Source organism: Tinamus guttatus, unplaced genomic scaffold (genome assembly GCF_059628265.1).
Source record: "Tinamus guttatus ecotype Peru unplaced genomic scaffold, ASM5962826v1 Tinamus_guttatus_pri_ptg000127l, whole genome shotgun sequence".
Lineage (NCBI taxonomy): Eukaryota > Metazoa > Chordata > Aves > Tinamiformes > Tinamidae > Tinamus > Tinamus guttatus.
Window position 1 is genome coordinate 705 of NW_028288661.1, and position 70,000 is coordinate 70,704.

At 65.9% G+C, this 70,000-nt stretch overlaps 4 protein-coding genes across 4 annotated transcripts in view; all 4 read left to right on the plus strand.

Moving 5' to 3' along the window:
• Positions 1-6,949: 6,949 nt before the first annotated feature.
• Positions 6,950-11,152, plus strand: CLN3 (CLN3 lysosomal/endosomal transmembrane protein, battenin; the record flags this gene model as incomplete). Its single annotated transcript, XM_088521691.1, has 5 exons — positions 6,950-7,024; positions 8,094-8,149; positions 8,223-8,316; positions 10,273-10,416; positions 11,013-11,152. Coding segments are annotated over 5 exons (489 nt in total), but the record flags the coding sequence as incomplete, so codon positions are not given.
• A 2,653-nt stretch (positions 11,153-13,805) lies between these two features.
• Positions 13,806-47,715, plus strand: LOC148595262 (eukaryotic translation initiation factor 3 subunit C-like). Its single transcript, XM_088521693.1, is given in 22 exon segments — positions 13,806-13,913; positions 14,605-14,670; positions 16,606-16,720; positions 16,722-16,796; positions 19,232-19,357; positions 20,544-20,598; positions 23,229-23,321; positions 23,535-23,628; positions 26,990-27,083; positions 27,085-27,141; positions 28,110-28,207; positions 29,353-29,494; positions 30,075-30,200; positions 31,638-31,731; positions 34,146-34,313; positions 35,587-35,906; positions 39,252-39,615; positions 41,289-41,448; positions 42,387-42,452; positions 43,532-43,619; positions 45,749-45,911; positions 47,621-47,715. Coding segments are annotated over 22 exon segments (2,751 nt in total). The 5' UTR covers positions 13,806-13,815; the 3' UTR covers positions 47,710-47,715.
• Positions 47,716-48,610: 895 nt separating this feature from the next.
• LOC148595263 (hydroxyproline dehydrogenase-like) lies at positions 48,611-54,192 on the plus strand. The gene is made up of 6 exons (XM_088521694.1): positions 48,611-48,859; positions 50,167-50,348; positions 50,534-50,667; positions 50,752-50,829; positions 51,790-51,871; positions 54,070-54,192. The coding sequence occupies exons 1-4, from the start codon at positions 48,611-48,613 to the stop codon at positions 50,811-50,813; spliced, it is 627 nt and encodes a 208-aa protein (XP_088377820.1). The 3' UTR covers positions 50,814-50,829; positions 51,790-51,871; positions 54,070-54,192.
• Positions 54,193-61,937: 7,745 nt separating this feature from the next.
• LOC148595264 (myc-associated zinc finger protein-like) overlaps positions 61,938-70,000 on the plus strand; it is a gene marked incomplete at its 3' end in the record, with an annotated part of 11,708 nt that continues 3,645 nt past the window's right edge. Inside the window, exons 1-4 of the mRNA XM_088521695.1 lie at positions 61,938-61,981; positions 62,051-62,299; positions 62,346-62,553; positions 65,942-66,363. Of these exons, the coding sequence (XP_088377821.1) occupies positions 61,938-61,981; positions 62,051-62,299; positions 62,346-62,553; positions 65,942-66,363 (923 nt within the window). The remainder of the gene's footprint in view (positions 61,982-62,050; positions 62,300-62,345; positions 62,554-65,941; positions 66,364-70,000) is intronic.

Consider the following 70,000-nt stretch of genomic DNA (forward strand, 5'->3'; position numbering starts at 1 on the left):
GCGGAGCCTCATTTAGAATTAGGGCCTGGCCTAAGGGGGAGGGGCTGGCTTAGGGGGCGGGGCCTGGCCTAAGGGGGCGGGGCTTAGTTGCTTAACTCCCTATGGGGATTAGCGGGGGGTTGGGAGCGGGGGCGGGGCCTGCTCGCGGTCGGGGGCGTGTCCCGACGCGGCCCCGCCCCCGGGCCCCGCCCCCAGGCCGTCCTATTGGCCGACGTGGGGCCCTCGGCCCTGCTGAAGCTGCTGGCGCCGCTGGGGCTGCACAGGGTGCCCTATGGGTAAGCCCCGCCCCCTGGGCAAGGGACCGCCCCCTTGGGGGATGGGGACCGCCCCCCGGATAGAGGGACCGCCCCCTGGAAATGGGGACCACCCCCTTGGATATGGGACCACCCCCTGGGAGCTGGGACCACCCCCTGGAAATTGGGACCGCCCCCTTGGGGATGGGGACCGCCCCTTTGGATATGGGAACGCCCCCTGGGAGCTGGGACCGCCCCCTGGGCAAGGGACCGCCCCCTGGAAATGGGGACCGCCCCCTTGGATATGGGACCGCCCCCTGGGAACAGGGACCGCCCCCTTGGGTGATGGGGACCGCCCCCTGGAAATTGGGACCGCCCCCTTGGAGCTGGGACCGCCCCCTTGGGTGATGGGGACCGCCCCCTGGACACAGGGACCGCCCCCCAGATACAGGGGACCGCCCCCCTGGAAATTGGGACCGCCCCCTGGGAGCTGGGACCGCCCCCTTGGGGAATGGGGACCGCCCCCCGGTAGAGGGACCGCCCCCTGGATAGAGGGACCGCCCCCTGGGAACAGGGACCGCCCCCTGGGAGCTGGGACCGCCCCCTGGAAATGGGGACCGCCCCCTTGGGGAATGGGGACTGCCCCCCTGGACACAGGGACCGCCCCCCCGGATACAGGGACCGCCCCCTGGAAATGGGGACCACCCCTTTGGATATGGGACCGCCCCCTGGGAACAGGGACCGCCCCCTGGGAGCTGGGACCACCCCCTGGAAATGGGGGACCGCCCCCTTGGAGGATGGGGACCGCCCCCCCGGATAGAGGGACCGCCCCCTTGGAGCTGGGACCGCCCCCTTGGATATGGGACTGCCCCCGGATACAGGGACCGCCCCCTGGAAATTGGGACCGCCCCCTTGAGGAATGGGGACCGCCCCCCCGGATAGAGGGACCGCCCCCTGGGAACAGGGACCGCCCCCTGGAAATGGGGACCACCCCCTTGGATATGGGACTGCCCCCTTGGATATGGGACCGCCCCCTGGGAGCTGGGACCGCCCCCTTGGGGAATGGGGACCGCCCCCCGGATACAGGGACCGCCCCCTGGAAATGGGGACCACCCCTTTGGATATGGGAACGCCCCCTTGGGGAGTGGGGACCGCCCTCTTGGGTGATGGGGACCGCCCCCTGGGAGCTGGGACCGCCCCCTGAAAACCGGGACCGCCCCCTTGGATATGGGACCGCCCCCTGGATACCGGGACACCCCTGTGACCCCTCCATGACCCCCCGTGACCCCCCCGACCCCCGTGACCCCCCTGTGACCCCGTGCCCCCCCCATGCCCCAGCCCCCACGTGACCCCCCGTGACCTCCCCGTGACCCCTCTGTAACCCCCCGACCCCCCCCGTGACCCCCACCCGTGACCCCCTGTGACCTTCCCCGTGACCCCCCATGACCCTGTGACCCTCCCTGTGACCCCCCATGACCCCCCCCGTGACCTCCCCATGACCCCCCCCGTGACCCCCCCAACCTCCCCATGACCCCCACATGACCCCCTCGTGACCCCCCGTGACCCTCCCGTGATCTCTGCGCCCCCCATGACCCCCTTGTGACCCCGTGACCCCCCCGTGACCCCATGACTCCCCCATGACCCCCCCGTGACCCCCATGACCCCCTCATGACCGCGTGACCTCCCCGTGACCTCCCCGTGACCCCGTGACCCCCCCAGGACCCCCAGGACCCCCTCGTGACCCCGTGACCTCCCTGTGACCCCCGTGACCCCCCCCGTGACTCCCATGACCCCCCTTGTGACCCTGTGACCCCCCCGTGACCCCCATGACCCCCCCGTGACCCCCATGACCCCCTCGTGACCCCGTGACCCCCCCGACCCCGTGACCCCCCCCCGTGACCCCCATGACCCCCCCCGTGACCCCATGACCCCCTCGTGACCCCGTGACCCCCCCGTGCCCCCCCAGCCCCCGCGCCGCCCTGGTCTCTTTGGGCCTTTGGGGCAGTTTCGCCCTCGTGTCGCTGGCGCCCGGCCCCGCCCTCAGCCTGGTGGGTGAGTGACGTCACGGGGGGAGGGGGGCGTGGTGACGTCACGGGGGGTCATGACGTCACAAAGGGGCGATGAGGTCACGGGGGGCGGTAAAGTCATGGGGGGCGGTGACGTCACGGGAGGTCATGACGTCACAAAGGGGCGATGATATCACGGGGCGGTAAAGTCATGGGGGGCGGTGACACCATGGGAGGTGGTGACGTCATGGGGGGTGGTGACGTCATGGGAGGTGGTGACGTCAAAGGGGGGGCGATGATGTCACGGGGGTGTGATGATGTCACAGGGGGACGGTGATGTCGAAGGGGGAGGCAATGATGTCACGGGGGCAGTGACGTCACGGGGGGTGATGGCGTCATGTGGGTGATGATGTCACGGGGGTGATGACATCAGGGGGAATGATGACATCACGGCGGACAGTGATGTCATGGGAGTGATGACGTCACGGGGGGCGGAGACGTCACGGGGGGGACGGTGACGTCACGGGGTGTTGATGACGTCATGGGGGTGGTGGTGACGTCATGGGGGGCCGAGATGTTACGGGGGGTGATGATGTCATGGGGGGGCAGTGACATCACGGGGGTGATGACATCACAGGGGGGTGGTGACGTCACGGGGGTGGTGATGACGTCACGGCGGATGATGATGTCACGGGGGGTGATGACGTGGTGATGTCATGGGGGGATGATGACGTCACGGGGGGTGATGACGTCACGGGGCGTTGATGATGTCACGGGGCGTTGATGACGTCACGGGGTGGTGGTGACGTCACGGGGGGGGCGATGACGTCACGGGGGGATGATGACGTCACGGGGGGGGGTGATGACGTCACGGGGCGTTGATGACGTCACAGGGGTGGCCCTGGCCAGCGCGGCCGCCGGGCTGGGGGAGGTGACGTTCCTGGCGCTGGCGTCGCTTTATCCCAGGTGACACCGGGGGACAATGGGGACAATGGGGACATTGGGGACAATGGGGGACATTGGGGATAATGGGGACAAAGGGGACATGGGGACATTGGGGACAGGGAAGGACATGGGGGACATGGGGGGACATGGGGACATTGGGGACATTGGGGACATTGGGGACATGGGGGACATGGGGGGACATTGGGGACAATGGGGACATTGGGGACAATGGGGACAATGGGGGGGACATTGGGGACATGGGGGGACATTGGGGACAATGGGGACATTGGGGACGTGGGGGGTCAGGGGCACTTGGGGTGACAGGGAGGGACCTGGGGGGACATTGGGGACAGCAGGGACGTGGGGACGGGGGCAGCAGGGACGTGGGGACGGGGGTGACACGGGGGGACATGGGGGGAGGACTAACTTTGGCATTGTCCCCATTGTCCCCATTGTCCCCATGTCCCCCCATGTCCCCATTGTCCCCTCTCCTTGTCCCCCCTTCTCCCCTCATTGTCCCCAATGTCCCCCGTTCCCCCCCTTGTCCCCATATCCCCCCATTCCCCCCATGTCCCCCCATTGTCCCCACCTTGTCCCATTGTCCCCATGTCCCCCTGTTGTCCCCACGTTGTCTCCATTGCCCCTATGTCCCCCATTCCCTCCGTTGTCCCCATTGTCCCCATGTCCCCTCATTGTCCCCCATGTCCCCATTGTCCCCCATGTCCCCAATGTCCCCATTGTCCCCATGCCCCCCATTGTCCCCCATGTCCCCCATTATCTCCCTGTCCCCATTGTCCCCACTGTCCCCCATATCCTCCCATGTCCCCCCATATCCCCCCCATGTCCCCCCGATGTCCCCCTTGATCCCCCCATTGTCCCCATGTCCCCCCATTGTCCCCATTGTCCCCTCATTGTCGCCCCGTGGCCCCGCCCCTCCGTGCCCCCACCCCCCGTTGTCCCCGCCCCCCCGTGGCCCCGCCCCCGTGGCCCCGCCCCCATTGTTCCCGCCCCGTTGTCCCCACCCCCCATTGTCCCCGCCCCTCTGTGGCCCCGCCCCAATGGCCCCGCCCTCCGTTGTCCCACCTCCCGTGGCCCCACCCCTGTTCTCCCCGCCCACCCCATTGTCCCCGCCCCCGTTGTCCCCGCCCCCGTGGCCCCGCCCCCCGTGTCCCCGCCCCCAGGTGGGCGGTGGCCGCGTGGGCGTCGGGCTCGGGGGGGGGCGGGGCTCGGCGGCGCCCTGGCCTATGGGGCGCTGGCGCAGGGGGGGCGGGGCCAACGGGGGCGGGGCCAACGGGGGCGGGCGCTGCTGCCGCTGCTGGGGCTGCCCCACGGAGCCGCCGCCAGGTAGGGGGGGGGAATGGGGGGACATGGGGACATGGGGGGACAATGGGGACATTGGGGACAATGGGGACAGTGGGGGACAATGGGGGGACATGGGGACAATGGGGACAATGGGGGACAATGGGGGGGATGGGGGGAATGGGGGGAATGGGGACATGGGGGACAATGGGGACAATGGGGACAATGGGGGGGATGGGGGGACATGGGGGGATATGGGGGGACAATGGGGACAATGGGGAAAATGAGGACAATGGGGACATGGGGGAACATGGGGGACAATGGGGACAATGGGGGGGACAATGGGGGGACAATGGGGGGACATGGGGGGACAGTGGGGACAATGGGGGACAATGGGGGACAATGGGGGGACAATGGGGACAATGGGGGGGATGGGGGGACATGGGGACATTGGGGGGACATGGGGGACAATGGGGACATGGGGGGACATGGGGGGACATGGGGACAATGGGGACAATGGGGGGACATGGGGACAATGGGGACATGGGGGGACATGGGGGGAATGGGGACAATGGGGGGACATGGGGGGACACTGGGGACAATGGGGGACGCAATGGGGACAATGGGGGGACATGGGGGGAATGGGGACATGGGGGGACATGGGGACAATGGGGACAATGGGGGGACACTGGGGACAATGGGGACAATGGGGACATGGGGGGACATGGGGGACAATGGGGGGACAATGGGGGGGATGGGGGGACAATAAAGGGACAACGGGGACATGGGGGGGATAATGGGGGCATTGGGGACAATGGGGGGACACTGGGGACAATGGGGGGACATGGGGGGACATGGGGGACAATGGGGAGAATGGAGGGAATGGGGACGATAGGGGGACATGGGGACATTGGGGGGACGTTGGGGACATTGGGGGGACGTGGGCGACATGGGGACATTGGGGACAATAAAGGGACAATGGGGACATGGGGGGTGATGGGGACAATGAGGGGAATGGGGGGACATTGGGGACATTGGGACAAGAGAGGACAATGGGGGGACAGTGGGGGGCAATAGGGTGACAACAGGGGCTCATTGGGGTCAATGAGGGGACAATGGGAGGACAAGGGGACGATGGGGACATGGGGGGGTCATTGGGGACAATGAAGGGACAAGGGATCAATGGGGGGACAATGGGGGACAATGGGGACGATGGGGGGACAATGGGGGGTCACGGGGGGTCATGGGGTCACTGGGGGTCATTGGGGACATGGTGACAATGGGGGTCACAGGGGGGCATGGGGGTCACTGGGGGGTCATTGGGGGACAATGGGGGGTCAATGGGGACAATGGGGTGACAATGGGGGTCACCGGGGGGTCATTGGGGTCACTGGGGTCACGGCCCCCCCCCCCCCTTCCGGCAGCTTCTTCTTCCTGCTCCGCCCCCCCCCGGGCCGCCCCCGCCCCCGCCCCGCCCCCTCCGAGGAGCCGCTGCTGGGGGCGGGGCCGGGGGAGGAGCCTGAGGCCCCTCCCCCAACGGGAGCCTGGAGCAAGTGGAGGGTCGTCAAGGTGGGCGGGGCCGGGGGCGGGGCCGGGGCGGGGCCCCTCCCCCCGGGCTCCTGGGACCGCCCCCCAGATCCCGGCCCCTCCCCCTGGGCTCCTGGCCCCGCCCCCAGGCTCCTGGGCCCCTCCCCCTGGACTCAGCCCCTCCCCCAAATCCTGACCCCGCCCCCAAATCCTGGCCCCTCCCCTCGCACTCCCGGCCCCTCCCTCAGAGTCCAGGCCCCTCCCCCGGATCCTGACCCTCCCCCCGGGCTCCTGGCCCCGCCCCTGTTCTGGCCCCACCCCCCAATCCTGGCCCCTCCTCCCGGGTTCCCAGCCCCTCCCCCCAGGTCCTGGCCCCTCCCTCTGGGTCTTGGCCCCTCCCCCAGGGTTCCCGGACCCCCCCCAACTCCAGGCCCCTCCCCCCGAATTCTGCCCCTCCCCCGGGTTGGCCCCGCCCCCAGGCTCCTGGCCCCTCCCCCTGCACTCCCGGCCCCTCCCCCAGAGTCCAGGACCCTCCCCCGGGCTCCTGGCCCCGCCCCTGATCTGGCCCCGCCCCTGTTCTGGCCCCACCCCCCCCAAATCCTGGCCCCGCCCCCCGGACTCCCGGCCCCTCCCCCCAGATCCTGGCCCCTCCCTCTGGGTCTTGGCCCCTCCCTCAGGGTTCCCGGACCCGCCCCCAGGCTCCAGGCCCCTCCCCCGGGTTGGCCCCACCCCCAGGTTCCTGGCCCCACCCCCAAATCCTGGCCCCGCCCCCAGGTTCCTGGCCCCGCCCCCTGCAGTCCCGGCCCCTCCCTCAGAGTCCAGGCCCCTCCCCCGGATCCTGCCCCCTCCCCCGGGTTGGCTCCGCCCCCAGACTCCTGGCCCCGCCCCCGGGTTGGCCCCGCCCCCTGGCCCCACCCCCGGCGCTGACTCTGGCCCCTCCCCCAGGCGCTGCTGCCGCTGCTGCTGCCGCTGGCGCTGGTTTATTGGGAGGAGTATTTCATCAACCAGGGCCTGGTGCGTGGGGCGCCCCATAGCGCTATGGGGCAGACCAATAACTGCTGTGGGGCAGACCCATAACTGCTATGGGGCAGACCCATAACCCCCTATGGGGCACCCCATAGCCCCTATGATCCAGTACTTCATCAACCAGGGCCTGGTGCGTGGGGCGGAACCGTAACCGCTATGGGGCAGCCCTATAGCGCTATGGGGCAGACCCATAACCACCTATACCCCCCAGGTGTCTATGGGGCACCCCATAGCCACTATGATCCAGTATTTCATCAACCAGGGCCTGGTGCGTGGGGCGCCCCATAGCGCTATGGGGCAGACCCATAACTAACTATGGGGCAGACCCATAACCGCTATGGGGCAGACCCATAACCCCCTATAACCCCCCGAGTTTCTATGGGGCAGCCCATAACTGCTATGGGGCAGCCCCATAACCCTGTATGCCCCCTATGGGGGCGCTATGGGGCAGCCCCACAGCGCTATGGGGCAGCCCCATAGCCCTCATCTCCCCCCATGGGGGTGCTGTGGGGCAGCCCCATAACCCCATATACCTCCCCACGGGGGGCGCTATGGGGCAGCCCCCCGCACTATGGGGCAGCCCCATAACCCCCATCTCCCCCCACGGGGGCACTATGGGGCAGCCCCCCCGCGCTATGGGGCAGCCCCACAACCCTGTATACCCCCCCATGGGGACGCTATGGGGCAGCCCCCCCCGCGCTATGGGGCAGCCCCATAACCCTGTATACCCCCACATGGGGGACGCTATGGGGCAGCCCCCCGCGCTATGGGGCAGCCCCCCACGCTATGGGGCAGCCCCATAACCCCCATCTCCCCCCACGGGGGCGCTATGGGGCAGCCCCACCGTGCTATGGGGCAGCCCCCCACGCTATGGGGCAGCCCCATAACCCTGTATACCCCCCCATGGGGACGCTATGGGGCAGCCCCATAACCCTGTATACCCCCCCATGGGGGTGCTATAGGGCAGCCCCACAGCGCTATGGGGCAGCCCCATAACCCCGTATATCCCACCATGGGGACGCTATGGGGCAGCCCCACAACCGCCGTCTCCCCCCAGCTGGAGCTCCTCTACTTCCCGGAGGCGCCGCTGAGCCCGGCCGAGCAGTATCGCTGGTGAGGGGGCCCCGGCGTCCGGGGGGCGGCGCCCGCTATGGGGCTGCCCCCTAAGTGCCCCCCTGCCCCATAGGTACCAGCTCGCCTACCAGGGGGGCGTCTTCGTGGCCCGCTCGTCCCTGCGCTGCTGCCGCCTGCGGCGCCTCTGGGTCCTGGCCCTGCTGCAGGTTGGGGGGCAGCCCCACAAGTGGGGATGGGGGGGGGGCGGGCGCCGGGGGGCTGCCCCATAAGTGGGGGTGGGGATGGGGATCGGGGGCGGGTGGGGGGCGCCCTGGGGCTGCCCCATAAGTGGGGGTGGGGGTGGGGGGCGGCGCTGGGGGGGGGGGCGGGTGCCGTGGGGCTGCCCCATAAGTGGTGACGTCACCAGGCGCCGTGGGGCTGCCCTATAAGTGGGGACGTCGCCGGGTGGTATCTGTGTTGGGGGAGGGTGCTGTGGGGCTGCCCCATAAGTGGTGACATCACCAGGCGCCATGGGGCTGCCCCACAAGTGCCATCATTGGCGGTGCCGTGGGGCTGCCCCATAAGTAGGGACGGTACTGTGGGGCTGCCCCATAAGTGGTGACGTGATCAGGTGCCATGGGGCTGCCCCATAAGTAGTGACATCACCGCGCACCGTGGGGCTGCCCCACAAGTGCCATCATTGGCGGCGCTATGGGGCTGCCCCACAAGCGATGACGTCGCTGCGCTCCATGGGGCTGCCCCACACATGGCGCCGTGGGGCTGCCCCACAAGTGGTGATGTCACCGCACGTTGTGGGGCTGCCCCACAAGTGCCATCATTGGCGGCGCTATGGGGCTGCCCCACACCCTATGACGTCCCCGCACGCTATGGGGCAGCCCCACAAGTGCTGATGTCACCAGACGCTATGGGGCAGCCCCACAAGTGCCATCATTGGGGGCGCTATGGGGCAGCCCCACACTCTATGACGTCACCAGACGCTATGGGGTAGTCCCACACTCTATGACGTCCCCGCGCGCTATGGGGCAGCCCCACAAGTGCTGACGTCACCAGGCGCTATGGGGCAGCCCCACACTCTATGACGTCCCCGCGCGCTATGGGGCAGCCCCACAAGTGCTGACGTCACCAGACGCTATGGGGCAGCCCCACACTCTATGACGTCACCAGGCGCTATGGGGCAGCCCCACAAGTGCTGACGTCCCCACACGCTATGGGGCAGCCCCACACTCTATGACGTCACCAGGCGCTATGGGGCAGCCCCACAAGTGCTGATGTCACCACACGCTATGGGGCAGCCCCACACTCTATGACGTCCCCGCGCGCTATGGGGCAGCCCCACAAGTGCTGACGTCACCAGGCGCTATGGGGCAGCCCCACAAGTGCTGACGTCCCCGCGCGCTATGGGGCAGCCCCACACCCTATGACGTCACCAGGCGCTATGGGGCAGCCCCACAAGTGCCATCATTGGCGATGCTATGGGGCTGCCCCACAAGTGCTGACGTCGCCAGGCGCTATGGGGCAGCCCCACACCCTATGACGTCACCGCGCGCTATGGGGCAGCCCCACACTCTATGACGTCACCGCGCGCTATGGGGCTGCCCCACAAGTGCTGACGTCACCAGGCGCTATGGGGCAGCCCCACACCCTATGACGTCACCAGGCGCTATGGGGCAGCCCCACAAGTGCTGACGTCCCCGCGCGCTATGGGGCTGCCCCACAAGTGCTGACGTCACCAGGCGCTATGGGGCAGCCCCACAAGTGCTGACGTCACCAGACGCTATGGGGCAGCCCCACAAGTGCCATCATTGGCAGCACTATGGGGCTGCCCCACACTCTATGACGTCCCCGCGCGCTATGGGGCAGCCCCACAAGTGCTGACGTCGCCAGGCGCTATGGGGCAGCCCCACAAGTGCCATCATTGGCAGCACTATGGGGCTGCCCCACACTCTATGACGTCACCAGACGCTATGGGGCAGCCCCACAAGTGCTGACGTCACCAGACGCTATGGGGCAGCCCCACACCCTATGACGTCACCGCGCGCTATGGGGCAGCCCCACAAGTGCTGACGTCACCAGACGCTATGGGGCAGCCCCACAAGTGCTGACGTCACCAGGCGCTATGGGGCAGCCCCACAAGCGCTGATGTCGCCTCCCGTCCCCCCCAGGGCCTCAACGTGGGGCTGGTGGCGGCCGCCGTGGGGCGGCTGCTGCCGCTGCCGGGGCTGGGGGCCGCCCTGGCCCTCATTGGCTACGAGGGGCTGCTGGGGGGCGCGGCCTACGCCAACGCCATGGCGGGCGTGGCCGACAAGGTGGGCGGGGCCTCGGGGGCGGGGCCTCGGGGGGGGGCCTCGGGGATCTATGGGGCGGGATCTATGGGGCGGGGGGCGGGTCTATGGGTCTGGGGGTCTCTATGGGTCTGGGTCTCCCTATGGGTCCCAACTCCCTCTATGGGTCCCTGGGGTCTCTCTATGGGTCCCAGGGGTCTCTATGGGTCTGGGCTCCCTCTATGGGTCCCAGGGGTCCTTCTATGGGTCTGGGTCTCGCTATGGGTCTGGAGGGCTCCTTATGGGTCTGGGGGGCTTCCTATGGGTCTGGGTCTCCCTATGGGTCCCAACTCCCTCTATGGGTCCCAGGGGTCTCTATGGGTCTGGGGGTCTCTCTATGGGTCCCTCCATGGGTCCCAGGTCTCCCTATGGATCTCTCTATGGGTCTCTATGAGTCTCTCTATGGGTCCGGGTCCCTCCATGGGTCCCAGGGGTCTCTATGGGTCTGGGGGTCCCTCTATGGGTCTCTCTATGGGTCCGGGTCTCTCTATGGGTCCCTCTATGGGTCCCAGGGGTCTCTATGGGTCCCTCTATGGGTCCGGGTCCCTCCGTGGGTCCCAGCCCCGCCCCGTTCCCCGCAGGCTCCGCCCCCCGCGCGGGAGTTCGCCATGACGGTCGTGGCCCTGGGGGGGGCCCTGGGCATCGGGGGGGCCGCGGGGGCCGCCATGGCCGCCCATGGGGCGCTCTGCGCCCCGCCCTGACCCACGGCAAGATGGCGGCCTCCACCGTGACCCACGGCAAGATGGCCGCCCCTATGGACCCCCATCCTGACCCACGGCAAGATGGCGGCCTCCACCGTGACCCACGGCAAGATGGCGGCCCCCATGGACCCATGGCAAGATGGCGGCTCCCGTCCTGACCCACGGCAAGATGGCGGCCCCCACCGTGACCCACGGCAAGATGGCGGCCCCCATGGACCCATGGCAAGATGGCGGCCCCCATGGACCCACGGCAAGATGGCCGCCCATGGGGCGCTCTGCGCCCCGCCCTGACCCACGGCAAGATGGCGGCTCCCATGGACCCACGGCAAGATGGCGGCGCCCACCGTGACCCATGGCAAGATGGCGGCGCCCGTGGACCCCCATCCTGACCCACGGCAAGATGGCTGCCGGACCCATGGCAAGATGGCTGCCCCCATGGACCCACGGCAAGATGGCGGCTCCCATGGACGCCTATCCTGACCCACGGCAAGATGGCGGCCTCCACCGTGACCCACGGCAAGATGGCTGCCCTGACCCACGCCAAGATGGCCGCCCCCACCGTGACCCACGGCAACATGGCCGCCCCCATGGACCCATGGCAAGATGGCGGCCCCCGTGGACCCCCATCCTGACCCACGGCAAGATGGCCGCCAGACCCACGGCAAGATGGCGGCTCCCACCCTGACCCACGGCAAGATGGCGGCTCGCATGGACGCCCATCCTGACCCACGGCAACATGGCGGCCTCCACCGTGACCCATGGCAACATGGCGGCCCCCATGGACCCATGGCAAGATGGCGGCGCCCGTGGACCCCCATCCTGACCCACGGCAAGATGGCGGCCGGACCCACGGCAACATGGCAGCCCCCATGGACCCACGGCAAGATGGCGGCGCCCATGGATCCCCATCCTGACCCACGGCAACATGGCCGCCGGACCCACGACAAGATGGCGGCTCCCGACCCCTGCCCGGAGCCACGGCAAGATGGCGGCCGGCGCCACAAAATGGCGGCCGCCCCCGCGCAAGATGGCGCCCGCCGGCTCCGTACGACAAGATGGCGGCCGCCTCTCCCCCGCGCGCCAACATGGCGGCCCCTTTTTATTTAATAAACGGCCCTGGCTCTTCCCACTGGTCGTGACGTCTCTTCCGTCGGGCCCCGCCCTCCGGCGCGCGCGGTGACGTCAGTTCCGGCGTCGCGTCGCTCTCTCTGCCTCTGGCGCAGGTCGGGCCGCGGCGGCCGCGTGAGCGGGGGGGGGGGGGAGGAATCTGTGGGGCGGGGGGGGGGAAAATCTATGGGGCGGGGGGGGATCTATGGGGCGGGGGGGGATCTATGGGGCGGGGGGGGTCTATGGGGCTGGGGGGGTCTATGGGGCGGGGGGGATCTATGGGGCTGGGGGGGATCTATGGGGCTGGGGGGGATCTATGGGGCGGGGGGGGATCTATGGGGCTGGGGGGGGATCTATGGGGCCGGGGGGGGATCTATGGGGCTGGGGGATCTATGGGGCTGGGAGGGGAATCTGTGGGGCCGGGAGGGGCCTATGGGGCCGGCTGGATTATGTGGGGCTGGGCGGGGAATCTATGGGGCTGGGGGGGAGTCTGTGGGGCCGGGGAGGAATCTGTGGGGCCGGGGGGGAAAATCTGTGGGGCCGGGGGGGAATCTATGGGGCCGGGAAGGTCTGTGGGGCTGCGGGGGGAATCTATGGGGCTGGGAGGGGCCTATGGGGCTGGGGGGAATCTGTGGGGCTGGAGGTGTCTATGGGGTCGGGAATCGATGGGGCAGAGAGATCAATGGGGCTGGGGCGGCCTATGGGGCCGGAGAGGGGAGGTTTATGGGATGGGGGCAGGAGGCGCTATGGGGCAGGGAGGTCTATGGGGCGGGGGGAGATCTATGGGGCAGGGGAATCTGTGGGGTAGGAGACCCTATGGGGCGGGGTGCCCTATGGGGCAGGGGGAGTTATGGGGCAAGAGGAGCTATAGGGCAGGAGGATCTATGGGGCAGGGCGCTCTATAGGGCAGGAGGGTCTATGGGGTGAGAAGGCTGATGGGGGGGATCTATGGGGCGAGAGGAGTTATGGAGTCGGGGGTCTATGGGGCAGGAGGGCCTATGGGGCAGCAAGATCTATGGGGCAGGATTTCTATGGGGCAGGGGGCTCTATGGGCTGGGTGCTCTATGGGGCAGGAGGATCTATGGGGCAGGAGGATCTATGGGGCAGGGACTCCTGTGGGGTGGGTGCTTTGTGGGGCAGGTGCTCTATAGGGCAGGGATTTCTATGGGGCAGGGATTTCTATGGGGCCGGTGCTCTATGGGGCAGGGAGCTCTATGGGGTCCCTCTCCCCAACCTCTCAGTTATGGGGCTGGCGGGGGGGGCGGCTCCATGGGGCAGCTCCGGGGCCGCCCCCCAAGTGCCGCTCTGCCCCACAGCGCCCCATAGCAGCGCAGCGCCCCATAGCGCCCCACGGATCCGGACAGCGCCCCATAGCGCCCCATAGCGCCCCACAGCGCCGCCGACCCACAGCGCCCCATAGCGCCCCACGGCTCCGGACGGCGCCCCACGGATCCACACAGCGCCCCATAGCGCCGCCGACCCACGGATCCGGACAGCGCCCCACAGTGCCCCATAGCTCCGCCCCACAGCGCTGCCCCATAGCTCCGCCCCCCAGCGCGGCCCCGCCCCCGCCGCCATGTCGCGCTTCTTCACCACCGGCTCCGACAGCGAATCGGAGTCGTCGTCGTCGGGGGACGACCTGGCGGCCAAGGCGCCGGGCGGGGCCTACAGCAAGTGAGGGCGGGGCCTGCGGGAGGGACCGCCCCCTGGCCACGCCCCCTGGGAGGGACCCGCCCCCTGGCCGCACCCCCCTCCCCGAGAGGGACCCGCCCCCTGGCCACGCCCCCCTGCCCCATGGAGCGACCCACATCCCACCCCATGGCCCCGCCCCTGCTCTGCCCCACATTGGGTCCTGCTTCGTGTCTGCCCCATAACCTGCCCCACATCCCCCCCACAACCTGCCCCCCATCCTGCCCCACATCCTGCCCCACATCCTGCCCCACATCCCCTCTAAGACCACCCCATCCTGCCCCACATTCTGCCCCACATCCCTTTTAAATCCCTGATATCCAGCCCCACATCCCGCCCCACATCTCCTCTAAGTCCCCCCATTGTGTGTCACATTTCTCCATATCCTGCCCCACATCCCCTCTAAGTCTCCTGCATCCTGCCCCACATCCTGACCCACATCCAGCCCCACAACCAGCCCCACATTTTGCCCCACATCTCCTCTACGTCCCCCCATCGTGTCTCACATTTCTCCATATCCAGCCCCACATCCCGCCCCACAGCCCCCCACATCCCACTCCATATCCAGCTTTGTATCCTGCCCCACATCCCCCCATATCCTGCCCCATATCCTGTGCAACATCCAGCCCCACATCCTGCCCCACATCCCGCCCCACACGGTGGCTCCGCCCCCCAGGCCGCTGCTGCTGAGTGATGACGAGGAGGACACGAAGAGGGTCGTGCGGAGCGCCAAGGACAAGCGGTGAGCGCGGGGGGCTGGGGGGCGGTGTGGGGCGGTGTCTGTGGGGCGCTATGGGTCTGCCCCACGGCAGGTTGCTATGGGGCAGTGTCTGTGGAGCGCTATGGGGCGCTGTGGGTCTGCCCCACACATTTCAGGTTCGAGGAGCTCTCCAACGTGATCTGCACCCTCTGCAACGCCGTGAAGATCCGCGGGGCGCTATGGGTCGCTATGGGGCAGTGTCTATGGGGCGCTATGGGGCAGGTCGCTATGGGTCGCTTTCTATGGGGCGCTATGGGTCTGCCCCACGGCAGGTTGCTATGGGGCAGTGTCTGTGGGGCGCTATGGGGCGCTATGGGGCAGCGTCTATGGGGCAGTGTCTGTGGGGCGCTGTGGGTCTGCCCCACACGTTGCAGGTTCGAGGAGCTCTCCAACGTGATCCGCACCCTCCGGAACGCCATGAAGATCCGCGGGGCGCTATGGGGTGCTATGGGGCAGTGTCTATGGGTCTGCCCCACACCAGGGTGCTATGGGGCAGTGTCTATGGGGCGCTGTGAGGCACTGTGGGGCAGTGTCTATGGGGCAGTGTCTATGGGACGCTATGGGGCAGGTCGCTATGGGTCGCTCTCTATGGGGCGCTATGGGTCTGCCCCACGGCAGGTTGCTATGGGGCAGTGTCTATGGGGCGCTATGGGGTGCTGTGGGTCTGCCCCACACATTGCAGGTTCGAGGAGCTCTCCAACGTGATCCGCACGCTCCGCAACGCCATGAAGATCCGCGGGGCGCTATGGGGCGCTATGGGGCAGGTCGCTATGGGGCGGTCTCTATGGGTCGCTATGGGTCTGCCCCACACCGGGTCGCTATGGGACGGTATCTATGGGTCTCTATGGGTCTGCCCCACACATTCCAGGTTCGAGGAGCTCTCCAACGTGATCCGCACCCTACGGAACGCCATGAAGATCCGCGGGGCGCTATGGGGCAGTGTCTATGGGTCTCTATGGGTCGCTATGGGTCGCTATGGGTCTGCCCCACACCGGGTCGCTCTCTATGGGTCTGCCCCACATTCCAGGTTCGAGGAGCTCTCCAACGTGATCCGCACCCTCCGCAACGCCATGAAGATCCGCGGGGCGCTATGGGGCAGTGTCTATGGGGCGCTATGGGGCAGGTCGCTATGGGGCGGTATCTATGGGTCTGCCCCACACATTTGCAGGTTCGAGGAGCTCTCCAACGTGATCCGCACGCTCCGGAACGCCATGAAGATCCGCGGGGCGCTATGGGGCAGTGTCTGTGGGTCGCTATGGGGCAGTGTCTATGGGTCTGCCCCATAGCCGGTCGCTATGGGTCTGCCCCACACCGGGTCGTTCTCTATGGGTCTGCCCCACATTTGCAGGTTCGAGGAGCTCTCCAACGTGATCCGCACGCTCCGCAACGCCATGAAGATCCGCGGGTCGCTATGGGGCGCTATGGGGCAGTGTCTATGGGTCGCTATGGGGCGGTCGCTATGGGGCAGTGTCTATGGGTCTGCCCCACACCGGGTCTCTCTCTATGGGTCTGCCCCACACCGGGTCGCTATGGGTCGCTCTCTATGGGTCTGCCCCACATTTCCAGGTTCGAGGAGCTCTCCAACGTGATCCGCACCCTCCGCAACGCCATGAAGATCCGCGGGGCGCTATGGGGCAGTGTCTATGGGTCTGCCCCACACCGGGTCGCTATGGGGCAGTCTCTATGGGTCAGTGTGGGTCTCTATGGGTCTGCCCCACATTTGCAGGTTCGAGGAGCTCTCCAACGTGATCCGCACCCTCCGCAACGCCATGAAGATCCGCGGGGCGCTATGGGGCGCTATGGGGCAGTGTCTATGGGTCTGCCCCACACCGGGTCGCTATGGGGCGGTCTCTATGGGTTGCTATGGGTCTGCCCCACACCGGGTCTCTCTCTATGGGTCTGCCCCACACATTGCAGGTTCGAGGAGCTCTCCAACGTGATCCGCACCCTCCGGAACGCCATGAAGATCCGCGACGTCCCGCGCTGCCTCGAGGAGTTCGAGCTCCTGGGCCGGGCGTTCGCCAAGGCCAAGGGGGGTGGTGGACAAGGAGGGCGTGCCCCGCTTCTACGTGCGCCTATTGGCCGACCTGGAGGACTATTTAAATGAGGTGGGCGGAGCTATGGGGCTATGGGGCTGGGTTTGATCTATGGGGCAGGGGGTGGTGGACAAGGAGGGCGTCCCCCGCTTCTACGTGCGCCTATTGGCCGACCTGGAGGACTATTTAAATGAGGTGGGAGGAGCTACGGGGCTATGGGGCTGGGCTATGGGGCTGGGTTTGTGCTATGGGGCTGGGTTATGGGGCAGGGTGTGATCTATGGGGCTGGGTTATGGGGCTGGGTCTGATCTATGGGGTAGGGGGTGGTGGACAAGGAGGGCGTCCCCCGCTTCTACGTGCGCCTATTGGCCGATCTGGAGGACTATTTAAATGAGGTGGGCGGAGCTACAGGGCTATGGGGCAGCGCTATGGGGCTGGGTCTGATCTATGGGGCTGGGTTATGGGGCTGGGTGTGATCTATGGGGCAGGGCTATGGGGCTGGGTGTGATCTATGGGGCAGGGGGTGGTGGACAAGGAGGGCGTCCCCCGCTTCTACGTGCGCCTATTGGCCGACCTGGAGGACTATTTAAATGAGGTGGGCGGAGCTATGGGGCTGTGGGGCAGCGCTATGGGGCAGCGCTATGGGGCAGGGTGTGATCTATGGGGCTGGGTTATGGGGCTGGGTTATGGGGCTGGGTTTGTGCTATGGGGCAGGGCTATGGGGCAGGGGGTGGTGGACAAGGAGGGCGTCCCCCGCTTCTACGTGCGCCTATTGGCTGATCTGGAGGATTATTTAAATGAGGTGGGCGGAGCTGTGGGGTTATGGGGCAGCGCTATGGGGCTGGGTTATGGGGCTGGGTCACATCTATGGGGCAGGGGGTGGTGGACAAGGAGGGCGTGCCCCGCTTCTACGTGCGCCTATTGGCTGACCTGGAGGACTATTTAAATGAGGTGGGCGGAGCTATGGGGCTATGGGGCTGGGTTTGATCTATGGGGCAGGGGGTGGTGGACAAGGAGGGCGTCCCCCGCTTCTACGTGCGCCTATTGGCCGACCTGGAGGACTATTTAAATGAGGTGGGAGGAGCTACGGGGCTATGGGGCTGGGCTATGGGGCTGGGTTTGTGCTATGGGGCTGGGTTATGGGGCAGGGTGTGATCTATGGGGCTGGGTTATGGGGCTGGGTCTGATCTATGGGGTAGGGGGTGGTGGACAAGGAGGGCGTCCCCCGCTTCTACGTGCGCCTATTGGCCGATCTGGAGGACTATTTAAATGAGGTGGGCGGAGCTACGGGGCTATGGGGCAGCGCTATGGGGCTGGGTCTGATCTATGGGGCTGGGTTATGGGGCTGGGTGTGATCTATGGGGCAGGGCTATGGGGCTGGGTGTGATCTATGGGGCAGGGGGTGGTGGACAAGGAGGGCGTCCCCCGCTTCTACGTGCGCCTATTGGCCGATCTGGATGACTATTTAAATGAGGTGGGAGGAGCTATGGGGCTGTGGGGCAGCGCTATGGGGCAGGGTCTGATCTATGGGGCTGGGTTATGGGGCAGGGGGTGGTGGACAAGGAGGGCGTCCCCCGCTTCTACATGCGCCTATTGGCTGATCTCAAGGATTATTTAAATGAGGTGGGCGGAGCTATGGGGCTATGGGGCAGGGTCTGATCTATGGGGCTGGGTTATGGGGCAGGGCCAGGGCTATGGGGTTGGGTTATGGGGCTGGGTTATGGGGTTCCTGTTATGAGGCCAGTCTTCTCTATGGGGCCCCGCTATGGGGCTCACCCTATGGTGCCCTGCTGTGGGTTCTGCCATGGGGCCTCACTGTGGGTCTCGGTGTGGGGTCCCGCTATGGGGCTCATCCTATGGGTCCCGCTGTGGGTCCCGCTATGGGGCTCATCCTATGGGTCCCGCTGTGGGTCCCGCCGTGGGGATGACCCTGTGGGTCCCGCTATGGGTCTCGCTATGGGGCCCAGCCCTCCCTGTGGGTCCCGCTATGGGTCCCGCTATGGGGCTCACCCTGTGGGTCCCGCTATGGGGTTCAGCCCTCCCTGTGGGTCCTGCTATGGGGCTGACCCTGTGGGTCCTGCTATGGGGCTCAGCCCTCGCTATGGGTCCCGCTATGGGTCCCGCTATGGGGCTCAGCCTGTGGGTCCCGCTATGGGTCCCGCTATGGGGCTGACCCTGTGGGTCCTGCTATGGGTCTCACTATGGGGCTGACCTTGTGGGTCCCGCTATGGGGCCCAGCCCTCCCTATGGGTCCCGCTATGGGGTTGACCCTGTGGGTCCCGCTATGGGGCTCAGCCCTCGCTGTGGGTCCCGCTATGGGGCTGACCCTGTGGATCCCGCTGTGGGTCCCGCTATGGGGCTCACCCTGTGGGTCCCGCTGTGGGTCCCGCTATGGGGCCCAGCCCTCCCTGTGGGTCCCGCTATGGGGCTGACCCTGTGGGTCCCGCTATGGGGCTGACCCTGTGGGTCCCGCCGTGGGGCTGACCCCTGTGCCCCCCCCCCCCCAGCTCTGGGAGGACAAGGAGGGCAAGAAGAGGATGAACAAGAACCACGCGAAGGCCCTGAGCAGCCTCCGGCAGAAGCTGCGCAAGCACAACCGGCCCCACGAGGCGCTGATAGCGGCGTACAGACAGGTGCTATGGGGCAGGGTGTGGGGCAGGGTGTGGGGCGATGTGGGGCGATGTGGGGTGCTATGGGGCAGGGTGTGGGGCTGAGGAAGCACAACCGGCCCCACGAGGCGCTGATCGCGGCCTATAGACAGGTGCTATGGGGCGATGTGGGGCGGGATGTGGGGCGCTATGGGGCAGGGTGTGGGGCTGCGGAAGCACAACCGGCCCCACGAGGCGCTCATCGCCGCGTACAGACAGGTGCTGTGGGGCACGCTATGGGGCAGGGTGTGGGGCAGGGTGTGGGGCGCGCAATGGGGCAGGGTGTGGGGCGCTATGGGGCGGGATGTGGGGCAGGGTGTGGGGTGCTATGGGGCTGAGGAAGCACAACCGGCCCCACGAGGCGCTCATCGCGGCGTACAGACAGGTGTGGGGCGATGTGGGGTGGGATGTGGGGCGATGTGGGGCGATGTGGGGCGGGATGTGGGGTGGGATGTGGGGCACGCTATGGGGCTGAGGAAGCACAACCGGCCCCACGAGGCGCTGATCGCCGCGTACAGACAGGTGCTATGGGGCGATGTGGGGCGCGCTATGGGGCAGGGTGTGGGGCGATGTGGGGCGGAATGTGGGGCGCTATGGGGCAGGGTGTGGGGCTGCGGAAGCACAACCGGCCCCACGAGGCACTGATAGCGGCGTACAGACAGGTGCTATGGGGCAGGATGTGGGGCAGGGTGTGGGGCAGGGTGTGGGGCGCTATGGGGCAGGGTGTGGGGCGCTATGGGGCTGCGCAAGCACAACCGGCCCCACGAGGCGCTGATCGCGGCGTACAGACAGGTGTGGGGCGGGATGTGAGGCAGGGTGTGGGGCAGGGTGTGGGGCAGTATGGGGCAATGTGGGGCGCTATGGGGCTGAGGAAGCACAACCGGCCCCACGAGGCGCTCATCGCCACCTATAGACAGGTGCTGTGGGGCAGGGCGTGGGGCAGGGTGTGGGGCGCTATGGGGCAGGGTGTGGGGCAGGGTGTGGGGCGCTATGGGGCGCTATGGGGCAGGGTGTGGGGCGCTATGGGGCTGCGCAAGCACAACTGGCCCCACGAGGCGCTGATCGCTGCGTACAGACAGGTGTGGGGCACTATGGGGCACACTATGGGGCACACTATAGGTCACGCCGTGGGTCACGCTGTGGGGCTGACCCTCTCTCCCCCCATTTGCAGAACCCGGAGCTGTCGGCCGACGAGGACGAGGAGAAGAAGAGCCGGGACTCGGAGGGTGAGCGGCGCCGGGGGGCGCTATGGGGCGGGATGTGGGGCGCTATGGGGCGCTATGGGGCAGAGCCGCTGGGGGGCGCTGGGGGGCTGAACACGCTGCTGTGGGGCTGGGTGATTTTCTATGGGGCTGAGCGTGTATCTGTGGGGTGAATGTTTTTCTGTGGGGTGTGTTGTTATGGGGTGAATGTCCGTCTATGGGGCTGGGCGTGTTGCTGTGGGGCTGAGTGTGTTTGTGGGGTCACTGTGTCTCTATGGGGCTGGGTGCAGGGCTATGGGGTGGATGTCTTGCTGTGGGGTGGGCCGGGTGTTTGTCTATGGGGTCAGTGTGTTTCTATGGGGCTGGGTGCGTTGCTATGGGGCCGGTTGTTTCCGTATGGGTCTGGGTGTGTTTATCTATGGGGCGGGTTCTCTCTATGGGGAGGGTGTCTCTCTATGGGTCTGGGTGTTTCTATGGGTCTGGATGTGTTTCTATGGGGCTGAGTGTGTTTCTATGGGACGGGTTCTCTGTATGGGGTGGGTGTCTCTCTCTATGGGGCAGGTTCTCTCTATGGGGCAGGTTGTGTCTATGGGTCCGGGTTCCCTCTATGGGTCCGGGTGTGTTTCTATGGGCCGGGTGTTTCTATGGGGCTGGGTGTCTCTCTCTATGGGGCAGGTTCTCTTTATGGGGCAGGTTCTCTCTATGGGTCCGGGTTCTTTCTATGGGGCAGGTTGTGTCTATGGGGCTGGGTGTCTCTCTATGGGGCGGGTGTTTCTTTCTATGGGTCCGGGTTCCCTCTATGGGTTCGGGTGTGTTTCTATGGGTCTGGATGTCTCTCTATGGGGCGGGTTCTTTCTATGGGGCGGGTGTCTCTCTATGGGGCCGGGTGTGTTTCTATGAGGCTGGGTGTCTCTCTATGGGTCTGGGTGTCTCTCTCTATGGGGCCGGGTTCCCTCTACGGGCCCCGCCCTGACCCCGGCCCCGCCCCCGCAGGCTCCTCCTCCTCCCCCTCCCCCTCCCCCTCCTCCTCCGATGACGACGACGCCGACGGGGGCGGGGCCGGCGGGGGAGGGGCCGGCGCCTTCCTGAAGAAGAAGGAGGGGGGGGAGGGGCGGGGCCGCTTCCTGCGCAAGATGGAGGTGGGGGAGGGGCGCGGGGAGGGGGAGGGGGGACAATGGGGAGAATGGGGACAATGGGGACGTGGGGACAAGGGGGGACAATGGGGACATTGGGGTCAATGGGGACATTGGGGTTAATGGGGACATTGGGGTCACTTGGGGACATGGACAAGGGGGGGCAATGGGGACATTAGGGGACATGGCGGGCAATGGGGTCAATGGGGACACTTGGGGACAATGGGGACAATGGGGGGCAATGGGGACATTGGGGATGTTGGGGACAATGGGGTCAATGGGGGAACACGGGGGGCAATGGGGACATGGGGCCATTGGGGTCAATGGGACATTGGGGACACTTGGGGACATGGGGGACAATGGGGAACAATGGGGACATTGGGGACATGGGGACAATGGGGACAATGGGGGACAATGGGGACAATGGGGATGTTGGGGACAATGGGGATAATGGGGGGACATTGGGGACATTGGGGGGTAATGGGGACATGGGGCATTGGGGACAATGGGGACACTGGAGTCAATGGGGGCATTGGGGACATTGGGGTCAGTGGGGACAATGGGGGTCAATGGGGGGACATTGGGGTCAATGGGGACACTTGGGGACATGGATGTTGGGACATTGGGGTCAATGGGGACAATGGGGTCAATGGGGGGACATTGGGGACACTTGGGGACACTTGGGGACATTGGGGACACACTGGGGCCATGAGGGACGTTCAGGGACGCTTGGGGACATGGGGGACACAGGGGGACATTGGGGACACATTGGGGCCATGGGGGACATTTGGGGACACTTGGGGACATGGGGGGACATTGGGGACATTGAGGATATGGAGGGACATGGGGGACGTTTGGGGGCCACTTTGGGCCATTTGGGGAGGTGTTGGGGCCACATGGGGGATATGGAGGGACATTGGGGACATTGGGGGGACATTGGGGCCGTTTGGTGACATTTGGTGACGTTGGTGACGTCATCCGCAGGGCGGGGGCTCCTCGGGGTCGGAGGTCGCCGAGTTCTGGGGCTCGGAGGAGTCGGGGGTCGGGGTCGGGAGTCGGACGACGACGACGGGAGGTTCAGGTCATTGGCGTCCAAATTCCTCAAAAAGTGAGTGACGTCATCGGTGACGTCATCAATGTGACCCCAATGTCCCCAATGTGTCCCTGTCCCCCGTGGTTCACGTCGCTGGCGTCCAATTCCTCAAAAAGTGAGTGATGACGTCATCGGTGACGTCATCAGTGTGACCCCCATGTCCCCAATGTCCCCATGTCCCCCATGGTTCACGTCGTTGGCGTCCAAATTCCTCAAAAAGTGAGTGACGTCATCGGTGACGTCATCAATGTGACCGCAACGTGTCCCCGTGTCCCCCCGTGTCCCCCGTGGTTCACGTCGTTGGCCTCGAAATTCCTCAAAAAGTGAGTGGTGACGTCATCGGTGACGTCATCAGGGTGACCCCCATGTCCCCAATGTGTCCATGTCCCCCGTGGTTCACGTCATTGGCGTCCAAATTCCTCAAAAAGTGAGTGATGACGTCAGCGATGACGTCATCAATGTCCCCAATGTGTCCCTGTCCCCCGTGGTTCACGTCGTTGGCCTCGAAATTCCTCAAAAAGGTGAGTGATGACGTCAGCAATGACATCATCAATGTGACCGCAACGTGTCCCCAATGTCCCCATGTCCCCCGTGGTTCACGTCGCTGGCCTCCAAATTCCTCAAAAAGTGAGTGATGACGTCATCGGTGACGTCATCAAGGTGACCCCCATGTCCCCCCATGGCCCCCTGTTCCCTCTTGGTTCACGTCATTGGCCTCGAAATTCCTCAAAAAGTGAGTGATGACGTCATCAGTGACGTCATCAATGTGACCCCCATGTCCCCATGTCCCCCGTGGTTCACGTCGCTGGCCTCCAAATTCCTCAAAAAGTGAGTGATGACGTCATCGGTGACGTCATCAAGGTGACCCCCATGTCCCCCCATGGCCCCCTGTTCCCTCTTGGTTCACGTCATTGGCCTCGAAATTCCTCAAAAAGTGAGTGATGACGTCATCAGTGACGTCATCAATGTGACCCCCCATGTCCCCATGTCCCCCCGTGGTTCACGTCGCTGGCCTCGAAATTCCTCAAAAAGTGAGTGACGTCATCAATGACGTCATCAAGGTGACCCCCATGTCCCCCCATGGCCCCCTGTTCCCCCGTGGTTCACGTCATTGGCGTCCAAATTCCTCAAAAAGTGAGTGACGTCATCAGTGACATCATCAGGGTGACCCCAATGTGTCCCCGTGTCCCCAATGTGTCCATGTCCCCCGTGGTTCACGTCGTTGGCCTCGAAATTCCTCAAAAAGTGAGTGATGACGTCATCAGTGACGTCATCAGGGTGACCCCAATGTCCCCAATGTGTCCATGTCCCCCGTGGTTCACGTCGCTGGCGTCCAAATTCCTCAAAAAGTGAGTGACGTCATCAGTGACGTCATCAGTGCGTCCCCAGTGTGTCCCCAGTGTCCCCATGCCCCCCATGGTTCACGTCATTGGCGTCCAAATTCCTCAAAAAGTGAGTGATGACGTCATCGGTGACGTCATCAATGTCCCCATCGTGTCCCCAATGTGTCCCTGTTCCCTCTTGGTTCACGTCGCTGGCGTCCAAATTCCTCAAAAAGTGAGTGATGACGTCAGCAATGACATCATCAGGGTGATTCCAGTGTGTCCCCAATGTCCCCATGTCCCCCGTGGTTCACGTCGCTGGCCTCGAAATTCCTCAAAAAGTGAGTGATGACGTCATCGGTGATGTCATCAATGTGACCCCATCGTGTCCCCATGTCCCCCTATGTCCCCATGTCCCCCGTGGTTCACGTCATTAGCGCCGAAATTCCTCAAAAAGTGAGTGATGACGTCATCAGTGTCACCAATGTCCCCATTGTCCCCATGTCCCCCATTGTCCCCATGTCCCCATAGGGACGATGACAAGAAGGGCTCCGAGCGCCGCCGGGACGAGCGGATCCCCCATTGTCCCCATTGTCCCCATTGTCCCCTCATTGTCCCCATGTCCCCCATTGTCCCCATGTCCCCATAGGGACGATGACAAGAAGGGCTCCGAGCGCCGCCGGGACGAGCGGATCCCCCATTGTCCCCAATGTCCCCAATGTCCCCATTGTCCCCATTGTCCCCATTGTCCCCATTCCCCCCATTGTCCCCATTGTCCCCATTGTCCCCAATGTCCCCTCATTGTCCCCATTGTCCCCATTGTCCCCATTGTCCCCAATGTCCCCATGTCCCCTCATTGTCCCCATTGTCCCCATTGTCCCCATTGTCCCCATTGTCCCCATTGTCCCCTCGTGTCCCCCCATAGGGACGATGACAAGAAGGGCTCCGAGCGCCGCCGGGACGAGCGGATCCCCCATTGTCCCCATTGTCCCCATTGTCCCCTCATTGTCCCCATTGTCCCCATTGTCCCCATTGTCCCCCCATAGGGACGATGACAAGAAGGGCTCCGAGCGCCGCCGGGACGAGCGGATCCCCCATTGTCCCCATTGTCCCCATTGTCCCCTCATTGTCCCCATGTCCCCCATTGTCCCCATGTCCCCATAGGGACGATGACAAGAAGGGCTCCGAGCGCCGCCGGGACGAGCGGATCCCCCATTGTCCCCAATGTCCCCAATGTCCCCATTGTCCCCATTGTCCCCATTGTCCCCATTCCCCCCATTGTCCCCATTGTCCCCATTGTCCCCAATGTCCCCTCATTGTCCCCATTGTCCCCATTGTCCCCATTGTCCCCAATGTCCCCATGTCCCCTCATTGTCCCCATTGTCCCCATTGTCCCCATTGTCCCCATTGTCCCCATTGTCCCCTCGTGTCCCCCCATAGGGACGATGACAAGAAGGGCTCCGAGCGCCGCCGGGACGAGCGGATCCCCCATTGTCCCCATTGTCCCCATTGTCCCCTCATTGTCCCCATTGTCCCCATTGTCCCCATTGTCCCCCCATAGGGACGATGACAAGAAGGGCTCCGAGCGCCGCCGGGACGAGCGGATCCCCCATTGTCCCCAATGTCCCCATGTCCCCATTGTCCCCAATGTCCCCATTGTCCCCATTGTCCCCAATGTCCCCATTGACCCCATTGTCCCCATTGTCCCCGTTCCCCCCATAGGGACGATGACAAGAAGGGCTCCGAGCGCCGCTGCGACGAGCGGATCCCCCATTGTCCCCATTGTCCCCATTGTCCCCATTGTCCCCATTGTCCCCCGTTGTCCCCTCATTGTCCCCATTGTCCCCATTGTCCCCAATGTCCCCATTGTCCCCATAGGGACGAGGACAAGAAGGGCTCCGAGCGCCGCCGGGACGAGCGGATCCCCCATTGTCCCCATTGTCCCCATTGTCCCCATGTCTCCATTGTCCCCGTTGTCCCCCATTGTCCCCATTCCCCCCATTGTCCCCATGTCCCCTCATTGTCCCCATTCTCCCATTGTCCCCATAGGGACGATGACAAGAAGGGCTCCGAGCGCCGCCGCGACGAGCGGATCCCCCATTGTCCCCATTGTCCCCCATCGTCCCCAATGTCCCCAATGTCCCCCTCATTGTCCCCATTGTCCCCATTGTCCCCATTGTCCCCAATGTCCCCAATGTCCCCTCATTGTCCCCCATTCCCCCCCCTTCCCCTCATTGTCCCCGTTCCCCCCATAGGGACGATGACAAGAAGGGCTCTGAGCGCCGCCGGGACGAGCGGATCCCCCATTGTCCCCAATGTCCCCCATTGTCCCCATTGTCCCCATTGTCCCCAATGTCCCCTCGTGTCCCCATGTCCCCTCATTGTCCCCCATTCCCCCCCATAGGGACGATGACAAGAAGGGCTCCGAGCGCCGCCGGGACGAGCGGATCCCCCAATGTCCCCAATGTCCCCATTGTCCCCAATGTCCCCATTCCCCCCATCGTCCCCATTGTCCCCAATGTCCCCAATGTCCCCATTGTCCCCATGTCCCCTCATTGTCCCCATGTCCCCTCATTGTCCCATAGGGACGATGACAAGAAGGGCTCCGAGCGCCGCCGGGACGAGCGGATCCCCATTGTCCCCATTGTCCCCGTTCCCCCATTCCCCCCATTGTCCCCATTGTCCCCATCGTCCCCATTGTCCCCATTGTCCCCATTGTCCCCATTGTCCCCAATGACCCCCCATTCCCCCCATTCCCCCCATTCCCCCCATTGTCCCCAATGTCCCCATGTCCCCATTGTCCCCATCGCCCCCCATTGTCCCCCATTGACCCCATTGTCCCCAATGTCCCCATTGTCCCCCCATAGGGACGATGACAAGAAGGGCTCCGAGCGCCGCCGGGACGAGCGGATCCGGCGCCGGCAGCACCGGCGGCTCCGGCGCTTCGAGGACGACGACGACGACGACGGACGACGGCGGCGACTGGGAGAAGGTCAAGGGGGGAGCCCCCCTGGTCAAGGTGGGGGGACGTGGGAGATGTGGGGAGATGTGGGGCACTATGGGGCACAGGGAGCGCTATGGGGCGCTATGGGGAGCTATGGGGTGAGTAGGGAGTTGTGGGGCGCTATGGGGAGCTATGGGGTGTGTGGGGCACTATGGGGCACTATGGGGCGTATGGGGCGACTGGGAGAAGGTCAAGGGGGGAGCCCCCTGGTCAAGGTGGGGACATGTGGGGAGATGTGGGGCGATGTGGGGAGATGTGGGGCACAGGGAGCGCTATGGGGCGCTATGGGGTGCTGGGAGCGCTATGGGGCGCTATGGGGCGAGTAGGGAGATGTGGGGCACTATGGGGCGCTGTGGGGCACTATGGGGCGGCACTGACCCTGCTATGGGGCGCTATGGGGCAGTGCTATGAGCCAGTGCTGTGGGGCACTATGGGGCGCCATGGGGCGGCGCTGACCCCGCTGTGGGGTAGTGCTATGGGGCACTATGGGGCGCTGTGGGTCGCCATGGGGCGGCGCTGACCCCGCTATGGGGTACTATGGGGCAGTGCTATGGGGCACTATGGGGCAGTGCTATGGGGCGGCGCTGACCCCGCTGTGGGGCAGTGCTATGGGGAAGTGCTATGGGGCGCTGTGGGTCGCCATGGGGCGGCGCTGACCCCTCTATGGGGCAGTGCTATGGGGCACTATGGGGCGCTATGGGGCGGCCCTGACCCCGCTGTGGGGCGCTATGGGGCGCTATGGGGCGCTGTGGGTCGCCATGGGGCGGCGCTGACCCCGCTATGGGGCACTGTGGGGCACTATGGGGCTGCGCTGACCCCGCTATGGGGCAGTGCTATGGGGCGCTATGGGGCAGTGCTATGGGGCAGTGCTATGGGGCAGTGCTGACCCCACTATGGGGCAGTGTTATGGGGCACTATGGGGCGCTATGGGGCGCTATGGGTCGCCATGGGGCGGCGCTGACCCCGCTGTGGGGCCGGCGCAGCCCAAGATGTTCGCCAAGGGCACCGAGATCAACCACGGCGTCGTCGTCAAGAAGCTCAACGAGATCCTGCAGGCGCGGGGGAAGAAGGGGACCGACCGGTGAGGGGACGGGGGCGGCTGTGGGGCGGATGTGGGGCAGCCGTGGGGCGGGGCTGACGGCGCCATGGGGCACATGTGGGGCAGGTATGGGGCAGCCATGGGGCAGCTACAGGGCAGGCGTGGGGCAGCCATGGGGCAGCCATGGGGCGGCCATGGGGCGGCCATGGGGCAGGGCTGACAACGCTATGGGGCGGCCATGGGGCGGCCGTGGGGCAGCTATGGGGCAGGGCTGACAGCGCCATGGGGCACATGTGGGGCAGCTATGGGGCGGCCATGGGGCAGCTACAGGGCAGGCGTGGGGCAGCCATGGGGCAGCTATGGGGCAGCTATGGGGCACATGTGGGGCAGCCGTGGGGCAGCCGTGGGGCAGCCATGACGGTGCCATGGGGCAGCTGTGGGATGGCCGTGGGGCAGCCATGGGACAGCTATGGGGCAGCCATGGGGCGACCATGACACCGCTATGGGGCTGCTATGGGGCGGTGCTGACGGTGCTATGGGGCAGCCATGGGGCGGCCATGACACCGCTATGGGGCTGCTATGGGGCGGTGCTGACGCCGCTATGGGGCGCTATGGGGCGCAGGGCGGCGCAGATCGAGCTCCTGCAGCTCCTCGTGGCACAGCTGTGGGGCAGCCATGGGGCAGCCATGGGGCAGCCATGGGTGGCCGTGGGGCGGCCATGGGGCAGCCATGGGGCGCTATGCGGCGGTTATGGGGCGGTGTTCACAGCGCTATGGGGCGCTATGGGGCAGCCATGGGGCAGCCATGGGGCGGCCATGATGGCGCTATGGGGCGGCCATGGGGTGGTGCTGACGGCGCTATGGGGCGCTATGGGGCGCAGATCGAGCTGCTCCAGCTCCTTGTGGCCATCGCCAACGAGAACGGCGCCATGGGGCAGCCATGACACCGCTATGGGGCGCTATGGGGCGCCATGGGGCAGCCATGACAGCGCTATGGGGCGGCCATGGGGCGGTTATGGGGCGGTGCTGACGGCGCTATGGGGCGCTATGGGGCAGCCCTGACGCCGCTATGGGGCGCTATGGGGCAGTGCTGACGGCGCTATGGGACAGCCATGGGGCGGCCATGGGGCAGCTATGGGGCAGCCATGGGGCGGTGCTGACACCGCTATGGGGCGCTATGGGGCGCAGGGCGGCGCAGATCGAGCTGCTCCAGCTCCTCGTGGCCATCGCCAACGAGAACAACCTGGGGGTGGCCCTGGAGGTGAAGATCAAGTTCAGCATCATCGCGTCGCTCTACGACTACAACCCCAACCTGGCCACGTACATGAAGGTGGGGGGCGTCTATGGGGCTGGGGGGTCTATGGGGCTGGGGGGGATCTATGGGGCTGGGGGATCTATGGGGCTGGGAGCGGATCTATGGGGCTGGGGGGAACTGTGGGGCTGGGGGGTCTATGGGGCTGGGGGGTCTATGGGGTTGGGGGGATCTGAGGGGCTGGGGATGGAGGTGAAGACCCAACCCAACGTAATTGGGTTCCTCTTTGCGCCCAACCCAACTTGGGCAGCTCTATGACCCCGTGGGGCTGGGAGGAGATCTATGGGGCAGGGGGTGGAGCCTGCGCGGCTGGGAACAGATCTATGGGGCAGGAGGGATCTGTGGGGCTGGGAGCAGATCTATGGGGCAGGAGGGATCTATGGGGCTGGGAGCAGATCTATGGGGCAGGAAGGATCTGTGGGGCTGGGAGCAGATCTATGGGGCAGGAAGGATCTGTGGGGCTGGGAGCGGATCTGTGGGGCTGTGGAGGATCTATGGGGCTGGGAGCAGATCTGTGGGGCTGGGAGCGGATCTATGGGGCAGCCGCGGGGCGGGGGCGGGGCCTGCGGCCGGGGGCGGGGCCTGACGGCGGGCGCAGCCCGAGATGTGGCAGAAGTGCCTGGGCTGCATCGAGGAGCTCCTGGACGTGCTGGGCGCCCACCCGGACATGGTGGTCGGGGACAACATCCTGGAGGAGGCCGAGAACCTCTGCGACCCCGAGCAGGTGGGGGCGCTGTGGGGGGATATGGGGGGATATGGGGGGATATGGGGGGATATGGGGCAGCCCCACGGCGCTATGGGGCGCTATGGGGTGCTATGGGGCGCTGGGGGGAGCCCCACGGCGCTATGGGGCCATGGGGGGCTATGGGGCTGGGGCGCTATGGGGTACTATGGGGCCATGGGGGGCTATGGGGGGATATGGGGCAGCCCCATGGCGCTATGGGGCCATGGGGGGCTATGGGGCTGGGGCGCTATGGGGCGCTATGGGGCTGCCCCACGGCGCTATGGGGCGCTATGGGGCTGGGGCGCTATGAGGGGATATGGGGCAGCCCCACGGCGCTATGGGGCCATGGGGGGCTATGGGGCGCTATGGGGCTGGGGCGCTATGGGGCAGCCCCACGGCGCTATGGGGCGCTATGGGGCGCTATGGGGCTGAGGCGCTATGGGGTACTATGGGGCAGCCCCATGGCGCTGTGGGGCGCTATGGGGTGCTATGGGGCTGGGGCGCTATGGGGCAGCCCCATGGCGCTATGGGGCACTATGGGGCTGGGGCGCTACGGGGGGATATGGGGCAGCCCCACGGCACTATAGGGCCATGGGGTGCTATGGGGCTGGGGCGCTATGGGGCGCTATGGGGGGCTATGGGGCAGCCCCACGGCGCTATGGGGCGCTATGGGGGGATATGGGGCACTGTGGGGCAGCCCCACGGCACTGTGGGGCCATGGGGGGGCTATGGGGCTGGGGCGCTATGGGGGGATATGGGGCTGCCCCACGGCGCTGTGGGGCCATGGGGGGCTATGGGGCGCTATGGGGCAGCCCCACGGCACTATGGGGCCATGGGGGACTATGGGGCTGGGGCGCTATGGGGCAGCCCCACGGCGCTATGGGGCGCTATGGGGCTGGGGCGCTATGGGGCAGCCCCATGGCGCTATGGGGCTGGGGCGCTATGGGGTACTATGGGGCAGCCCCACGGCACTATGGGGCGCTAGGGGACAGCCCCACGGCGCTATGGGGCACTATGGGGCTGGGGCGCTATGGGGCAGCCCCACGGCGCTATGGGGCCATGGGGGGCTATGGGGCTGGGGCGCTATGGGGGGCTATGGGGCTGCTCCACGGCGCTATGGGGTGCTATGGGGCTGGGTCTCTATGGGGTGCTATGGGTCGCTATGGGGCAGCCCCACGGCACTATGGGGCACTATGGGGCGCTATGGGGCTGGGGCGCTATGGGGCAGCCCCATGGCACTATGGGGCCATGGGGGGCTATGGGGCTGGGTCTCTATGGGGCGCTATGGGTCGCTATGGGGCTGCCCCACGGTGCTATGGGGCCATGGGGTGCTATGGGGCTGGGGCGCTATGGGGCTGCTCCACGGCGCTATGGGGCACTATGGGTCGCTATGGGGCTGCCCCACGGCGCCGTGGGTCTCACCCCGCCCCGTTGCAGCCCTACCGCGTGCGCGGCTGCATCCTCACCCTGGTCGAGCGCATGGACGAGGAGTTCACCAAGATCATGCAGAACACGGACCCGCATTCCCAAGGTCAGGATACACGGAGGCTCCGGAGCCTCCGGGAGGTCCCTGGAGGCTCCCGGGATCCCCGGGATCTCTGGGAGGCTCCGGAGGCTCCGGGATCTCTGGGAGGTTCCAGGGGAGGCTCCGGGAGGGTCTAGAGGTCCCAAAGGGCTCCGGAGGCTCCGTAGAGCCCTGGGAGGCCCAGGAGGCTCCGGGAAACCCTAGGAGGCTCCATAGAGGTCTGGAGGCTCCAGGAGGCTCCGTAGAGCCCCAGGAGGCTCCAGGAGGCTCTGGGAGGGTCTGGGAGGCTCCGTGGAGGTCTAGGAGGCTCCAGGAGGCTCTGGGAAGCTCTGGAGGCTCCAGGAGGCTCCGTAGAGGTTGGGGAGGCTCCAGGAGGCTCCATAGAGCTCTGGAGGCTCTGGGAGGTTCCGTGGAGGTCAGGGAGCCTCCATAGAGCCCTGGGAGGCTCCATAGAAGTTCTGGAGGCTCTGGGAGGCTCTGCGAAGGTCAGGGAGGCTCTAGGAGGCTGCGTGGAGGTCAGGGAGGCTCCATAGAGCCCTGGGAGGCTCCAGGAGGCTCCATAGAGCTCTGGGAGGCCCTGGGAGGCTCTGTAGAGGTCAGGGAGGCCCCGTGGAGGTCAGGGAGGCTCCATAGAAGCTCTGGAGGCCCCGGGAGGCTCCATAGAGGTCAGGGAGGCCCCGCGGCCTCCGCACCCCCCTGGCCTCACCCGGTCCGTCCCCAGAGTACGTGGAGCACCTGAAGGACGAGGGCTTCTATAGAGCCCCAGGAAGCTTCATAGAGCCCTGGGAGGCCCAGGAGGCTCCGTAGAGCCCCGGGAAGCTCCATGGAGGTCAGGGAGGCTCCATAGAGCTCTGGGAGGCTCCAGGAGGCTCCATAGAGCTCTGGGAGGCCCTGGGAGGCTCCGTAGAGGTCAGGGAGGCCCCGTGGAGGTCAGGGAGGCTCCATAGATCCCTGGGAGGCTCCAGGAGGCTCCAGGAAGCCCTGGGAGGCTCCATAGAGCTCTGGGAGGCCCTGGGAGGCTCCGTGGAGGTCAGGGAGGCTCTGTGGAGGTCTAGGAGGCTCCAGGAGGCTCCATAGAGCCCTGGAGGCTCCATAGAGCTCTGGGAGGCCCTGGGAGGCTCCGTAGAGGTTAGGGAGGCTCTAGGAAGCTCTGGAGGTTCTGGGAGGCCCTGGGAAGCTCTGGAGGCCCCAGGAGGCTCCATAGAGGTCAGGGAGGCTCTGTGGAGGTCTAGGAGGCTCTAGGAGGCTCCGGGAAGCCCTGGGAGGCTCCAGGAACCTCTGGAGGCCCCGGGAGGCTCCATAGAGGTCAGGGAGGCCCCGCGGCCTCCGCACCCCCCTGGCCTCACCGGGTCCGTCCCCAGAGTACGTGGAGCACCTGAAGGACGAGGGCTTCTATAGAGCCCCAGGAAGCTTCATAGAGCCCTGGGAGGCCCCAGGAGGCTCCGTAGAGCCCCAGGAGGCTCCGGGAGGCTCCGTAGAGCCCTGGGAGGCTCCAGGAGGCTCCATAGAGCTCTGGGAGGCCCTGGGAGGCTCCGTAGAGGTCAGGGAGGCTCTAGGAAGCTCTGGAGGTTCTGGGAGGCCCTGGGAAGCTCTGGAGGCTCCGGGAGGCTCCATGGAGGTCAGGGAGGCTCCATAGAGCTCTGGGAGGCCCTGGGAGGCTCCGTAGAGGTCAGGAAGGCTCTAGGAAGCTCTGGAGGTTCTGGGAGGCTCCGGGAAGCTCTGGGAGGCTCCAGGAAGCTCTGGAGGCCCCGGGAGGCTCCATAGAGCTCTGGGAGGCCCTGGGAGGCTCCATAGAGGTCAGGGAGGCCCCGCGGCCTCCGCACCCCCTGGCCTCACCCGGTCCGTCCCCAGAGCACGTGGAGCACCTGAAGGACGAGGGCTTCCATAGAGCCCCAGGAAGCTTCATAGAGCCCTGGGAGGCCCCAGGAGGCTCCGTAGAGCCCCGGGAAGCTCCGTGGAGGTCAGGGAGGCTCCATAGAGCCCTGGGAGACTCCATAGAGCTCTGGAGGCTCCAGGAGGCTCTGTGGAGGTCAGGGAGGCTCCATAGAGCTCTGGAGGCTCCAGAAGGGTCCATAGAGTTCAGGGAGGCTCCATAGAGCTCTGGGACGCCCTGGGAGGCTCCGTGGAGGTCAGGGAGGCTCTAGGAAGCTCTGGAGGTTCTGGGAGGCCCTGGGAAGCTCTGGAGGCCCCGGGAGGCTCCGTAGAGCCCCAGGAGGCTCTGGGAGGCTCCATAGAGCTCTGGGAGGCCCTGGGAGGCTCCGTGGAGGTCAGGGAGGCTCTGTGGAGGTCTAGGAGGCTCCAGGAGGCTCCGGGAAGCCCTGGGAGGTTCCAGGAAGCTCTGGAGGCCCCAGGAGGCTCCATAGAGGTCAGGGAGGCCCCTTGGCCTCCGCACCCCCCGGCCTCACCCGTCGCGTCCCCAGAGTACGTGGAGCACCTGAAGGACGAGGGCCGCGTGTGCGGGATCATCGCGCGGCTGCAGCGGTACCTGCAGGGCCGGGGCAGCCCCGAGGAGCTCTGCCGCGTCTACCTGCGCCGCGTCCTGCACACTTACTACAAGTTCGACTACAAGGCCCTGCGGAGGCAGCGCGGCCCCGACGGCGACTCCAAGGTGACGGGGGGGACGGCGGTTGTGCGGGGGGGGACGGGGGTCGTGCGGGTGACGGGGTGATGGGGGTGATGGGGATGGTGTGGGTGACGGGGTGATGGGGGTTGTGGGGTGACAGGGGTGATGGGGTAATGGGGGTGATGGGGGTGACAGGGGTGATGGGGGTTGTGGGGGTGACAGGGGTGATGGGGGTGACGGGTGATCGGGGTGACGGGGGTAATGGGGGTGACAGGGTGATGGAGTAATGGGGGTAATGGGGTGATGGGGGTGACGGGGTGATGGCGGTGAAGAGGTTGTGAGGGTGATGGGAGTTGTGGGGGTGACAAAGCGATGGGGGTGACAGAGTGATGGGGGTAATGGAGGTTGTGGGGGTGACGGGGTGATGGGGGTGATGGGGGTGATGGGGGTAATGGGGGTGAAGAGGTTGTGAGGGTGATGGGGGTTGTGGGGGTGACAGGGTGATGGGGGTGGTGATCAGGGTGACAGGGTGATGGGGGTTGTGCGAGTGACAGGGGTGACAAGGTTGTGAGGGTCGTGGGGGTTGTTGGGGTAATGGGGGTGACAGAGTGATGGGGGCGACAGGGTGACGGGGGTGATAGGGGTGATGGCGGTGACGGGGTGACGGAGTGATGGGGGTAATGGGGGTGACAGGAGTGATGGGGGTAATGGGGGTGACGGGCTGACGGGGTGATGGGGGTTGGGGGGTGACGGTGGCGTCGCGGTGGTGTCTGGGTGTCCCTGTGCGTCGCGGTGACTCCTCCTGTCCCTGGGTGTCTTGATGACCCATTTGTCACCCTGACGCCGCCTGTCCCCGTTTGTCACCCTGGCGCCGCCTGTCCCCATTTTTCACACTGACACCTCCTGTCCCTGGGTGTCTTGGTGACCTTTGGGTGTCGGGGTGACGCCACCTGTCCCCGTTTGTCACCCCAACGCCGCCTGTCCCTGGGTGTCGCAGTGACCCATTTGTCACACTGACGCCGCCTGTCCCTGGGTGTCTTGGTGACCTGTGGGTGTCGCGGTGACGCCGCCTGTCCCATTTGTCACGGTGACACTGCCTGTCCCTGGGTGCCGCGGTAACCGCTCGTTGTGCTGACGCCACCTGTCCCCGTTTGTCACACTGATGCCACCTGTCCCTGGGTGTCGTGGTGACCCATTTGTCACCCTGATGCCGCCTGTCCCCGTTTGTCACCCTGGCGCCACCTGTCCCCATTTGTCACACTGACACCTCCTGTCCCTGGGTGTCTCGGTGACCCATTTGTCACACCGACGCCGCCTGTCCCCGTTCGTCACCCTGACGCCGCCTGTCCCCGTTCGTCACCCTGACGCCGCCCGTCCCCCGCCGCGCGCACAGTCGGAGGCCGACCAGGCGGAGAGCGAGGCCGAGGACTCGGCGGCGCTCATGGAGCGGCTCTGCAAGTTCATCTACGCCAAGGACCGCACCGACCGCATCCGCACGTGCGCCATCCTGTGCCACATCTACCACCACGCGCTGCACAGCCGCTGGTTCCAGGCGCGCGACCTCATGCTCATGTCGCACCTGCAGGACAACATCCACCACGCCGACCCGCCCGTGCAGGTGACGGCGGCGGCGGCGACAGCGCGACGCGGCATGGACACCAACACCGCGACGCGACGCGCGCGGCAACACCGCGACGCGACGCGCACGCCAACACCGCGACGCGCACGCCAACACCATGACACGCGCGCCGACACCGCGATGCGACGCGCACACCAACACCGTGACACATGTGCCGACACCGCGACGCGTGCACCAACACCGCGACGCGACACGCCAACACCGCGACACACCAACACCACAACGTGCACACCAACACCGCGACGCGACGCGCCGACACCGCGACACGCACACCAACACCGCAATGCACACGCCAACACCGCGACGCGACACACACACCAACACCGTGACGCGCACACAAACCCCATGACGCGCGCGCCAACACCGTGACACGTGCACCAACACCGCGACATGCACACCAACACCGCGACGCGACGCGTTGACGCCTCCTCTTCCTCCTCATCCTCTTCCTCTTCCTCCTGCTCCTTGTCCTGCTCTTCCTTTTTCACTTTCTCCTCCTCTTCCTTGTCCTACTCTTCCTCCTCCTTCTCCTCTTCCTCCTCTTCCTCTTCCTCCTCCTCTTCCTTCTCCACTTCCTCCTCTTCTTCCTCTTCATTCTCCTCCCCTTCCTCCTCTTCCTTGTCCTGCTTTTCCTCCCCCTCTTGTTCCTCCTCTTCCTTCTTCTCTTGCTCCTCCTCCTCTTTCTTTTCCTTCTCCTTCTCTTTATCCTCCTCATCTTCCTCATCTTCCTTCTCATCTTTCTTCTTCTCCTCCTCCTCCTCCTCCTCTTCCTCTTCATTCTCCTTCTTTTTCTTCTCTTCCTCCTCCTCCTCGTTCTCCCCTTGTCCTCCTCTTCCTCCTCCTCTTCCTCCTCCTCTTCCTCTTCCTCTTTCTCCCCCTCTTCATTCGTGTCCCTCCATGACGGCCACCAAGGGGGGCAGCCCCGACACCCAATGTCCCCAACGTCCCCAATGTCCCCAACACCCTCAACGTCCCCAATGTCCCTGTTGTCCCCAACGTCCCCGTTGTCCCTAGATCCTGTCCAACCACCCCATGGTGCCGCTGGGCATCTGTGCGGGGATGATCAAGGACACGCGGAACGCGCTGCCCCACACCCGGCCCCAATGTCCCCAGTGTCCCCAACGCTCCAACGCCCCCAACGGCCCCGACAGCCTCAACGTCCCCAACTCCCCCAATGGCTTCAATGACCCCAACACCCTCAACAGCCCCAACGCCCTCAATGGCCCCAACGGCCTCAACGCTCCCAACGCCCTCAATGGCCCCAATGGCCCCAACACTCCCAATGGCCCCAATGGCCCCAACACCCCCAACGGCCTCAATGACCCCAACGCCCTCAATGACCTCAACGGCCCCAATGGCCCCAATAGCCCCAATGACCCCAACGCCCTCAATGGCCTCAACGGCCCCAATGGCCCCAATGACCCCAATGACCCCAACGCCCTCAATGGCCTCAACGGCCCCAATGGCCCCAACGGCCCCAACGCCCCCAACGGCCCCAACGCCCCCAATGGCCCCCAATGACCCAATGGCCCCAATGTCCCCAATGCCCCAACACCCCCAACATCCCCGATGTCATTGATGTCCCCGCAGATCCTGTACAACCGCACCATGGTGCAGCTGGGCATCTGCGCGTTCCGCGCGGGGATGATCAAGGACGCGCACAACGCGCTCCTGGACATCCAGTCGAGCGGGAGGGCCAAGGAGCTGCTGGGCAGGGGCTGCTGCTGCGGAGCCTCCAGGGGCCCCGACCGCCCCCGTGGCCCCAGTGTCCCCAACGTCCCCAACGTCCCCAACGCTCCTAATGGCCTCAATGGCCTCAATGGCCTCAACACCCTCAATGACCCCAATGCCCTCAATGGCCCCAACGGCCTCAACGTCCCCAACTCCCCCAATGGCCCCAACGCCCTCAGTGGCCCCAATGGCCTCAACGCCCTCAACAACCCCAACACCCCCAATGCCCTCAATAGCCCCAATGGCCCCAACTCCCCCAATGGCCCCAACGCCCTCAACGCTCCCAACGCCCTCAATGGCCCCAATGGCCCCAACACTCCCAATGGCCCCAATGGCCCCAACACCCCCAACGGCCTCAATGACCCCAACGCCCTCAATGACCTCAACGGCCCCAATGGCCCCAATAGCCCCAATGCCCTCAACGGCCCCAACGGCCTCAATGGCCTCAATGGCCTCAACACCCTCAATGACCCCAACGCCCTCAATGGCCCCAACGGCCTCAACGTTCCCAACTCCCCCAATGGCTCCAATAACCTCAACACCCTCAACGCCCCCAATGACCCCAATGGCCCCAATGGCCCCAACGCCCTCAACAGCCCCAATGGCCTCAATGGCCCCAACTCCCCCAATGGCCCGAATGACCCTATGGCTCCAATGGCCTCAATGACCCCAACACCCTCAATGACCCCAACGCCCTCAATGGCCCCAATGGCCCCAACGCCCCCAACACCCTCAACGGCCCCAACGCCCCCAATGACCCCAACGCCCCCAACATCCCCATTGTCCTCGTGTCCCCACAGATCCTGTACAACCGCACCATGGTGCAGCTGGGCATCTGCGCGTTCCGCGCGGGGATGATCAAGGACGCGCACAACGCGCTCCTGGACATCCAGTCGAGCGGGAGGGCCAAGGAGCTGCTGGGGCAGGGGCTGCTGCTGCGGAGCCTCCAGGGGCCCCGACCGCCCCCCGTGGCCCCAGTGTCCCCAGTGTCTCCAATGTCCCCAGTGTCCCCAACGCTCCCAATGGCCTCAATGGCCTCAATGGCCCCAATGGCCCCGACGGCCTCAACGTCCCCAACTCCCCCAATGGCTCCAATGGCCCCAACGCTCTCAATGCTCCCAACGCCCTCAATTGCCCCAACGCCCTCAATGACCCCAACGCCCTCAATTGCCCCAACGCCCTCAATGACCCCAACGCCCTCAATTGCCCCAGTGGCCCCAACACCCTCAACGCCCCCAATGGCCCCAACACCTTCAACGACCCCAACGCCCTCAATTGCCCCAACGCCCTCAATGGCCCCAACGCCCTCAATGGCCCCAATGACCTCAACGCCCTCAACGCTCCCAATGCCCTCAATGGCCCCAATGGCCCCAACACCCCCAATGCCCCCAACGCTCTCAACAGCCCCAATGGCCCCAACACCCCCAATGGCCCCAACGCTCTCAACAGCCCCAATGGCCCCAACGGCCCCAATGCCCCCAACGCCCTCAATGGCCCAAATGGCCCCAACGCCCCCCAACACCCCCAACACCCTCAACGGCCCCAACTCCCCCAATGGCCCCAACATCCCCGATGTCATTGATGTCCCCGCAGATCCTGTACAACCGCACCATGGTGCAGCTGGGCATCTGCGCGTTCCGCGCAGGGATGATCAAGGACGCGCACAACGCGCTCCTGGACATCCAGTCGAGCGGGAGGGCCAAGGAGCTGCTGGGGCAGGGGCTGCTGCTGCGGAGCCTCCAGGAGCGCAACGCGGAGCAGGAGAAGGTGGAGCGGCGGCGCCAGGTGCCCTTCCACATGCACGTGAACCTGGAGCTGCTCGAGTGCGTCTACCTGGTGGCCGCCATGCTGCTGGAGATCCCCTACATGGCGGCGCACGAGTGGGACGCGCGGCGCCGCATGATCAGCAAGCAGTTCCACCACCAGCTGCGCGTGGGGGAGAGGCAGCCGCTGCTGGGTGAGGGGGGACACGGGGGGACGTGGGGACGTGGGGACGTGGGGATGGGATGTGGGGGACGTGGGGATGGGATGTGGGGTCATGGGGATGGGACATGGGGACAGGGGGACGGGGGGACATGGGGGACGGGGGGGACATGGGGATGGAGACGTGGGGATGGGACAGGGGGACGGGGATGTGGGGATGGGACATGGGGACAGGGACAGGGATGGGGATGGGACATGGGGGACGGGGGGACATGGGGACATGGGGATGGGACATGGGGACATGGGGATGGGGACAGGGGGACGGGGGGACGTGGGGATGGATGTGGGGATGGGACATGGGGACATGGGGATGGGATGTGGGGATGGGACATGAGGATGGGGATGGGATGTGGGGGACGTGGGGGACGTGGGGGACATGGGGATGGAGACGGGGACATGGGGATGGGACATGGGGACATGGGGATGGGGACGGGGACGGGGGGACGTGGGGACATGGGGGACATGGGGATGGGACATGGGGGGACACGGGGATGGGACATGGGATGGGACGTGAGGACATGGGACATGGGGACATGGGGGACATGGGGACATGGGGATGGAGACGGGATGGGACATGGGGACATGGGGATGGGATGTGGGGTCATGGGGATGGGACATGGGGACAGGGGGACGGGGGGACGGGGGGACATGGGGGACATGGGGACACGGGGATGGAGACGTGGGGATGGGACATGGGGACATGGGGATGGGGACGGGGACGGGGACGTGGGGATGGGATGTGGGGTCATGGGGATGGGACATGGGGATGGGGACAGGGGGACGTGGGGACGTGGGGGACATGGGGATGGGGATGGGACGTGGGGACGGGACATGGGGACAGGGACGTGGGGATGGGACATGGGGACATGGGGATGGGATGTGGGGACGGGGGGGACGGGATGTGGGGACAGGGATGGGGATGGGACATGGGGATGGGGGGACGTGGGGACATGGGGATGGGATGTGGGGACAGGGACGGGGATGGGGATGTGAGGATGGGACATGGGGATGGGACATGGGGATGGGGACAGGGACATGGGGATGGGACATGGGGATGGGACATGGGGACATGGGGACAGGGGGATGGGATGTGGGGACAGGGGGTATGTGGGGACATGAGGATGGGAATGGGACATGGGGATGGGGATGGCAATAGAGACATTGATGGGACATGGGGATGGGGACAGGCACGGAGATGGGACATGGGGACAGGGACATGGGGATGGGACATGGGGGACGTGGGTGAATGTGGGGACGGGGACAGGGATGGGACATGGGGATGGGGACAGGACAAGGGGATGGGATGGTGGCATCAGGGGACCGGGACGTGGGGTTGGGGTGTTGGGGTGGTCGGTGGTGACGATGCCACCTCCATGGGGGCCTCCTTGTCCCCATGGTCCCCGCGCTGCTGTGTCCCCTCCGTGACGGTGTCCCCTCCATGGTGTCCCCTTGATGACACTGTCCCCTTCGCGGCGTCCCCTCCATGGTGGTGTCCCCTCCGTGACGGTGTCCCCTCCATGACGGTGTCCCCTTTGTGGTGTCCCCTTTGTGATGTCCCCCCGGTGTTGGTGACGTCGCGGTGTCTCCTCGGTGCCGGTGACGTCACGGTGTCCCCCCGGTGTTGGTGACGTCGCGGTGTCCCCCCAGGGCCCCCCGAGTCCATGCGGGAGCACGTGGTGGCCGCGTCCAAGGCCATGAAGACGGGCGACTGGCGCTCGTGCCACCGCTTCGTGGTCAACGACAAGATGAACGGGAAGGTCTGGGACCTCTTCCCCGAGGCCGACAAGGTCCGCGCCATGCTGGTCAGGTGAGGGGCGGGGCCTCCCCGGGGGCGGGGCCTCCCCAAGGGGCGGGGCCTCACCAGGTAAGGGGGCGGGGCCTGGGATGGCGCGGGGTTTGACCAATGGGATGGGGTTTGGCCAAGGGGGTAGGTCGTGGTTGAGGGGGCGGGGCCTCGCCAAGGGGGCGGGGCCTCGCGAGGGGGCGGGGCCTCGCCAGGTAAGGGGCCTGGAAAGGGGGCGGAGTCTCACCAAGGGGGCGGGGTTTGACCAAGGGGTGGGGTCTGGGGAGGGGGCAGGGTTTGATCCAAGGGGGCCAAGGGGGTAGGTCATGATCGAGGGGGCGGGGCCTCGCCGAGGGGGCGGGGCCTCACCCAGGGGGCGGGGCCTGGGATGGGGCGGGGTTTGACCAATGGGATGGGGTTTGGCCAAGGGGGGTAGATCATGGGGGGGGGGGGGGCCCTCAGCGGGGGGGGCGGGGCCTGGGAAGGGGGCGGGATCTGGGATGTGGGCGGGGTTTGACCAATGGGATGGAGTTTGGCCAAGGGGGTAGGTCATGGTCGAGGGGCTGGACCTGGAAAGGGGGCGGGGCCTGGAAAGGGGGTGGGGTTTGATCAAGGGGGCGGTCCCTAGTGAAGGAGGTGGGGCATGTGAAGGGGGCGGGGCTTGACCCAAGGGGGTGGGATTTGGCCAAGGTCATGGTCAAGGGGGCGTGGCCTGAAAAGGGGGGGCAAGGGGGCGGGGTTCGGCCAAGGGGGTGGGGTTTGGCGGGGGGGCAGGTCATGGTTGAGGGGGCGGGGCCTGGAAAGGGGGAGGGGGCTGGGTTCAAGGGGGCGGGGCCTGGGTGGCAGCTGGGACTTTGAGGGCTGGATCGGGGGGTGGAGCCTGGCCTTGGGGGGCGGGGCCTGGCTGTGGGGGGGCGGGGTCCATCCGGGGGCGGGGCCTGAGGCGCTGTCCCCGCCCACAGGAAGATCCAGGAGGAGTCGCTCCGCACCTACCTGTTCACCTACAGCAGCGTCTACGACTCCATCAGGTGGGCGGGGCCGGGGGAGGAGCTACCGGGGCGGTGGGCGGGGCTATGGGGCGGGGCTAGAGGTGCCCATGGGTGGGGCCAGGGGCGGCACTAGATGGGGCTGGGGGAGTGGGAGGAGCCACAGGGCAGTGGGAGGAGCCACAGGGCAGTGGGAGGAGCTACCGGGCGGTGGGAGGAGCTAGAGGGGCAGTGGGCGGGGCCAGGGCATCAGCAGGCGGGTGCAGGGGCGGTGGGTGGCATTAAGGGGGCAGTGGGCGGGGCCAGGGGCGGTGCTAGAAGAGGCAGTGGGTGGAGCTGCTGGGGCGGGGCCAGGAGAGGTGGGAGGGGCCAGGGCAGAAGTGGGCGGGGTCAGGGGCCGTGCCAGAAGGGGCAGTGGGAGGAGCTACAGGGTGAGTGGGCGGGCCCAGGGGCAGTGGGCAGGGCCAGGGCAGCAGTGGGCGGTCCCAGGGGCAGGAGGCGGTCCCAGGGGCGGGGCCTGTGGCCGTGGGCGGGGCCAAGGGGGTGCTCCCAGGGGCAACGGGAGGGGCCGGAGCACCAGGAGGCGGGGCTAAGGCGGCAGGGGGGCGGGGCCGAGGCGGCAGAGGGTGGGGCCAGGGGTGAAAGGAGGCGGTGCCAGGGCAGCAGGAGGCGGAGCCAGGGGTGGTGGGCGGTGCCAGGACAGCAGGGGGCAGGCCCAGGGGCAGCAGGGGGCGGGCCCAGGGGCAGCAGGGGGCGGGGTCAGGGGGTGGTGGGTGGTGCCAGGACAGTGGGGGGCGGGGCCTGGGGTTGCAGGGGGAGGGGCCAGGGGCAGCAGGAGGTTCTAGGGCAGCAGGGGGCAGGGCTGGAGCAGCAGGGGGCGGGGTCAGGGCGGCAGGGGGCGGGCCCAGGGGCGGCAGTGGGCGGGGTCAGGGGGTGGTGGGCGGGGCCAGGACAGTGGGGGGCGGGGCCAGGGGCAGCAGGAGGTTCTAGGGCAGCAGGGGGCGGGGCCGGGGGCGGCAGGGGGCAGGCCCAGGGGCGGCAGGGGGCGGGGCCGGGGGCAGCAGGGGGCGGTCCCAGGGGCGGTGGGCGGGGCCGGGGCGCTGACCCCGCCCCCTCCCCAGCATGCAGGTGCTGGCCGACATGTTCCAGCTGGACCTGCCCACGGTGCACAGCATCATCAGCAAGATGATCATCAACGAGGAGCTCATGGTGGGACGGGGGGGACACCGGGGACATGAGGGGACGTTGGGGACACGGGGGGACGTTGGGGACATGGGGGGACACGGGGGGACAGGGGGACATGGGGGACATGGGGGACACGGGGGGATGTGGGGGACATGGGGGGACATGGGGGACACGGGGTACACGGGGGACATGGACACGGGGGACACGGGGGGACGTTGGGGACACGGGGGGACACGGGGGACACGGGATGTGGGGGACATGGGGGACATGGGGGGACGTTGGGGACATGGGGGGACACGGGGGACATGGACACGGGGGACACGGGGGGACATGGGGGACATGGGGACATGGGGGACACGAGAGGACGTTGGGGACACGGGGGACACGGGGGACATGGGGGACACGAGAGGACGTTGGGGACACGGGGGACATGGGGGGACGTTGGGGACATGGGGGGACACGGGGGACATGGACACGGGGGACACGGGGGGACAGGGGGGACACAGGGGACATGAGAGGACGTTGGGGACACGGGGGACACGGGGGACATGGGGACACGGGGGGATGGGGGACATGGGGACACGGGGGGACATGGGGGACATGGGACTCAGGGGACACAGGGACATGGGGGATGTAGGGGACACGGAGGGACACGGACATGGGGGACATGGGGGACATAGGGAACATGGGGTGACACTGGAGGACATTGGGGATACCAGGGTGACACTAAGGGACAGGGGGTGACACGGAGTGCCATTGGGGGACACTGGGGACACCAGGATGACACTGGGGACACCAAGGGGGCACAGGGTGACACTGGGTGACACCAGGGTGACGCTAAGGGACACAGGGTGACACGGAGTGCCGTTGGGGGACACTGGGGACACCAGGATGACACTGAGGTGACGCTGGGGGACACTGGGGGTTGTTGGTGACCCCGTGGTGACACTGGTGTCCCCGCTGTCCCCAGGCGTCCCTGGACCAGCCCACAGCCACTGACATGATGGGGACATGGGGGGGGTGCTCGGGGACACTCAGTGACACCAGGGTGACACTGGGGACATCAGGGTGACACTGGTGGGATGCAGGGTGACACCGGGGGTCCTTGGGGACACTGTGGTGACCCCATGGTGACATCGGTGACCCCGTGGTGACATTGGTGACCCCATGGTGTCCCCAGGCGTCCCTGGACCAGCCCACGGCCACCGTCATGATGGGGACATGGGGGGATGCAGGGATGCTGGGGGACACTCAGGGACACCAGGATGATATTGGGGGGATGCAGGGTGACACTGGGGGTCCTTGGGGACACCATGGTGACCCCATGGTGTCATTGTCACCGCAGGCGTCCCTGGACCAGCCCACGGCCACCGTCATGATGGGGACGTGGGGGGGATGCTCGGGGACACTAAGGGACACCAGGATGATATTGGGGGGATGCAGGGTGACACTCAGGGACACCATGGTGACATGGGGTGACACTGGTGTCCCTGTCCCCGCAGGCGTCCCTGGACCAGCCCACGGCCACCGTCATGATGGGGACGTGGGGGGGATGCAGGGATGCTCAGGGACACTCAGGGACACCAGGGTGACACTGGTGGGATGCAGGGTGACACTCAGGGACACCATGGTGACATGGGGTGACACTGGTGTCATTGTCACCCCGCAGGCGTCCCTGGACCAGCCCACGGCCACCGTCATGATGGGGACATGGGGGGGATGCAGGGATGCTGGGGGACACCAGGGTGACACTCAGGGACACCAGGGTGACACCGTGGGTCCTTGGGGACACCGTGGTGACACTGGTGACATTCCTGTCCCCAGGTGTCCCTGGACCAGCCCACGGCCACCATCATGATGGGGACGTGGGGGGATGCAGGGATGCTCAGGGACACTCAGGGACACCAGGATGACACTGGTGGGATGCAGGGTGACCCCATGGTGACATTGGTGACATTGGTGTCCCCAGGCGTCCCTGGACCAGCCCACGGCCACCGTCATGATGGGGACATGGGGGGGATGCAGGGATGCTCAGGGATGCTCAGGGCCACCAGGGTGACACTCAGTGACACCAGGGTGACACGGGGTGATGTTGGGGGTCCTTGGTGACCCCGTGGTGACATGGGGTGACATTGATGTCATTGTCCCCGCAGGCGTCCCTGGACCAGCCCACGGCCACCGTCATGATGCACCGCACGGAGCCGACGCCGCAGCAGAACCTGGCGCTGCAGCTGGCCGAGAAGCTGGGGGGGCTGGTGGAGAACAACGAGCGGGTGCTGGACCACAAGCAGGGCTCCTACGGGGGGTACTTCCGAGGTGGGTGTCCCTTAATGTCACCCGTGTCACCTCCCGTGTGTCCTGTGTCCCCTTGTGTCCCCCATGTCACCCAGCGGGTGCTGGACCACAAGCAGGGCTCCTACGGGGGGTACTTCCGAGGTGGGTGGCACCCCATGTCACCTACAGCGTCCCCTTGTGTCACCCGTGTCACCTCCCGTGTGTCATGTGTTCCTTCATGTCACCTGTGTCCCCTTGTGTCACCTCCCGTGTGTCCTGTGTCCCCTGGTGTCCCCCGTGTCACCCAGCGGGTGCTGGACCACAAGCAGGGCTCCTACGGGGGGTACTTCCGAGGTGGGTGGCACCTGTGTCCCCTCGTGTCACCTGTGTCACCTACAGCGTCCCCTTGTGTCACCTGTGTCACCTCCTGTGTGTCCTGTGTCCCCTGGTGTCCCCCGTGTCACCCAGCGGGTGCTGCACCACAAGCAGGGCTCCTACGGGGGGTACTTCCGAGGTGGGTGGCACCCCATGTCACCTACGGTGTCACCCATGTCACCTCCCGTGTGTCATGTGTTCCTTCATGTCACCTGTGTCCCCTTGTGTCACCTCCCGTGTGTCCTGTGTCACCTGTGTGCCCCATGTCCCCTCCTGTGCGCTCTGTATCCCCTGTGTCACCTCCCGTGTCCCCCGTGTCCCCTGGTGTCCCCTGTGTCACCCAGTGGGTGCTGGACCACAAGCAGGGCTCCTACGGGGGGCACTTCCGCAGTGGGTGTCACCTACAGTGTCACCTGTGTCACCTACGGTGTCACCTGGGTCCCCTTGTGTCACCTCCTGTGTCACCCGTGTGCCCCATGTCCCCTTGTGTCCCCTTGTGTCCCCTCCTGCCCCCCCCCATGGCTCCCGCTGTCCCCATGTCTCACCGTGTCCCCCATGTCCCCTGTCCCCCACCATGGCTCACATTGTCCCCATGTCCCTCCTGGCTCACACTGTCCTCCTGTCCCCCTTGTGTCCGTGTCCCCCATGTCTCACGCTGTCCCCTCGTGTCCCTCTCTGTCCCCCCATGTCTCACACTGTCCCCATTGTCCCCCCAGACCAGAAGGACGGCTACCGGAAGGGCGACGGGGGCTACCTGCTGTCCCCAATGTCCCCCCATGTCCCCCCGTGTCCCCAATGTCCCCCATGTCCCCAATGTCCCCCCGTGTCCCCCATGTCCCCCCGTGTCCCCCCATTGTCCCCATTGTCCCCTATATCTCACACTGTCCCCTCTTGTCCCCAGACCAGAAGGACGGCTACCGGAAGGGTGATGGTGGCTACCTGCTGTCCCCAATGTCCCCATGTCCCCCCGTGTCCCCCATGTCCCCCATGTCCCCCCGTGTCCCCATTGTCCCCCCCGTGTCCCCCATGTCCCCCCATTGTCCCCTATATCTCACACTGTCCCCTCTTGTCCCCAGACCAGAAGGACGGCTACCGCAAGGGCGACGGGGGCTACCTGCTGTCCCCAATGTCCCCCCGTGTCCCCCATGTCTCACATTGTCCCCATTGTCCCCCTATATCTCACACTGTCCCCTTTTCCCCCCAGACCAGAAGGACGGCTACCGGAAGGGCGACGGGGGCTACCTGCTGTCCCCAATGTCCCCCATGTCCCCCATGTCCCCCGTGTCCCTCATGTCCCCCATGTCTCACACTGTCCCCATGTCCCCCATGTCCCCAATGTCCCCAATGTCTCACACTGTCCCCTCTTGTCCCCCCAGACCAGAAGGACGGCTACCGGAAGGGCGACGGGGGCTACCTGCGCCGCGGCGGCTACCGGCAGCAGGAGCGGGGGGGCGGGGCCTACTGAGCAGCCCAATAAAAACTGCAGCAGCAGCAGCGCAGGGGGCGGGGTCTGTGCGCCGGGGGCGGGGCCAGGGGGCGGGGCTCTGTGCGCGCTGGGGGTGGAGTTACGGGGGGGGGAGTACGGAGGGGGGCTCTGTGCGCCGGGGGAGGAGCCACGGGGAGGGGGGAGGAGCCACGGGGCGGGGCTCTGTGTGCGCTGGGGGCGGAGCTACGGGGAGGGGCCATGGGGCGGGGCTCCGTGTGCCGGCGAGGAGGAGCTACGGGGAGGGGGGAGGAGCCACAGGGAGGGGCTCTGTGTGCGCCGGGGGCGGGGCCAAGGGGCGGGGGGAGGTGCTATGGGGCAGGGGGAGGGGCTACGGAGCGTGGGGGGCGGAGCTGTGGGGCGGGGGAGGAGCTATGGGGCAAGGCAGGGGGAGGAGCTATGGGGCAGCGGGGCTATTGGGTCAGCGCTGCGGGGCAGGGGGAGGAGCTGGGGGGCAATGGGAGGAGCTACGCGGCAGGGGGAGGAGCTATGGGGCAGGGGGAGGGGCTGCGGGACAGGGGGAGGGGCCATGAGGCGGAGCGGAAAGGCAGGGGGAGGAGCTAGGGGCAGGGGGAGGGGCCAGGAGGGGGGGTGGAAGGGCAGGGGGAGGAGCCATGAAGGGGGAGCCGAAGGGCAGGGGGAGGAGCTACGGGGTGGGGGGGCGGAACTGCGGGGCAGTGGGAGGAGCCACGGCGCAGGGGGAGGGGCTACGAGGTGGGCGCTGCGGGGCAGGGGGCGGAGCCGCGTCGGGGGGGCGGCGCCTCGCGGGGGGGGCGGGGCAGCGCCCCTCCCCGCGCTCCCATTGGCCGCCCCGGCAGGGGGCGGGGCCGGTCGCGGGCTGCTGCCCCACGGCGCCCTTCGCCCCCAGCCCCACGGCGGCGCCATGTTGGCCCGGTGGCTGCGGGGGCTGCGGGGGGCGCCGGTGTCACCATCAGTGTCACCGTCACCGTCGGTGTCACCGTCACCCGGGGTGTCACCGGGGGTGTCACCGTCACCCGGGGTGTCGGTGTCCCCGGGGGTCCCCCCGTCCCCCGCGCTGGCCCTGCGCGGCCGCCCCGTCCCCGAGCTGCTCCGGGCCCTGCTCGTCCTGCGGCTCTGCGCCTGCCGCCCCCTCGTGCGCCACGGCGACGCGGTGAGACCCATAGGGACCCATAGGGAGACCCATAGGGACCCATAGGGAGACCCACGGCGGGACCCATAGGGAGACCCATAGGGAGACCCGCGGGGACCCAAAGAGGGACCCATAGAGAGAGGGACCCACGGGGACCCCATGCGGAGACCCTGAGAGGGACCCATGGGGAGAGACCCATAGGAAGGACCCATAGAGGGACCCACAGGGACCCCTGGGGAGACGCATAGGGATCCATAGACCCATAGACCCGTGGGGACACACAGTGACCCATAGAGAGACCCATAGAGGGACCCATAGGGAGACCCGCAGGGACCCAGAAAGGGACCCATAGGGAGACCCATGGGACCCATAGAGGGACCCATAGAGAGACCCATGGGACCCAGAGAGAGGCCCATAGGGAGATAGAGAGACCTGCTGTGCCCCCCCAATGTCCCCATCCCCCCATGTCCCCTCCATCCCCCCACCTCAATGTCTCCCATGTCCCCCCCATGTCCCCCCCCGTGTCCCCATCCCCCCCATGTCCCCTCCATGTCCCCCCATCCCCTTCATGTCCCCCAGTCTCTCCATCCCCATGTCCCCAATGTCCCCCCAGTGTCCCCAATGTCCCCATGTCCCGATGACCCCCATGTCCCCTCCACCGCCCTCCATGTCCCCATCCCCCCAATGTCCCCTCCATCCCCCCACCTCAATGTCCCCAATGTCTCCCATGTCCCCCCAATGTCCCCCATGTCCCTCCATCGCCCACAATGTCCCCCAATGTCCTTCATGTCCCCAATGTGCCCTCCATCCCCCTCCATGTACCCACCCCAATGTCCCCCAGTCCCATGTCCCCAATGTCCCCCCGTCCCCCCAATGTCCCGATGTCCCCCCATGCCCCCCCAATGTCCCCCATGTCCCCATCCCCCTCCATCGTCCCAATGTCCCCCCAATGTCCCGATGTCCCTGATGTCCCCCATGTCCCCCCGTGTCCCCCCAATGTCTCCCATGTCCCGATGTCCCGATGTCCCCCCAATGTCCCCCATATGTCTCCGAAGTCCCCCCCATGTCCCCAATGTCCCTCATGTCCCCCCGATGTCCCCAATGTCCCCCCATGTCCCCCCATGTCCCCAACGTCCCCCCATGTCCCCATCCCCCTCCATGTCCCTCCAATGTCCCCCCGTATCCCCATTATCCCCGATGTACCCAATGTCCCCCCATGTCCCCGTGTCCCCCATGTCCCCATCCCCCTCCATGTCCCCAATGTCCCCCCATGTCCCCCCCAATGTCCTCCCATTGTCCCCATTGTCCCCATTGTCCCCCCCGTCCAGGTGCTCCGCGTGTCCCGCCGCGCGCTCGGGCGCCCCCTGTGGGCGGGGCTTCTCCGCGCCTCCTTCTACGGCCACTTCGCGGCGGGGGCGGGGCCGGCGGCCGTGGAGCGCGCGGCGCGGCGCATGCGCGAGCTGCGGCTCCGCCCCCTGCTGGCGCTGCCGCTCGAGGCCGCGCCCCCCGAGTACGTCACGGCGCGGGGGGGGCGGGGGAGGACGCCGCGGGGGGGTGGGGGAGGCGGGTTTTGGGGCCATTCCCGCCGTTTTCGGGGGCGCGGAGGGCGGTTTTGGGGTCATTTCCGCCCTTTTCGGGGGCGCGGAGGGCGGTTTTTGGGGCCATTCCCGCCGTTTTCGGGCCGTTCCCGCGCAGGGAGGCGGAGCTGGAGCGGAACCTGGAGGCGGCGCTGCGCTGCGCCGACATGGCGGCCGCCACGGCCACGCCCCCCCGCGGGCGCCGCCATGATGCAGCTCAAGGTGACGGCGCTCATGAGCGCCCGCCTCTGCGTGAGTGACGTCACGGCGCGGGGAGGGGCGGCGGGCCACGCCCACCCGCGGTGACGTCACGCGCGCCCCCCCCCCCCCCCGCAGGAGACGCTCTCGCGGCGCCTGGCGGAGCCGGGGGCGGGGCTGAGCCCCGAGCGCCTCGCTGACGTCATGGGGGGGCAGGTGAGGGGACCCCTCCTGGCCCCGCCCCCCCGAGGTGCCCCGCCCCCAGCAACCGGGTTGTCCCCCAATGTCCCCAGCCAGTGTCCCCCCCCCCCACCCCCAATGTCACCCCCAGGGTGTCCCCTTGTCCCCAGTGTCCCCCCCCACAGCCCCCCCGTCACCCTCGGGGTGTCCCCTTGTCCCCAGGGATGTCTGGAATGTCCCCAGGATGTCCCCAACCCCCCTCCCCACCACGTTGTCCCCCTTTGTCCCCCTTTGTCCCCATCACCCTCTTTTTCGCCAGTGTCCCCCTCTCCACGGTGTCCCCTGCTGTCCCATTGTCCCCTCAGTGTCCCCATGGTGTCCCCTGGCCCCTCACTGTCCCCTTGTCCCCATAGTGTCCCTTTGGTGCCCACTTGGTGTCCCCTTGTCCCCACACTGTCCCCACGCTGTCCCCTTGTCCCCACACTGTCCCTATGTTGTCCCCTCGCTGTCCCTTGTCCCCACGTTGTCCCCATGTTGTCCCCACGTTGTCCCCATGCTGTCCCCTCTGTTTCCCTGTCTTGTCCCCTCATTGTCCCCACGCTGTCCCCTTGTCCCCACACTGTCCCCATGTTGTCCCCGCGTTGTCCCCACACTGTCTCCTCGGTTTCCCCGCGTTGTCCCCTCATTGTCCCCACGTTGTCCCCTCATTGTCCCCACACTGTCCCCTTGTCCCCACGTTGTCCCCACACTGTCTCCTCGGTTTCCCCGTGTTGTCCCCCCATTGTCCCCTCACTGTCCCCTTGTCCCCACGCTGTCCCCTCATTGTCCCCACGTTGTCCCCATGTTGTCCCCTCATTGTCCCCATGTTGTCCCCTCATTGTCCCCTTGTCCCCTTATTGTCCCCACGCTGTCCCCATGTTGTCCCCACGCTGTCCCCCCATTGTCCCCTCATTGTCCCCACGCTGTCCCCACACTGTCCCCTCGTTGTCCCCTCAGCCGCCCTCCTTCTCCTGCCTGAGCCCGGCCGAGAACGCGGAGCTGGGGGGGGGCCCTGCGGCGCCTGGACGCGGTGGCCCAGGTGGGGACACGGGGACGTCCCCAAGGGGGGGGGGGGCTGTCCCCAAGGGGGGGGGGTGTCCCCAAGGGGCTCCCCGTGGTGGCCCAGGTGGGGACAGGGGACGTCCCCAAGGGGGGGGGGGTGTCCCCAAAGGGGTTCCCTGTGGTGGCCCAGGTGGGGACAGGGGACGTCCCCAAGGGGGGGGGGGTGTCCCCAAGGGGTTCCCTGTGGTGGCCCAGGTGGGGACAGGGGACGTCCCCAAGGGGGGGGGGTGTCCCCAAGGAGGGGTGTCCCCAAGGGGGGGGGTGTCCCCAAAGGGCTCCCCGTGTCCCTCCATGGTGGCCCAGGTGGGGACATGGGGACGTCCCCAAGGGGGGGGGGGGGGGGGTGTCCCCAAGGAGGGGCGTCCCCAAGGGGGGGGGTGTCCCCAAGGGGGGGGGGGGGGTGTCCCCGTGTCCCCCCATGGTGGCCCAGGTGGGGACATGGGGACGTCCCCAAGGGGGGAGGTGTCCCCAAGGGGGGGGAGGGGGGTGTCCCCGTGTCCCCCCATGGTGGCCCAAGTGGGGACAAGGGACACGGGGATGTCCCCAAGGTTGGGGGGGGGGGGTCCCCATGTCCCCCCATGGTGGCCCAGGTGGGGACAGGGGACACGGAGATGTCCCCAAGGGGGGGTGTCCCCGTGTCCCCCCGTGGTGGCAGCAGGCTGTGTGTGGCCCCGTGCGGCTGCTCCTGGACGCGGGTGTCCCTGGTGGCACAGGGAGGTGACACAGGTGTCCCCATGGTGTCCCTTGTCCCCATGGTGTCTCCATGTCCCCATGGCGTCCCGGGGAGGTGACACGGGTGTCCCCATGTCCCCATGATGTCCCCTTGTCCCCAGCGCGCGTCCCTTGTCCCCATGCGGCTCCTCCTGGACGCGGAGCAGCAGATCCTCAACCCTGCTGTCCCCATGTCCCCATGGTGTCCCTTGTCCCCATGGTGTCCCCTTGTCCCCGTTGTGTCCCCATGTCCCCAGCGCGTGTCCCCGTGCGGCTCCTCTTGGACGCGGAGCAGCAGATCCTCAACCCTGCTGTCCCCATGTTGTCCCCATGTCCCCGTGGTGTCCCCATGGTGTCCCCATGTCCCCACACTGTCCCTTGTCCCCAGCGCGTGTCCCTTGTCCCCGTTCGGCTCCTCCTGGACGCGGAGCAGCAGATCCTCAACCCTGCTGTCCCCATGGTGTCTCCGTGTCCCCATGTCCCCATGGTGTCCCCATGTCCCCCCTTGTCCCCAGCGCGTGTCCCGTGTCCCCGTGCGGCTCCTCCTGGACGCGGAGCAGCAGATCCTCAACCCTGGTGTCCCCATGGTGTCCCCATGTCCCCATGGTGTCCCCACGATGTCCCCTTGTCCCCAGCGCGCGTCCCGTGTCCCCGTGCGGCTCCTCCTGGACGCGGAGCAGCAGATCCTCAACCCTGGTGTCCCCATGTCCCTGTTGTGTCCCCATGGTGTCCCCATGGTGTCCCCTTGTCCCCATGGTGACAGAGGACGTCCCTTGTCCCCGTGCGGCTCCTCCTGGACGCGGAGCAGCAGATCCTCAACCCTGCTGTCCCCATGTCCCCATGGTGTCCCCACGATGTCCCCTTGTCCCCAGAGGACGTCCCATGTCCCCGTGCGGCTCCTCCTGGACGCGGAGCAGCAGATCCTCAACCCTGGTGTCCCCATGGTGTCCCCATGTCCCCGTGGTGTCCCGGGGAGGTGACACGGGTGTCCCTTGTCCCCAGCGCGCGTCCCGTGTCCCCGTGCGGCTCCTCCTGGACGCGGAGCAGCAGATCCTCAACCCTGGTGTCCCCACGTCCCCATGGTGTCCCCATGGTGTCCCCACGCTGTCCCTTGTCCCAGCGTGCGTCCCTTGTCCCCATTCGGCTCCTCCTGGACGCGGAGCAGCAGATCCTCAACCCTGCTGTCCCCACGTCCCCATGGTGTCCCCACGATGTCCCTTGTCCCCAGCGCGTGTCCCGTGTCCCCGTGCGGCTCCTCCTGGACGCGGAGCAGCAGATCCTCAACCCTGGTGTCCCCGTGTCCCCATGGTGTCCCCACAATGTCCCCTTGTCCCAGAGGGCCGCCCTTGTCCCCGTGCGGCTCCTCCTGGACGCGGAGCAGCAGATCCTCAACCCTGCTGTCCCCATGGTGTCTCCGTGTCCCCACGTCCCCATGGTGTCCCCACAATGTCCCCTTGTCCCCAGAGGGCGGCTCTTGTCCCCATTCGGCTCCTCCTGGACGCGGAGCAGCAGATCCTCAACCCGGCCCTGGCCCTGGTCGGGGCCGCCCTGGCCGAGCGCCACAACCGGGAGCTGCCCCTGGTGTGGGGGACCTGCCAGGCCTATGTACAGGTGGGGACATGGGGACATTGGGGGGACGTGGGGACATGGGGACATGGGGGGGGACATGGGGACATGGGGGACCTGCCAGGCCTACGTGCAGGTGGGGACATGGGGACATGGGGGGGACGTGGGGACATGGGGACATGGGGGGGGACATGGGGACATGGGGGACCTGCCAGGGCCTACGTGCAGGTGGGGACATGGGGACATGGGGGGGACGTGGGGACATGGGGACATGGGGGGGACATGGGGACATGGGGGACCTGCCAGGCCTACGTGCAGGTGGGGACATTGGGGACATGGAGGGGACAGGGGGACAAGGGGACATGGAGGGGACATGGGGACATGGAGGAGACGTGGGGACATGGGGGACCTGCCAGGCCTACGTACAGGTGGGGACAAGGGGACATGGAGGGGACATGGGGGGACATGGGGACATGGGGAGGACATGGGGGACCTGCCAGGCCTACGTACAGGTGGGGACATGGGGGCATGGAGGGGACGTGGGGACATGGAGGGGACATGGGGGGACATGGGACACTGGGGGACGTGGAGGGACATGGGCGGCATCAGGGGACAGCAGGTGACCCCGGGTGGCACGGGGGGGGTGACACCAGGTGACACCGGGTGGTGCTGGGTGTGCCACTGAGTGCTGCAAGGTGACATGGGGGAGACACCGGGTGACTCTGGGTGACCCCAGGTGACACTGGGTGGTGCAGCGGGTGACTCCAGGTGACTCCGGGTGACCCTGGGTGGTGCAGCGGGTGACGCCGGGTGACCCTGGGTGACTCCAGGTGACTCCGGGTGACACCAGGTGACACTGGGTGGTGCAGCGGGTGACGCCGGGTGACCCCGGGTGACTCTGGGTGACACCCGGTGGCCCCAGGTGGCACAGCAGGTGCCGCTGGGTGACTCCGGGTGACACCGGGTGACACCGGGTGACACCAGGTGGCACAGCGGGTGACGCCGGGTGGCACAGGGGGGTGGCTCCGGGTGACGCCAGGTGACTCTGGGTGACACCGGGTGGCACCAGGTGGCACACCGGGTGACGCCGGGTGGCACAGGGGGGTGGCTCCGGGTGCCGCCGGGTGACACAGCGGGTGACGCCGGGTGGGATAGGGGGGTGGCTCCGGGTGACGCCGGGTGACACACCGGGTGACACTGGGTGGCCCCAGGTGGCACAGCGGGTGCCGCCGGGTGACTCCGGGTGACACCAGGTGGCACAGCGGGTGATGCCGGGTGGCACAGGGGGGTGGCTCCGGGTGCCGCCGGGTGACACAGCGGGTGATGCCGGGTGGCACAGGGGGGTGGCTCCGGGTGCCGCCGGGTGACACAGCGGGTGCCGCCGGGTGCCGCAGGGCGCCTCGGAGCGCCTGGCACAGGCGGCGGCGGCGGCGGCTGCCCGCGGGCTCTGCTTCGGCGTCAAGCTGGTGCGCGGGGCCTACCTGGAGGAGGAGCGGGAGCGGGAACAGCGGGAGCGGGAACAGCGGGAGCGCCGGGAACGCCGGGAACACCGGGAACACCGGGAACACCGGGAACAGGCGGAGCCGCCCGTGCGCCTGGAGCTGCCCCGGCTGCAGCCCTCGCGGGAGGACACGGACAGGAGGTGGCGCCTGGGGGACACGGGGGACACGGAGGCCGGGGTGGCCCTGCCCGTGTCCCCAAGTCCCCATGTCCCTGATGTCCCGTGTCCCTGTATCCCCATGTCCTGTGTCCCCGTGTCCCTGAGGCCTATGTCCCATGTCCCCATGTCCCCATGTACCCGTCCGGTGTCCCATGTCCCCGTGTCCCCCTGTCCCAATGTCCCCATGTCCCCGTGGTGTCCCTATGGTGTCCCTGTGTCTCCGCAGTGTCCCCATGGTGTCCCTGTCCCCATGTCCCTGCGGTGTCCCCATGGTGTCCCCATGTCCCTGTCCCCATGTCCCTGTCCCCATGTCCCCGCGGTGTCTCCGTGGTGTCCCTGCGGTGTCCCCATGTCCCCATTGTCCCCTGTGGTGTCCCCATGGTGTCCCCATGTCCCCGCGGTGTCCCCATGGTGTCTCTGTGGTGTCCCTGCGGTGTCCCCATGTCCCTATGGCGTCCCCATTGTCCCCTGCGGTGTCCCCTGTCCCCATTGTCCCCTGTGGTGTCCCCATGGTGTCCCCACGTCCCTGTCCCCATACTGTCCCCCTGTCCCTGCGGTGTCCCCATGGTGTCCCCCTGTCCCCATGGTGTCCCCATGGTGTCCCCGCGGTGTCCCCAATGTCCCCATGGTGTCCCCATTGTCCCCAATGTCCCCATGGTGTCCCCATGTCCCCAGGTCCCCATGGTGTCCCCGCGGTGTCCCCACGTCCCCGTCCCCGTGGTGTCCCCATTGTCTCCATTGTCCCCACAGTGTCCCCATTGTCCCCAATGTCCCCACGGTGTCCCCACGTCCCCATCCCCACGCTGTCCCCATTGTCCCCCATGGTGTCCCCATGTCCCCCCACGTCCCCGCGGTGTCCCCATTGTCCCCATTGTCCCCATTGTCCCCGTTGTCCCCAGCTACACCCGCTGCCTGGAGCTGGCCCTGGCTCTGGCCGCGCGCGGGGGCGGCCGCGTGGAGCTCATGGTGGCGACGCACAACGAGGGCTCCGTGCGCCTGGCGGTGAGGAGGTGGGTGAAACACCCCAAAACAGACCAAAAATACCCCCAAAACACCCCAAAACACCCCCCAAACACCCCGAAACACCCCAAAATACCCAAAATACCCCCCAAACACCCCAAAATACCCCCAAATACCCCAAAATACCCCCAAACACCCACAACGAGGGCTCCGTGCGCCTGGTGGTGAGGAGGTGGGTGAAACACCCCAAAACACCCCGAAACACCCTCGAAACACCCCAAAATACCCCTGAAACACCCCCAAAACACCCCAAAATACCCCCAAAACACCCCGAAACACCCCAAAATACCCCCAAATACCCCCAAAACACCCCAAAACACCCCGAAACACCCCAAAATACCCCCAAAATACCCCAAAATACCCCCAAAACACCCCGAAACACCCCAAAATACCCCCCAAAACACCCCCAAATACCCCCAAACACCCACAACGAGGGCTCCGTGCGCCTGGCGGTGAGGAGGTGGGTGAAGCACCCCAAAACACCCCGAAAGACCCCAAAATACCCCCCAAACACTCCAAAATACCCCAAAACACCCCGAAACACCCCAAAATACCCCCCAAAACACCCCGAAACACCCCAAAACACCCACAACGAGGGCTCCGTGCGCCTGGCGGTGAGGAGGTGGGTGAAACACCCCAAAACACCCCGAAACACCCCAAAATACCCCCGAAACACCCCGAAACACCCCAAAATACCCACCAAACACCCCAAAATACCCCCAAAACACCCCGAAACACCCCAAAATACCCCAAAACACCCCGAAACACCCCAAAACACCCACGACGAGGGCTCCGTGCGCCTGGCGGTGAGGAGGTGGGTGAAACACCCCAAAACACCCCGAAACACCCCAAAATACCCCCGAAACACCCTGAAACACCCCAAAATACCCCCCAAACACCCCAAAATACCCCCAAAACACCCCGAAACACCCCAAAATACCCCCCAAAACACCCCGAAACACCCCAAAACACCCACAACGAGGGCTCCGTGCGCCTGGCGGTGAGGAGGTGGGTGAAACACCCCAAAACACCCCAAAAACACCCCCGAAACACCCCAAAACACCCCGAAATACCCCCAAACACCCCAAAATACCCCAAAATACCCCAAACACCCACAACGAGGGCTCCGTGCGCCTGGCGGTGAGGAGGTGGGTGAAACACCCCAAAACACCCCAAAATACCCCTCAAACACCCCAAAATACCCCCAAAACACCCCAAAATACCCCAAAACACCCCCAAATACCCCCAAACACCCACAACGAGGGCTCCGTGCGCCTGGCGGTGAGGAGGTGGGTGAAACACCCCGAAACAGACCAAAAACACCCCGAAACACCCCAAAATACCCCAAAACACCCCCAAATACCCCCAAACACCCACAACGAGGGCTCCGTGCGCCTGGCGGTGAGGAGGTGGGTGAAACACCCCGAAACAGACCGAAAACACCCCGAAACACCCCAAAATACCCCCGAAACACCCCAAAATACCCCAAAATACCCCCAAAACACCCCAAAATACCCCAAAACACCCCGAAACACCCCAAAATACCCCCAAACACCCACAACGAGGGCTCCGTGCGCCTGGCGGTGAGGAGGTGGGTGAAACACCCCAAAACAGACCAAAAACACCCCGAAACACCCCAAAACACCCCAAAATACCCCCAAACACCCCCAAACACCCCAAAATACCCCCCAAAACACCCCAAAATACCCCCAAAACACCCCAAAACACCCCCAAACACCCACAACGAGGGCTCCGTGCGCCTGGCGGTGAGGAGGTGGGTGAGGCACCCCAAAACAGACCAAAAACACCCCAAATACTCCCAAACACCCTGAAACACCCAAAAATACCCTCAAAACACCCCCAAACACCCCCAAACACCCCAAAATACCCCGAAACACCCCCAAATACCCCCCTGAAACCTCGAAACACCCAAAACACCCCAAAACACCCCCAAATACCCCCCAAACACCCCCAGATACCCCCAACACCCCAAAATACCCCCTGAAACCTTGAAACACCCCAAAATACCCCCAAAACACCCCCCAAAGAACCCCAAACACCCCCCTGAAACCTTGAAACACCCAAAACACCCTGAAGCACCCCAGAGTACGCCCAAATACCACCCAAACACCCCAAAATACCCCAAACACCCCAAAATACCCCCCAAAATACCCTGAAACACCCCCAAATACCCCGAAACACCCCAAAACAGCCCAAACAGCCCAAAGTACCCTGAAACAGCCCCCAAACCCCCAAAACAGCCCATTCCCCCATTCCCATTGCTCCCATTCCCACGGCTCCCATTCCCATTCCCCCATTCCCATTGTTCTCATCCCCATTCCCCTCACTCCCATTCCCATTCCCATTCCCGTCGCTCCCATCCCCGTTCCCGCTGTTCCCATTCCCGTTGTTCCCATTCCCATTCCCATCGCTCCCATTCCCATTCCCATTCCCATCGCTCCCATTGCCCCATTCCCATTCCCGTCGTTCCCGTTCCGTCGTTCCCATCCCCATTCCCGTCATTCCCATTCCTGTCGTTCCCATTCCCGTCGTTCCCGTTCCCGTCGTTCCCATCCCCATTCCCGTTGTTCCCATTCCCGTCGTTCCCGCAGGATGGCCGAGCTGGCTCTGTCCATTCCCATTCCCATCCCCATTCCCGTCATTCCCATTCCCATCATTCCCATCATTCCCGCTGTTCCCGCAGGATGGCCGAGCTGGCTCTGTCCATTCCCATTCCCATTCCCGTCATTCCCATCCCCATTCCCGTCATTCCCATCCCCATTCCCATTCCCATCATTCCCGCTGTTCCCGCAGGATGGCCGAGCTGGCTCTGTCCATTCCCATTCCCATCATTCCCATTCCCATCATTCCCATCATTCCCGTCGTTCCCGCAGGATGGCCGAGCTGGCTCTGTCCATCCCCATTCCCGTCATTCCCATTCCCATCATTCCCATCATTCCATCATTCCCGTCGTTCCCGCAGGATGGCCGAGCTGGCTCTGTCCATCCCCATCCCCATTCCCGTCATTCCCATTCCCATCATTCCCGTCGTTCCCGCAGGATGGCCGAGCTGGCTCTGTCCATTCCCATACCCATTCCCGTCATTCCATTCCCATCATTCCCATCATTCCCGCTGTTCCCGCAGGATGGCCGAGCTGGCTCTGTCCATTCCCACCCCCATTCCCGTCATTCCCATTCCCGTCATTCCCATCATTCCCGCTGTTCCCGCAGGATGGCCGAGCTGGCTCTGTCCATCCCCATTCCCGTCATTCCATCCCCATTCCCGTCATTCCCATTCCCGTCATTCCCGCTGTTCCCGCAGGATGGCCGAGCTGGCTCTGTCCATCCCCATCCCCATTCCCATTCCCATTCCCATCATTCCCATCATTCCCGTCGTTCCCGCAGGATGGCCGAGCTGGCTCTGTCCCGTTCCGGTCCCGTCTGTTTCGGGCAGCTCCTGGGCATGAGCGACGCCCTCTCGCTGGCGCTCAGTGAGTCACCGCGTCACCGCGTCACCGCGTGTCACCGTGTCACTGTGTCACCGCGTCACCGCGTGTCCCTGCGTCACTGCGTCACCGTGTCCCTGTGTCACCGTGTCACCGCGTGTCACTGCGTCACCGCGTCACCGTGTCCCTGTGTCACTGTGTCACCGGCACCATGTCACTGCGTCACCATGTCCCCGTGTCCCCGTCCCCATGTCCTCACAGCCCCATTCCCGTCCCCATGTCCCTGCGGTCCCATCCCTGTCCCCATGTCCCCATCCCCGTCCCCGTCCCCCCATCCCCATTCCCATCCCCATCCCCATTCCCATTCCCGTTCCCACAGGCCAGGCCGGCTCCTCCGGGTCCAAGTCACCCCTCCCATCCCCATCCCCATCCCCATGTCCCCATCTCCTGTCCCCATCCCTGTGTCCCCATGTCCCTGTTCCCACTCCTGCCCCCATCCCCGCAGCCCCATTCCCAATCCCGCAGCCCCTTTCCTGTTCCCGCAGGCCAGGCCGGCTTCTCCATGTCCAAGTTACCGCTCCCGTCCCCATTCCATGTCCCCGTCCGCATGTCCCTGTTCCCGTCCCCCCATTCCCATTCCCGTCCCTCCATCCCCATTCCCATTCCCATTCCCACAGGCCAGGCCGGCTCCTCCGGGTCCAAGTCACCGCTCCCATCCCCATGTCCCCATCCCCATGTCCCTGTTCCCGTCCCCATTCCCATCCCCATCCCCATTCCCATCCCCATTCCCGTTCTCCCATTCCATCCCCATTCCCATCCCCATTCCTGTTCCCATTCCCATCCCCACTCCCATCCCCATTCCATCCCCATCCCAATGTCCCCATCCCCATGTCCCCATCTCCATGTTCCCATTCCCATCCCCATCCCCATCCCCATTCCCGTCCCCATTCCCATTTCCATTCCCATCCCCATGTCCATGTCCCCATTCCCATCCCCGTCTCCCCATCCCCATCCCCATTCCCATCCCCATGTCCCTGTCCCCATTCCATCCCCGTGTCCCCATCCCAATGTCCCCATTCCCATGTCCCCATCTCCATGTTCCCATTCCCGTGTCCCCATCCCCATCCCCATGTCCCCATCTCCATGTTCCCATCCCCATTCCCATTCCCATTCCCATTCCCGTTCCCGCAGGCCAGGCCGGTTTCTCCGTGTACAAGTCGGCCCCCCTGGGCCTTCCCGAGGAGGTTCTGCCCTACCTGATCCGGAGAGCCCGGGAACAGGGAGCGCTCCTGGCGGGAACGGGGCCGGAGCGGCGGCTGATCCGCGCGGAGCTGCTGCGACGGCTGCTGCGACGGGAATAACCATGGGAATAACCACGGGAATGACAGGAATAACCACGGGAATGACGGGAATAACCACGGGAATAACCACGGGAATGACGGGAATAACCACGGGAATAACGACGGGAATGACGACGGGAATGCTGGGAACCGGGAACAGGGAGCGCTCCTGGCGGGACGGGGCCGGAGCGGCGGCTGATCCGCGCGGAGCTGCTGCGACGGCTGCTCCGACGGGAATAACCATGGGAATGACGGGAATAACGACGGGAATGACGGGAATAACCATGGGAATAACCACGGAATGACGGGAATGACGACGGGAATAACGACGGGAATAACGGGAATGCCGGGAACCGGGAACAGGGAGCGCTCCTGGCGGGAACGGGGCCGGAGCGGCGGCTGATCCGCGCGGAGCTGCGCCGACGGCTGCTCCGACGGGAATAACGACGGGAATAACGACGGGAATGACTGGAATAACGGGAATAACGATGGGAATGACGGGAATAACCATGGGAATAACCACGGGAATAACGATGGGAATGACAGGAATAACGATGGGAATAACAACAGGAATAACGATGGGAATGACGGGAATAACGATGGGAATGACGACGGGAATAACGATGGGAATGACGGGAATGATGGGAACCGGGAACAGGGAGCGCTCCTGGCGGGAACGGGGCCGGAGCGGCGGCTGATCCGCGCGGAGCTGCTGCGACGGCTGCTCCGACGGGAATAACCACGGGAATAACGATGGGAATAACGATGGGAATAACGACGGGAATAACGACGGGAATGACGGGAATAACCACGAGAATAATGGGAATAACGATGGGAATAACGACGGGAATGACGGGAATAACCACGGGAATAACGACGGGAATGACGACGGGAATGACGGGAACCGGGAACAGGAAGCGCTCCTGGAGGGAACGGGGCCGGAGCGGCGGCTGATCCGACAGGAATAACGGGAATGATGGGAATAACGGGAATGACGCAAACTGGGAATTATGGGAATAAGGGGAATAATGGGAACTAAGAATGATGGGAATAAGGGGAGCCCAGAATGCTGGGAATAATGGGAACCAGGAATGATGGGAATGACAGAAACTGGGCATGACAGGAGTAACGGGAATGATGGGAACCGGGAATGACGCCCCCCCCATCCCGTTATCCCACCCCCCCATTAAAGCATCTCTCGCTCAGCACCCCGGGCTGATTCATCGGCGGGAACCACGGGATAATGGGGGGGAAACGCCGGGATAACAGAGGGGGAAATGCTGGGATAACAGAGGGGGAAATGCCGGGATAACGGGGGGAAAAACGCCGGGATAACGGGGGGAAAACGCCCGGATAAGGGAACGGGAGCCCTCACACCACAAAATGGCCGCCGCGTCGCTCGCCTCCGCCACACGAAAAGGCGGGAAGCGCCGCGGGGCGGGGCCAACGCGCGGGAGGGCCCAATGAGCGGCGGCGCCGGCGGCCGCGCAGCCAATCAGCGCGCGGCGCGAAGTCTGCCTGGCAACGGCGGCCGAGGACACGGCGCATGCGCGGCGGCCTCTTCGCGCCTCGCCCCGGCCGCAGCCAATCAGCGCGCGGCGCGGCGCGAAGTCTGCCTGGCAACAGCGGCCATGGCGGCCGCCGCCGGAGCGCGAAGCCGCCGGTGCCCGGGAGGCTCCGCCGCGACCGGAAACGGCGACAAGAGGCAAGAGCGACTCCCGGAAGGGCTGGGGCGGGAAAAAGCGGGGCAAAAAACACCCAGAAACGGTTGTTTTTCCGGCCCCGCCGGGGGGGGTCGTTACCGAGGGGCGGCGACGCGGGGGGCCCGCCCCGCCCCCCGCAGGCCCCGCCCCTCGCAGGCCCCGCCCCCCGACGTCACTCCGCCCCGCCCCGGGGGGGGTCAGAGTTGGCGGCGCCGCCATTTTGCGCGCGGGGGGGGGAACCGTTCCCCGCGCGCGCCGGGCGCCGCAGCCAATCAGCGCGCGCCTCCCCCCGTCCCCGCCCCCTCCGCGCGGCGGCCAATCAGCGCGCGGCGGGGTGGGGGGGGCGGGGGAGGCCGCGCGCGGCGCGGCCCAATCAGCGCGCGGCGTCGCTCCCCCCCCCCCCACGGGGCGCGCGCGCGCGCGCTCTTTTTCCCGCGCGCGCGCCGCGGCGGGGGCGCGCGCGCGCGCGCCCCGGGGGCCAATCAGCGCGCGCGCCGCCGCCGCCCCTCGCGCCGCTGCCGCCTCCTCGCTCGGCCCCCCCCCTCCCTCCCTGCCCCCCCCCCGTTGAAACCACCCCAAAATCGTGTCCCCCCCCCCCGTGCCCCCCCCCCCCCCGCCGCCATGGACCCGGGCAGCTGGAGCAGCTTCATCTTCCAGGTCCCCCCCCTCCCCCCACTTCCCGCCCCGCCCCGGGGGGGTTGGCGGGAAACGGAGCGGGGGGGGTGGGGGGGCAGCGCTGGCCCCGCCCCTCGCGGCTCCCGCGGGAAAAGGGAGGGGCCGCCGCGGCGCGCGGGGGGGGGGGGGGTGTCGCGGTGTCCCCGTGTCCCCCCCTCCCCCCCCGTTGTCACGGGTGATGTCGCCGTGTCCCCCCCTCCCCCCCCGCAGAGACACGCGTGGGGCCTGGTGGGGGAGGGGCGGCCCCCGCGCGGCCTTAGTGACCCGCGGGGACAGCGGGGACACCCCCCCCCCCCCCACGGGGACACCCCCTCCCACGGGGACACCCCCACGGGGACATGTTTGGGGACACCCCCCCACAATGACACCCCCATGGGGACACCCCCATGGGGACACGCTCAAGGGGACACCCCCATAGGGACATCCATGGGGACACCCCCCTGGGGACACCCATAATGGGGGGACCCCCCCCCCATGGGGACACCCGTGGGGACCCCCCTTGGTGACACCCCCTGCCAGCCCCTCCCCCCCCCCCCCCACGGTGACACCCCTTGGGACCCCCCCCCCCAAATGTCCCCCTTGGTGACACCCCCCAATGTCCCCATTGGGACCCTCCCCCCAAACCCCCCCCCGCCCCGATGTCCCCTGTTGTGACCTCCCCATGTCCCTTGTCGTGACCCCTGTCCCCCCCCCATTGTGTCCCCCACTGTCCCCATTGTCACCCCCGCTGTCCCTGCTGTTGTCACCGTGTTCCCGCTGTCCCCATGTCCCCCTCTCCCTGCTGTCCCTTCTGTCCCCGTGTCCCCCATGTCCCCCCCGTGTCCCCCCTGTGTCCCCCCCTGTCCCCCTCATGTCCCCATGTGTCCCCATGTCCCCTCTGTGTCCTGCTCATCTCCCCCCATGTCCTCACGTCCCCGTGTCACCATGTCCCCCCTGTGTCCCCCCTGTGTCCCCATGTCCCCAACGTCCCCTCCCTGTCCCCATGTCCCCGTGTCCCCCCATGTCCCCTTCTTGTCCCCCCCATGTGTCCCCATGTGTCCCCATGTCCCCCCTGTGTCCCCCCCATGTCCCCGTGTCCCCCCATGTCCCCAATGTTCTCTCCCTGTCCCCATGTCCCCGTGTCCCCCCAATGTCCCCCCCATGTCCCCAATGTCTCCCCCATATGTCCCCATGTCCCCGTGTCCCCCCCACGTCCCCAATGTCCCCAACGTCCCCTCCATGTCCCCAATGTCTCCCCCCTGTGTCCCCATGTCCCCAACGTCCCCTCCCTGTCCCCATGTCCCCAATGTTGCCCCCATGTCCCCGTGTCCCCAATGTCCCCCATATGTCCCCATGTCCCCCCCACGTCCCCAATGTCCCCATGTCCCCAATGTCCCCCCCATGTCCCCAATGTCCCCTCCCTGTCCCCATGTCCCCAATGTTGCCCCCATGTCCCCGTGTCCCCAATGTCCCCCATATGTCCCCATGTCCCCTCCACGTCCCCAATGTCCCCTCCCTGTCCCCATGTCCCCCCCGTGTCCCCATGTCCCCAATGTCCCCTCTGTGTCCCTGTGTCCCCCCCATGTCCCCAACGTCCCCCCCATGTCCCCATGTCCCCAATGTTGCCCCCACGTCCCCAATGTCCCCGTGTCCCCCCCATGTCCCCAATGTCCCCCCCGTGTCCCCATGTCCCCCATATGTCCCCAATGTCCCCGTGTCCCCCCCACGTCCCCAACGTCCCCACCGTCCCCTGTCCCCGCAGGCCGCCCCCCCGCCGCCCCCCCCGGACCCCCTTCAGGTCGAGCTGCTCCCGGTGCTCCCGGAGGCCCCCCCGGCCGCCCCCGCCCCCCCCGCGGGGGCCGCCGACGTCCCCAAGGCGCCGCCGACCCCCCAACAACAACAACAACCGCAACAACAACCGCAACAACAACCGGAGCCGCCGCAACAGGCGAAGAAGGGCAAGAGCAAAGGGCCCTACGTGTGCGCGTTGTGCGCCAAGGAGTTCAAGAACGGCTACAACCTGCGGCGTCACCAGGGCACCCACGGGGGCACCCGGCCCCCCCGGGCGCCCACCATGGTCCCGCTGTCCCTGCTGGGGCTGGGGACCGCGGCGGGGGTGACAACACCCGGCGGGGGTGACAACAGGCGGCCGCGCAAGGCGCACGCGTGCGACGCGTGCGGGAAGGCGTTCCGGGACGTGTACCACCTGAAGCGGCACCAGCTGTCACACTCGGACGAGAAGCCGTTCGCCTGTCCCGTGTGTCAGCAGCGGTTCAAGCGCAAGGACCGCATGAGCTACCACGTGCGGTCGCACGACGGCGCCGTGCGGAAGCCGTATGTGTGTAACCACTGCGGGAAGAGCTTCTCGCGGTGAGTGACACCTTGGGGACACCTTGGGGACACCTTGGGGACATCATTGGGGACATTGGGGACACCTTGGGGACACCACGTGCAGAAGCCGTACGTGTGTAACCACTGCGGGAAGAGCTTCTCGCGGTGAGTGACATTGGGGACATTGGGGACACCTTGGGGACACCTTGGGGACATCATTGGGGACATTGGGGACACCTTGGGGACACGTTGGGGACACGTTGGGGACATTGGGGACACCCTGGGGACACCTTGGGGACACCTTGGGGACATTGGGGACATTGGGGACACCTTGGGGACATTGGGGACACCTTGGGGACACCACGTGCACAAGCCCTACGTGTGTAACCACTGCGGGAAGAGCTGCTCGCGGTGAGTGACATTGGGGACATCATTTGGGACATTGGAGACACCTTGGGGACATTGGGGACGACATTGGGGACACCTTGGGGACACCTTGGGGACATCATTGGGGACATCGGGGACACCACGTGCACAAGCCCTACATGTGTAACCACTGCGGGAAGAGCTTCTCGCGGTGAGTGACATTGGGGACGTTGGGGACATTGGGGACACCTTGGGGACATTGGGGACACCTTGGGGACATCATTGGGGACACCTTGGGGACACCACATGCACAAACCCTACGTGTGTAACCACTGCGGGAAGAGCTTCTCGCGGTGAGTGACATTGGGGACATTGGGGACACCTTGGGGACACATTGGGGACACCACGTGCACAAGCCCTACGTGTGCAGCCATTGTGGGAAGAGCTTCTCGCAGTGAGTGACATTGGGGACATTGGGGACATTGGGGACACCTTGGGGACCTTGGGGACACCTTGGGGACATTGGGGACACCTTGGGGACACCACGTGCGGAAGCCGTACGTGTGTAACCACTGCGGGAAGAGCTTCTCGCGGTGAGTGACACCTTGGGGACATTGGGGACACCTTGGGTACATTGGGGACATTGGGGACACCTTGGGGACATCATTGGGGACATTGGGGACACCTTGGGGACACCACGTGCACAAGCCCTACGTGTGTAACCACTGCGGGAAGAGCTTCTCGCGGTGAGTGACATTGGGGACATTGGGGACACCTTGGGGACATGGGGGACATTGGGGACATCATTGGGGACACTTTGGGGACACCTTGGGGACATCATTGGGGACATTGGGGACATTGGGGACCTTGGGGACACCTTGGGGACATTCGGGACACCTTGGGGACACCACGTGCGGAAGCCCTACGTGTGTAACCACTGCGGGAAGAGCTTCTCGCGGTGAGTGACACCTTGGGGACACCTTGGGGACATCATTGGGGACATTGGGGACATCATTGGGGACACCACGTGCGGAAACGCTACGTGTGTAACCACTGCGGGAAGAGCTTCTCGCGGTGAGTGACACCATTGGGGACATTGGGAACACCTTGGGGACATTGGGGACATTGGGGACACCTTGGGGACATTGGGGACACCTTGGGGACATCATTGGGGACACCTTGGGGACACCTTGGGGTCATTGGGGACACCTTGGGGACATCATTGGGGACACCACGTGCACAAGCCCTACGTGTGTAACCACTGCGGGAAGAGCTTCTCGCGGTGAGTGACGTTGGGGACATCATTGGGGACATCATTGGGGACACCTTGGGGATATTGGGGACATTGGGGACACGTTGGGGACATTGGGGACACATTGGGGACACCTTGGGGACACCACGTGCACAAGCCCTACGTGTGTAACCACTGCGGGAAGAGCTTCTCGCGGTGAGTGACATTGGGGACATTGGGGACATCATTGGGGACACTTTGGGGACACTTTGGGGACATTGGGGACACCTTGGGGACATCATTGGGGACACCTTGGGGACATTGGGGACATCATTGGGGACATCATTGGGGACATTGGGGACATTGGGGACACCTTGGGGACATCATTGGGGACCCCACATGCGGAAGCCGTACGTGTGTAACCACTGCGGGAAGAGCTTCTCGCGGTGAGTGACATTGGGGACATTGGGGACATCATTGGGGACATTGGGGACACCTTGGGGACATCATTGGGGACACCTTGGGGACACCTTGGGGACACCACGTGCGGAAACCCTACGTGTGTAACCACTGCGGGAAGAGCTTCTCGCGGTGAGTGACATTGGGGACATCATTGGGGACACCTTGGGGACCTTGGGGACATCATTGGGGACACGTTGGGGACATTGGGGACACCTTGGGGACACCTTGGGGACATTGGGGACACCACGTGCACAAGCCCTACGTGTGCAGCCATTGAGGGAAGAGCTTCTCGCGGTGAGTGACACCTTGGGGACATCATTGGGGACACCTTGGGGACATCATTGGGGACACCTTGGGGACACCACGTGCGGAAACCCTACGTGTGCAGCCATTGTGGGAAGAGCTTCTCGCGGTGAGTGACACCTTGGGGACATTGGGGACATTGGGGACACCTTGGGGACACCTTGGGGACACCTTGGGGACATTGGGGACACCTTGGGGACACCTTGGGGACACCACGTGCGGAAGCCCTACGTGTGTAACCACTGCGGGAAGAGCTTCTCGCGGTGAGTGACATTGGGGACATTGGGGACATTGGGGACACCTTGGGGACACCTTGGGGACATTGGGGACATTGGGGACATCTTGGGGACATCACGTATACAAACCCTACGTGTGTAACCACTGCGGGAAGAGCTTCTCGCGGTGAGTGACATTGGGGACACCTTGGGGACACCTTGGGGACATTGGGGACATTGGGACATGGGGGTGTTGGGGTGGCACCTCTCTGTGCAGCCATTCCGACAAGAGCTTCTGGTGAGTGAGGGGACGTTGGGGACAATATGGGGACATTGGGGACGTTGGGGACATGGGGGTGGCACTTCCGTGAGCAGTCACCGTGACAAGAGCATCTCCCGGTGAGTGAGGGGACATTGGGGACAACATGGGGACAACATGGGGACGTTGATGTTGGGGACAATGTTGGGGACGATGTTGGGGACGTTGGGGACAACATGGGGACATTGAGAATGTTGGGGACAACATGGGGACGTTGGGGACAATATGGGGGCATTGAGAATGTTTGGGATGACGTTGGGGACATTGGGGGACGTTGGGGACATCATGGGGACATTGAGAACGTTGGGGATGACGTAGGGGACGATATTGGGGACATTGGGGACAGTATGGGGACATTGAGAATATTGCGGATGACACTGGGGACAATGTTGGGGGCATTGGGGGACGTTGGGGACCTTGTGGGGACATTAAGGATGTTGGGGAGGACATTGGGGACCACGTTGGGGACGTTGGGGACAATATGGGGACATTGAGGATGTTGGGGAGGACATTGGAGACCATGTTGGGTACATTGGGGACGTTGGGGACGTTGGGGACACGGGGGGGGACGTTGGGGACGTTGGGGACATGGGGGGGACGTTGGGGACGTTGGGGACGTTGGGGACATTGGGGACATGGAGGGGGGGACGTTGGGGACATTGGGGACACGGGGGGATGTTGGGGACATTGGGGACATTGGGGACGTTGGGGACCTTGGGGACCTTGGGGACACGGAGGGGGGGACGTTGGGGACACGGGGGGGACGTTGGGGACATTGGG

Coding starts and splice junctions, on each gene's coding strand:
- LOC148595263 (XM_088521694.1), top strand. CDS start 48,611: ATGTTGGCCCGGTGGCTGCGGGGGCTGCGGGGGGCGCCGGTGTCACCA. Junction 48,860..50,166: donor TCGTGCGCCACGGCGACGCG/GTGAGACCCATA, acceptor CCCCCCGTCCAG/GTGCTCCGCGTGTCCCGCCG. Junction 50,668..50,751: donor TCATGAGCGCCCGCCTCTGC/GTGAGTGACGTC, acceptor CCCCCCCCGCAG/GAGACGCTCTCGCGGCGCCT.